The sequence below is a fragment of the Lynx canadensis genome, chromosome C1 (genome assembly GCF_007474595.2).
Source record: "Lynx canadensis isolate LIC74 chromosome C1, mLynCan4.pri.v2, whole genome shotgun sequence".
Classification (NCBI taxonomy): Eukaryota; Metazoa; Chordata; class Mammalia; order Carnivora; family Felidae; genus Lynx; species Lynx canadensis.
The window spans coordinates 146,771,547-146,843,635 of record NC_044310.1 but is presented as its reverse complement, the minus strand read 5'-3'; the positions used below and the strand labels follow the sequence as shown (position 1 = coordinate 146,843,635).

General features: G+C 36.7%; 1 protein-coding gene across 1 annotated transcript; it reads left to right on the top strand.

Annotated features, from left to right (window-relative positions):
• Window positions 1-24,715: 24,715 nt before the first annotated feature.
• ACVR1C (activin A receptor type 1C) lies at window positions 24,716-66,617 on the top strand. The gene is made up of 8 exons (XM_032594154.1): window positions 24,716-24,944; window positions 45,960-46,199; window positions 51,069-51,299; window positions 54,131-54,298; window positions 55,671-55,827; window positions 57,503-57,627; window positions 60,731-60,861; window positions 66,249-66,617. The coding sequence occupies exons 1-8, from the start codon at window positions 24,791-24,793 to the stop codon at window positions 66,372-66,374; spliced, it is 1,332 nt and encodes a 443-aa protein (XP_032450045.1). The 5' UTR covers window positions 24,716-24,790; the 3' UTR covers window positions 66,375-66,617.
• The last annotated feature ends 5,472 nt before the right edge of the window (window positions 66,618-72,089 follow it).

Genomic DNA, 72,089 nt, shown 5'->3' with positions numbered 1-72,089 from the left:
TTATTTTTGTGAATAGTGTGAGAAAGTGGTCTAGTTTCAACCTTCTGCATGTTGCTGTCCAGTTCTCCCATGTCATGTACTCTTAATGCATGTTGATCATTAGGAAATCTCCCACTTTATCCCTGGTGTTATTTATTATTATGACATATCTTTATCAGTGGTAATATTCTTTGCTTTAAAGTCTATTATATCTATCCCAGCTTTCTTATGCTTACTCTTTGTATATCTCTTTTAATATAGCTACTTCAACTGTCTTTGGCTGAGTGCCTGCATATCATAGATTTCCCATCCTTTTTTTCTAAACTTTCATTGTATATATGTATACTCGTGTATATATATTTATGTGTGTGTATACATCATATATCTAAATTGGGCTTCTTTAAGAGTGCATATGGTTGGGTCCTGCTTTTTTATTCATCTTACATACTTGTTTTTTAACTGGAGAATTTAGACCTTATACATTTAATGTATTTATCAATATGGTTGTGTTTAAAACTATATCATCTTGTTTTTATATCTCTCCCTTTATTCCTTTGTTCCTTTGTTTGGTTTAATTGACAGAATGTTAGTATTCTGTATTATTTCTACTATTAGTTTATAAGCTAAATTTTTTGTTTTATTTTTAGTGGTTGCTCGAAGTTTTGTAATATCCATCTTTAAATGATCATAGTTTAATCTAAGAACCTTATTATCATACTCTTCCATTGTCTTCTTCTTGTCCTTATCATGATAAAATGGCAAAGACACCAAACAGGTGGAATAAATAGAAAGCAACTAGAAAAATGGTAGATTTTAATTCAGCCATATCAATAGTTACATTAAACGTAAGTGGTTCAGTACAACAATTAAAAAGATGAGATTATCAGATTGGGAAAAAAAAACCCAAGACCTAAATATATGCTGGCTCTAAGAAACTCACTTTTAATATAAGAAATCCACTTTAACTATAAAGACACAAATAAATTAAAAGTAGAATTATGAGAAAAAGTTATACCATGCAAGCACAAATCATAAAAAGGCCAAAGTGACTATATTAATAACAGACAAAGTGGACTTCAGAAAATAGAATATTGCAGTGGATATTCCATAATGAGAAAGGGCTCACTTCACCAAGAAGATATGATAATCTTAAATGCGTATGCACCTAATCATAGAGCTTCAAATGCATAAAACAACAATTGATAGAACTCAAAGGAGAAACAGAGAAGTATATAATTATATTTTGAGTCTTTAAATTCCTCTCTCATAACTGATGGAATAAGGGAGCCAAAAACTAGTAAGGATTTATATAAGATTTGAGAAACACTTTACACCAACTTGACTTAATTGACATTTATTTAACATTCCAACTAACTGCAAGATAATATATATTATTTTATAAAGTATTAGAAGAATGTTAATCAAGACAAACCATAATGTGGGTCATAGAACAAACCTAATAAATTTAAAAGAACTAAAAGTATATAGAATATTTTGTCTGAACATAATTGGAATAAACTAGAAATCAACAGGAACTTATCTGGAAAACTACCAAATATTTCAAAATTAAGCAACAAATGTCTAAATACTCATGGATTAAAGTAGAAGGGTTTTTTTTTAAGTTTTAGTTTATTTTTATTATTTATATTTTAGTTGACATACTGTGTAATATTGGTTTCAGGAATAGAATTCAGTGATTTATCACTTACATACAATATCCAGTGCTCATCACAACAAGTGTCCTCTTTAATACCCATCACCCATCTAACCTATCCCCCACCCTACTCCCTCCATCAACCCACTTTAGTTTTATTTATGTATTTATTTATGTATTTATGTATTTATTTGTTATTTATTTTTACTTTTTAATTTACATCCAAGTCAGTTAGCACTGGGTGTTATATGTAGGGGATTAAAGTAGAAGTTTAAAAAAATTAGATAATATGTTCAATTAAAGGAAAATGAAACTACAACATATCAAAAATTATAAAACACATCAAAAGCAGTGATTAGAATGAAATTTATAGGGATAGCAAATGAACTCAAAGCAAACAGATGGAATAAAATAATAAAGGTCAGGAGAAATCAATGAAGTTGAAAATTAAAAAAAAAAAACAACAAACATTAAAGAAAACCAAGAATACCAAAACCTTTTTTTTTAAGATCAATAACATTGATTCACCTCTAGCTAGATTTGCCACCGAAAAGAGGAACTACCCAAATTACCAATATAAAAAGTGAAAGAGGGGGCATCATTACACATCCTACATACATAAAAATAAAAATTAGGAAATATTTCAAAATATATTTGTGCCCATTCTTAGAAAATTTAGGAAATGAACAAATTCTTTGAAAAGTGCAAACTACCAATGGCCCCTCAAGAAATAATAGATAACCTGGATAACTTTTATTAAAGAAAACTAATCCCAGATGTATTTACTGGTAAATTCTGTCAAAAAATTTTAGGAAGAGGGCACCTGACTGGCTCAGTCGGTAAAGCATGTGACTCTTAATCTCAGAGTACCCCACACTGAGTGTAGAGATTGCTTTAAAAATTAGGAAGAAATAATGTCTATTCTGTAGACTCTTTCAGAATATGGAAGTGAGAGAACACTTATCTCATTTTATAAGACCAACGTTACACTGAGACCAAAACTATGAAAAGACATCTTAGTGATGAAAACTGCAGACCAATATCTCTCATAAAGATGCAAAAATCTTCAATATAATATTATCAAATCTAACAGTATAAACAGAAAATAACATAATAATACATCATGTTCAAGTAGAGTTTATTTTGGGAATGAAAGGCTGGTTCGACATTCAAAAATTTAATATTACAACTTACCATGTCAGAAAACTAAAGAAAAAAAAATATGATCATATCAATAGATACATAAAAACCGGATGACAGTACTTAACATCTTAGATAAAAACTCTCACCAAACTAGAAATGGCAGTGAACTTCCTTAACATAATAAAGAGCTTCTTCAGAAAATTTATAGCTAACATCAGCGTTACCTATAAAAGACGGGATGCTTCTCACTACAAGTGAAAACAAGGAAAGCATATCTGCTCTTACCAATTCTAATCAATGCTGCATTGGAAGTCCTAGCCAATGCATTAAGAAAAAATGTGTAAAAGGCATATGGATTGGGTGGGAATAAGTAAAATTTTCTTTATTCACAGATGATTTTATTTTATATGTAGAAAATACCAAAGAATCTCCCCAAAAAGGGATTAGAACTGATAAATACTAGCTCAAGTTCAAGGTTGCAAGATACACAGTTAATATAAAAAGTCAATTGTATTTTATATATACTAACAAATGAAAATTAGAAATTGGAAAAAAAGGAAGGTATTTACAATAGCACCTAAAAACCATGAAATGCTTAGGTAAAAATCTAACGAAAATATACAGAAGGTGTATATGTTGAAAACTATAAAACATATTTGAAATCTAAATGGATGATATAGTATATTCACAGAATCAGTCTTCATGTTGTTAATATGGCAGTTATCCCCCAATTTGGTTTATAGGCTCAATGTAATCCCATTCAATGTTCCAATTAAAATTCCAGCAGAGATTTTTGCTGACTTCAACAAGTTTTTAAAATTTGTATGGAAAGGCAAAAGAACTAACCAAATCAGTTTTGAAAAAGAAGATCAAAGTTGGCATGCTTACAGTAACTTGTTTGATGACTTATAAATCTACGATAATTAAGAAAGTGCGTTTTTGGCAAAAGCAGAGGCACATTGATTAGTAGAATAGAGAAACCAGAAATAGACCCATTCCTATGTAGCCAATTGATTTTTTTAAATTAAGGTACAAAGACAATATTATGGTAAAAGGATAGTCTTTTCAGCAAATGATGATAGGATAATTAGACATCCAAGAAAGAAAATACCTCAAAATACACCTTACACATCCATAAGTATTAGAATGAATCAGGGACCTAAAATAAAATCTAAAACTATAAAAACTTCTAAAAAAAAAACATAGAAGAAAAATTTGATCTTGGGCTAAGCAACATTTCCTAATATGAAAACACAAAAAGCACAATCCATAAAAGAAGATCTTGATAAATTGGACTTCATTAAAATAAAAAACTTATATTTTTGAAAGATGCTGTTAAGAGAATGAAAAGACAAGCCCCACAGCCTTGTCTTAGAGATAATATTTGCACAACATGTATTTGATGAAACACTTGAATCAGAATATATAAAGAATTCTCAAATCTCAATAATAAGAAGACAACCCAATAAGAAGTGGGCTAAAGAGTTGAACAGATCTGAAGAAGATGTATGAATGGAAATAAATGCACCCAAACTTCTCAGTACCATTCGTCATTGAGGAAATCCTTATTAAAACCATAGCAACGTGCTACTGCATATCTATTTGAATGGCTAAAAAAAGCCAAACAACAACCAAAAGAAAAAACAAAACAAAACAAAACAAGAAAACAAAGATGACAATATCAAGTGTCTGTAGGAATCCTAAGCAACTAGAACACTCACACACTACTGGTGAATATAAAGTAGGATAGCTAATTTAGAAAACACTTTTTATATTTTACATAACATGTATAGTAATTTCACTTCTAGATATTTAGCAAAGAGAAATGAAACTTATTTCCAACACAGACCTATAGAGTATGGTTTATTACAAGCTTATCCCTGATCAGCAGAAACTGGAGGTGGGGGAACCCAGGGCTTTTAATTTATGAATGGATGAACAAGCTGTTTTATATCCACTCAGTGAACTACTGATGTATACAACAACATGAATGAATGCCTTAAGAAGCAAATGAAAGAAGCCAGAATCAAAGGGCTGCATTCATTTGATGTTCTGGAGAAGGAAAACATACAGGAACAAAAAGTATCATTGCTTGCTGGGGGCTGGAGTGGCAGGAGGAGTTGTCTAAAAGAGAACATGAGGGAATCTGGAAGGAGGGATGATTGAAATGCAGTTGTCAAAACCCATAAAACTGTACACTAAAAAGGATGAATGTTACTATATGTAAATTAAATCTTAATAAGCCTGATCCTCCTCCCCAAATTGGAGAGCATGTATGAGAAGTAAGAAGTCTTACATAAATCAAGAAGTCAGCTGATACTGTTTCACATTGGTTAATTAAGAGCAGCAGTATATTTTTTAGAGTTAATGTCCTATGATAATGTCCTAAAGAACAGCAACAACAATACGTAAAACTGCCTTTGTGAAGTGAGACTGTGGAGAGGTGGGTCACTCTTTAATTCTTCCTATGCTATTTTTTTTTTTTTTTACCATATGCACTTATAGGGTCGGTTATATGAACAAAACATTTTAGAATTACAAATAATAGATTTGCTTTTGTTATATAACTTCTATGTAAATAAGGGATTTCTGTTTAAACGGTTTTTGTGTGTATCATCCGCACTCTGTAAAATGGCTTAAAGCAGATAGAAATGAAATCAAATTAGGATAAATTAGGCTATGTTTAATTCATTAGCCTGGAGTAGTGATTTCTTCTCTGAGCAAAGGAAATTGCAACTAAGGGACATCATCCATACATAGATAAAGCCCATTGTAAATGCAGCATTACTCACCTGCTCTTTTAGGTGAAAGCATTTGGTTCAACTTGAAAGGTCATTTATCACCTACGAGGGAGCACTTATGGGCTGCTTGGGCTCTTTTTGTTGGTTTACTATAGCATTAAACTTGCTTATGGAGAAGTTTGCATGCATCAGCAGTCTATACATGGGCTCATTAATGCATTAACAAACTTCATTTTGCTGAGTTAGATTGGAGGGTCTCTTGTTCAGTACCGTGTCATGCACACAGTGGGCAGTCAGCATTTTCTTGATTGTCTTCTACACAGTCAGGGAGAGTCATTATACCTGTTATGACCCTCTTCTAAGACAGACTTAAAGAAAGATCATCAGGCTAGCAAATCTGTTGGTTTACATTTCAGGATCAGGTAAGTTTTCAGTCTTGAGTGGGAGTCATTCTGTTATAATCACGTACCTGAATTTTCAGGGACAACCCTGCTTTCACATATGTTAGCCTATTTTTAGACCACAGAATTCCAATTTTGGGTCTGGAAAATAGAGTTACTGTACACTGTGGGGTAACATGGCAGAGGGCACGTGGGTATTGACCAGATTCCGCCAGCAGCATTTTAAAGTCCTATGCAGAATTGCTAACTGAAGATATCCCTATGATTTCCAAAACAAATCCCTGTGAATGAAATACTTTCACAGAGCAAGACATGATTTTAACAAAATAAGATGTTAGTATCTGATTACAGTATTGATATGTGTTCATTATAGCAGATTAGAGAAAGGAGTTGAAAAATAGAAAAATCATCTTTAGTTTTTACTTCGGAGGAAATCACTATTAATATTTAGATGTTATTTCCCTCTAGTCTTTATTTATGTGCATATGTATGTAAATTTAGATCATATCCTGAATGATTCTACTTTTAATTTAATATTTACAGTGAGCAATTTTCATTCTATTTGAATATTATTAAAAACAGCATATTATGCCATCATATGTTTTGTCGAAATTAAACATTTTGATTTAGGGAGATTTCGGTTATTTCCAATTTTTACTTTTGTGATTAATAGCTGCAATGGAGATTTAAAGTAAAATTTTGTTTTCCTGATTATTTCATGAAGAGGAAGTGGAAATACAATCACAAAGAATGTAAGCATTTGTAGGGCTCCTGAGACAAACATTTCGGATTGTCCTCTCAAAAGTTTCTATGACCTGGTACTCCACCAACTATGAACAAAGGTGAAATTTCACCAATAACCCCTTGGCATTTTTGGGTGTTATAATTTACAAAATCATTTATGACTTGGCAAATAGAAATGTCTTTGTATTAATTTTACATTTTGAATCTCTAATGAGTCTTAAGTATCACTTTTCACATTTATTGACAGTTTTTCTTTCTCTAATCATCTGCTTTGTTCATTTTTCTACTGAAGCATTTGTCCTTCCCAAATAGTTTGTCAGACCCAAGAAATAATTGGTTGAGAAGGGAAGAAAAATAATGTAGTAACTAATGTAGGAGAGTGAACATTTCTAGATACATCCACTCTTTTTTTTTAAGTTCATTTATTTTTGATGGGGGTGGGTTGGTAGAACATGGGTGGGTGAGGGACAGAGGGAGGGAGAGAATCCCAAGCAGGCTCTAGTTTGTCAGCGCAGAGCCCAATGTGGGGCTTGATCCCACGAACCATGAGATCATGACCCGAGCTGAAACTAAGAGCTGGACACTTAACCAACTAAGCCACCCAGCCACCCCTAGATAACTTCCACTCGTTGATCGTGCTCAGATGCCAAAACGTTTTTTTTTTTTTTTTCTTTTTTAACAAAAATGTCTATTTGGTGTCAGAGCTGCGAATTTTATCACCTTGAAGTGGCAGTCTACTACCAAAGAAGAAGTTAATCAAAGCCAGAAGGGTTGTCGGCCACACCAAGGGTTATATTTAGGGAGTGTGGTCTGGGCCTTGGATGTTGAGCTCTGAATAATAGCAGGAGCTCAGTTTTTAGTGGTTTGTTGGTTTTTTTTTTTTTTTTTTTAAACATCTGCTGTGCATCAGATGTTTTATCTAAAATATCTCTTAACCACAAAAAACCCTGTGAGATAAGAATTACCCACCCTGCTTCACAAGTGTATAGTCATATTGAGAAAGGTGTGATAACTTCCCTGGCCATGGAACTGGTCTAGCAGTGGCTCAGGAGTTCAACTACGGGTGGAGAGTCTTCAGATGCACAGGATCCCTGCACTACACCTTGCTGAGTTCTGGTAATATTAAACTCAAGTGAACAGAGCTACACAGATAAGGTTTTTCTTTGTTTCTTTGCTGTAGTTTTTTTGGTTTTTTTTTTTTTTTTTTTGGTATTGTTTTATACTTCTTTATCATAAGAGAACCAGCAAAACTGAGACAGGCCAACCAATCTGCCTTTAGACTCTCCTTTTGGTCTGGCTACTATGAACTCTTTGAGACTTCTCTGAGGTCCTCTAATTTATATTGCTTCACTTTTATGTCTTGATATATATTTGTGCAGCTGCAATAAAAACAGTTGCTTTGTTTAATAATACTTTGCTCAACAAAAAATGTGATTCCAGGGAAAGCTGTATGATCCACCTTTTTTAAAAAAGAGTTTATTTTTATTTGGGGGAGGGGAGGGGCAGAGAGAGAGAGAGAGGGAAAGAGAGAATCCCAGGCAGGCTCCTTACTGTCAGCACAGAGCCTGACGCTGGGCTCAATCTCAAAAGTCATGAGGTCATGACCTGAGCCAAAATCAAGAGTCAGGATGCTTAACTCACCGAGCCACCCAGATGCCCCTGACCTACCTTCTAAAGCATCTATGAAAATCCCTAAAAGTATGAAAATTATCAATATTTTTTTTAAATTGTGGATTTAAAAATTTCACTTCCCATTCCTCAGCAATTACTCCCAGCTACCTTCTATGAATAGAGGGGCAGTTGATGCTGTCCTTTTCATGCGTGCATCCTATGCATGCTGTATAGTCTACGAGCCAAACCTTTGAGTCCTGGGGTCAGTGTCAGAAAGAGGCCCAGTTGGGATCAGCCTCTAAGAAAAACTTTCCTTTTATATCACTTGCCCTTCTCTTCCCCTTTCAACTCTTCACTTGCCAATCTATTTTTAGTTAGCTCATCTTACTTTGGATAGTTTCCTTTTATTTCTAGATTGAGAATTATCTATTCCTTACCATATCTGATCATATAAATGAATAACTGTGGATCATGATGAAAATTTCTGACAAGTGAACCCCTGAGAACTCAAGGACTTTAATTCTTTGCTACTTTATTTTGAAACTTGAGATAATTTTGTCTTTTTTTTTCTATCTGCATCTTCTTCTAGCCCTGTAGTTTGACTCTTAATTATTGATTACTTGTTTCTTTACTGGTTATTTTTAATTGTATCCCTTAAGCAGGTGAGAGCTTCCTTAGCTTTAAAAACTTATGTTTTCCGGATGGAACTGGAGAGTGTGATGCTAAGTGAAATAAGCCATACAGAGAAAGACAGATACCATATGTTTTCACTCTTAGGTGGATCCTGAGAAATTTAACAGAAACCCATCGGGGAGGGGAAGGAAAAAAAAAGGAGGTTAGAGTGGGAGAGAGCAAAAGCATAAGAGACTCTTAAAAACTAAGAACAAACTGAGGGTTAATGGGGGTGGGAGGGAGGGGAGGGTGGATGATGGGCATTGAGGAGGGCACCTTTTGGGATGAGCACTGGGTGTTGTATGGAAACCAATTTGACAATAAACTTCATATGTTGAAAAAAAAAAACCTTATGTTTTCATCCCGAATAGATTGACCATGTCGTAGGCTCCTGTTTTCCTTTCATCGCTGAATTCTTTGTGGTCCTTTCCCGTTTGGTTTCTATCTTTTGTCTTTTCTACCTCCTGGAGATTGAAAACACAAAACTAGATTTCTGTGACTTCATGGATCTCCAAAGTATGCGCTCAGATTATTCACTTCAATCCTTATTAGACTGACAGGGTATTCTCCTGAGCAGTTTTCTCTGTGAACTATGATTCTAGGACAACTTCTTTTTTCTCTGGGTATCAAACATTCGTATTGCTCTTTCTGATACTTCATGGCGGCCATTGATGCATTCACTTCTTTGGGTCATATAACTTCAGAACATTTGGAAATCATCAGGACACAGAAGCCTCAAAGGCCACATTAACAGAACTAGGATTAGAACCTCAGGTCTCCTAACATGGACCTTAAATACGCCAGACTTGATTAGAACTTCTGCACTGTTCTCTTTATGCAGGCTCATTTCTGTATCCAACAGAGTAGCAGTCTTTGCTTATCACTACAAGATGTTGCTGGAAATTACATCTTTCAGGAGTTGGTAATAATTGGTCATAATTTCCCATGAGAACAGTATTAAAATTATATGATGTATTCCTGACCAAGAGTTTATCATCAAGTAAATCACAGATTTGACAAACAATATATGGAACACAGGTCTTTAATGATCCAAAAATTCTATATCATCCTCCAGGTCGTGTAAAATAGACCTAAATGTGCAGGTTGATCACACACAGTGTTAAGATCTGTGCCCCAGTACTGATGGAGGCATTGCATAGAGGGAGCTCATTGAGTTGAGCCTGAAAGGCCTGGTAGCCTGTTCACTACACAAGGAAGTCCCTTGTTAGCCAGACAACTGATCTGGAACTATTAGTTTTTTTTTGTAGCTTGGGGTAGGTGGCTACTATTATTCAGCTTTTTTCAGTTTTGCAGAATATCCATACTGAGCACAAATAGCCCCGTGGAATATTGCCTTTTCCATTTTAGAGAGCATTCCCGTGTAGATTGTGCCCATGGATTGTGAACACAACAAAGTACACAAACAGGTTGGCCACTCAAGCTCCACTTTCTGATATGTGGTCAACCCGCAGATTAACAGTTTGTATCTGTTAAAGACAAAAGGAATATAACATTATAAAAAATAATTATGTTTTTCAACACTTGAAAATTTAAAAAGATATCCTTGATCTTGGCAAAGTCAGTCCTTAATGTCTTTATGTTCTTCCACACTTGGTTGGTATTCTAATAACCTTTCTGTTTTGAAATGATGGTAATAGAGATTGCTTCCCTCTGGTCCCATGTTCTTCCTTAGGGAAAGCAAAAATTTAGTGCAACCCTGGTTGAGTCCCAAATTATTTTTGAAATTTAACTAGTTGGTGAAATCTCCAAATCTGGTAACCACTATCAAGTATGATTTTATGTGACTATCAGCAGTATATGGCCAATAGAGCCTAAATTGTAATAAGTATTTAGGGTTTACTTACCAGTTTTTAGTTTTTCCTCTTATAATTTAGAAAGATATCACTTTCTAAATAATATCAATAAATCCTGATCTAGCAAGCAGTGCCTTTCAAAGCCATTCTTCTCTACTGAGAGTGGTGATATTCAAAGGGGTTAAAGAGCAGAGGGCATATTTTCTGGTGAAAACACAGTGAAGTCACCACTACGTGGATTTGTTTTTAGATAAGCTATACATTTCATTTTGAAATCTTGACAGAAGACTAGAGGTGTGAGATTTCTTTGTTTAAGTAGATATGGGCTTTAAAAATGCTTGAGAAATGCTACTGCAGTGTTGAGGTCATTCTGTAAAAAGCAAACTGTGTCCTCTCCCTGCTACACCTAGGTGGTACCCCGGTGCATCAGAAAAGCACCAATGGGCATAACCAGCCAGGAGCTGACAAGTCTGGAATGCACTCATGCCACTGCCTGGCTCAAAGCCTGAGGGTCCCCGTGACCCCAGCAGGGGCTGGCAAACCAGTCAGGTGAAGAGCAGGCCCCAGGGCCTTACCCTGGGTAAGGGCTCTAAGCTGCATCCTGCAACTCCAGTGAAGGCTGAACTTTTCCAACCAGAAGCTGAGGCCAGGGGACCTCTGAAGCAGTGCCAAAATGCTTGTTGGGACTGGGAATGGAGTTCCGCGTGGAGGGTGGGTGTGACAAGAACACATTAGCAAAGTGGGGGCAGGTTAAAGTCGGTACATATCAGCCCCACAACAGGAGACATTATTACTTCACTGTCTGCTGGGTGAGGACTGCCATGGTATCCCCAGGCTGGTGGGGGCTGACTAGAGGGTCTTTGATGAGCTGAGAAGGTAGGGTGGGACTATGAAGGAGGAGAGAGGGCTGGGGATGGTGAAGAACAATTGTGCTCCTTAAGTCTCAACTTAAGGAAATCTTATCTCCCTGCTCCTACCCACCCCCACCCCAGGTTAGATTAAGCATTGCTCAACCTCTGTCCCCCAACACATTGTGCACACATAAGTGACTCTTTTACCACACTATCATGATGTCCTTTAACTCTACAATTCCTTTAGGGAATGGTCTTTTCTCTTTTCTTCCTTCCTACCTTCTTAGCTCTTACCATGGAATTTGACATATAATAAATACTTGGGAAAGTAAATTTTATATGTCAACTTGGCTGCGCCATAGTATCTGCATGTATAGGCAAACACCAGTGTGGATGCTGTTATCAGGCATTTTTTAAATAAGATTAACATTTAAAGCAGTAGATTTTCCTTGTTTTGTTGAACTGTTCTACTGTTTTTTGTTTTTTTGTTTTATTTCTATATCACTTATATCTGCTCTATTCTTTATTATTTTCCTTATTCTGCTGGTTTTAGGCTCTATTTGTTCTTCCTTTTCCAGCTCCGTTAGGTGTAAAGTTAGGTTGTGTATTTAAGTTTTTTATTGCCTTCTGAGGAAGGCCTGTACTGCTATTACTTCCCTCTTATCACCTTTGCTGCATACCAAAGGTTTTTGGTTGTCATCTTTTCATTTTCATTTGCTTCCATGTATTTAACCTATTCATTCTTTTAAAAAAATTTTTTTAAAATGTTTATTTATTTTTGAGAGGGGAGGAGCGGTACAGAAAGAGAGGGAGACACAGAATCCGAAGCAGGCTCGATGCGGGGCTCGAACTCACAAACTGCGAGATCATGACCTGAGTCGAAGTCAGACGCTTTGCCAACTGAGCCACCCAGGGGCCCCACCCCACCCATTCACTCTTTAGTAGGATGTTCTTTAACCTCCATGTATTTGTGGTCTTTCCAAATTTTTTCTTGTGGTTGACTTCATTTCATAGCGTTGTGGTCTGAAAATATGCATGGTATGATCTCAATCTTTTTGTAGTGGTTGAAGCCTGATTTGTGACCCAATATGTGATCTGTTCTGGAGAATGTCTCATGTGAACTTGAAAAGAATGTATTCTGTTGCTTTAGGATAAAATGCTCTGAATGTATCTGTTAAGTCCATCTGGTCCATTGTGTCATTAAAAGCTATTGTTTCCCTGTTGATCTTCTGCATAGATGATCTGTCTATTGTTGTAAGTGGGGTGTTAAAGTCTCTTGCTGTTATTGTACTATTATTGTATTATTGTAAATTAGATTCTTTAAGTTTGTTATCAGTAAGTTTATATATTTGCTCTCCAGTTGGGGACATAAATATAATTGTTAGATCTTCTGGTTGGATGGACCCTTTTATTATGATATGGTGTCCTTCTTCATCTCTTATTACAGTCTTTGGTTTACAGTCTAGTTTGTCTGATACTAACATGGCTACTCCAGATTTCTTTTGAGGTCCATTAGCATGATAAATGGGTCTCCACCCCCTCACCCCTCACTTTCAATCTGGAGGTATCTTTGGGTCTAAAATGAGTCTCTTGTAAACATTTTTAAAATGTTTATTATTTATTTTTGAGAGAGAGATACAGAATGCAAGTGGGGAAGGGGCAGGGAGAGAGGGAGACACAGAATCTTAAGCAGGCTCTAGGCTGTGGGCTGTCAGCACACAGCCCGATGCGGGGCTCAAACTCATGAACTACGAGATCATTACCTGAGCCAAAGTTAGACACTTAACCTACTGAGCCACCCAGGCTCCCCTAAAATGAGTCTCTTGTAAGCAACATATCAATGGGTCCTGTTTTTTAAAATCCATTCTGATGCCCTATGTCTTTTGGTTGATACATTTACATTCTGAGTAATTATTGATAGATACAAATTTAGTGCCATTGTATTACCTATAAAGTTGCTATTCCTGGAGATTGCCTTTGTTCTTTTCTAGTCTTTGTTGCTTTTGGTCTCTCCCGCTCAAAGGGTCCCCTTTAATATTTCTTGCAGAGATGGTTGTGCTCGTGAAGTCCTTTAGTTTTTGCTGGTCTTAGAAACTCTTTGTCTCTTTTTATATTCTGAAGGGAACGATCAACAAACTAAAAGGCTACTTACGGAATGGGAGAAGATATTTGCAAATGACATATTGGATAAAGGGGTAGTGTTCGAAATCTATAAGGAACTTATCAAACTCAACATCCAAAAAATAAATAATCCAGTGAAGAAATGGGCAGAAGACATGGAAAGACATTTCTCCAAAAAAGACATATAAATGGTTAACAGACAACATGAAAAATGTGTTCAACATCACTCATCATCAGGGAAATACAAATCAAAACCACAATGAGATACCACCTCACACATGTCAGGATGGCTACAATTAATAACTCAGGAAACAACAGATTTTGGTGAGGATGTGGAGAAAGGGGAGCCCTCTTGTACTGTTGGTGGGAATGCAAACTGGTACAGCCACTCTGGAGAATAGTGTGGAGATTCCTCAAAAAAATTAAAAATAGAACTACCCTCCAACCCAGTAATTGCACTAATGGGTATTTATCCAAAGGATACAAAAATGCAGATTTGAAGGGGTACATGCACCCCAGTGTTTAAAACAGCACTATCAACAGTAGCCAAATTATGGAAAGACCCCAAATGTCATTTGACTGATGAATGTGTAAAGAAGTTATATATTCCATTATGTATGTAATATTTTCATTACTCAGCCATCATAACCAATTAAATCTTGCCATTTGCAATGATGTGGATGGAACTAGAGTGTATTACCCTAAACGAAATAAGTCAGAGAAAGACAAATACCATATCATTTCACTCATATGTGGAGTTTAAGAAACAAAACAGGGGGCACCTGGGTGGCTCAGTTTGTTAGCATCCGACTTCAGCGCAGGTCATGATCTCACAGTCTACGAGGTCGAGCCCCGTGTCAGACTTAGAGCCTAGAGCCTACTTCAAATTCTGTCTCCCTCTCTCTCTCTGCCTCTCTCAAAAATGAACATTAAAAAATTAAAAAAAAAAGAAAACAGATAAGCATAAGGGAAGAGAAGGAAAAATGAAAGAAGTTAAGAACAGAGAGGGAGGCAAGCCACAAGAGCCTCTTAACTGTAGAGAACAAAGGGAGGGTTGCTGGAGAGGTTGGTGGGGGATGGGCTAAATGGGTGATGGGCATTAAGGAGGGCACTTGGTGTGATGAGCATTGGGTATTATATGTAAGTGAGGAATCATTAAAATTCTACTCCTGAAACCAGTACTACACTATATGTTAACTAACTTGAATTTAAACAAAATCTTGGAAGAATAAATAAAATAAAATAAAATAAAATAAAATAAAATAAAGCACTAGACTTTCCATAAAGCAGATTGCCCTCCATAATCGGGTGGGACTCATCAAATTCGTTGGAGGCCTTAAGAGAAAACAAACTGAAGTCCCCAGAAGAAGAGGCAATTCTGCCTCCAGAAGGTCTTCAGACTTGATCTCCAATATCAGCTCTTCCCTGCAGTCTACCCGGCAAATTTTGGAATAAGTGTGTCTCTCTCTGTGTCTGTCTCTCCCCCCATGTATATATTTTACAATGCTATGTATACATACATGTAAATATGCATATACATCCTACTTGTTCTGTTTCTCCGAAGAACCATGGTTAATACGATATTCTTTAAATAATAATTTAAAAATTAACATCTAGAAATTTACCATAAAGTAATCCCCTTATCACCTGTCAAAGGATTTATTTATTAGATCTATTTATTATCTAATACCATAAGCAAATTACATAAATCACAAACTGCATACATATAGAGGTTAAGTGAATAAAACACACACACACACACACACACACACGCACATAATGATGGAGTATTTCCTGAGCTTGAGGGCAAAGGAAGAAAGTGCTGAGTAAAAAGATTGGTTGATATGATTTCCATCTGTTGCATTAGTTTTTTTGATCTCTATAAGTAAAGCTCCATAGAAAGATATTTGGAGAGGATGATAACATTAGTCATTTTGTAGATATGGGATTAGGGGTGATTTATTTTATTTTACTTCTTTATATTATGTATATTGCTTGACTACTTTTTGACAAGGTGCAAGTATCATTTTTTTTTTCAAAAACAATGAAGATGTTACATTAGGAAGAAGCAAATAAATATGAAAGTGGGAAAAGTTACATGTAATACCTATGGCAAAGGGTTTCTATCTTTATAAAGAGCTCTTTCAAATTGGGAAGAAATTTCAGATTTAACAGAGAGTTAAATGACACGGACAAAAAATTCACCCGAGAGGAACTTCAGAGGAAATATTTGAAAAAAAAAAAAGTTCAACCCCCATTAGTGGGGAAATGCAAACTAAATAAGTTGCAACCTCCATCTATCATTTTATTAAGGTTTTAGTGAGAATATCTAATGCTGACAAGTGTATGTGAAATGGGTACTTTCATATAAGGCCAATGGAAATCTTAATTGATAAAATTTTTCTGGAAAGCTATTTGTCAGTGTCTATTGAGAAGGTCTGATGTTGAAATTCCACTTCTGGGACTCTAGCCTAAGAAAATAAATTTGGTTAAAGATTAATCCACAAACATATTCAGTAAGGTGTTATTTAATTGCAAAAATGGGAAACAACTGAAATGTCTAAAAGCAAGAAAATGCTGGATGTCATCCAGTTACACTAATGGTAGGTCTATGAATGCTGTTAAGTGACTATAAACAAGATATTATAAAAAGCTCATGATATAATGCTAATAGACTAAAAGAGCAGCACTTAAAATTGTGTTTATAGGTAGAATTCAACTATGGAAACCTATATGGAACAGGGGCACCTGGGTGGAGCAGTTGGTTAAGTGTCCGATTCGGCTCAGGTCATGATCTCACGGTTTGTGGGTTCGAGCCCCGTGTCAGACTCTGTGCTGACAGCTCAGAACCTGGAGCCTGCTTCAGATTCTGTGTCTCCCTCTCTCTCTGCCCCTCCCCCACTGGCAGTCTGTCTCTCTATCTCTCTCAAAAGTAAATAAAACATTAAAAAAAGAAAAAGACTGGAAGATAACATACCACAATGAGAATAGTTACATGGTTGTGAGTCTTTTTATATGTTTGGCCATTTAGCATTAATCTGTGTAGTTTTTCATACTTACCAATTTAATACATGTTTCTTGTTTTTTATCATTTGCATACCCTATTGTAGGTGTTGGGGATGTGATGGTAGATGAGGCAGGAAAGATCCTTGCCTTCACAGAGTGTTCTTTCTAGTAAGGCTGATACAATGAATAGGCTAACTACAGATTTCAGTATATACCAGAAAGGATGGGGAGCAGATCACTTGTCAAAGAGGAGACTGTGAAGATTTCCCTGAGGTGGTGACATTTGAGCTGACACTGAAGAATTAGAGGAAGAATACTACAGCAAAGGGAACCATGAGAGCAAAAACCATGAAGTGGGGAAGAACTTATTTTCTAGAACTATGAAAAGGAGACCCGTATGTCTGAAGGGCTGAGTTAAAAGAAAGGAGGTTCAAGAAGTGGGAACAACCCAGACCTACTAACCTATATGGTCACAATCATGACTGTGGATTTTGTTTTATTCTAAATATAATTGCAATCCATTGAGCATACCTATTTTCTTAACTACAAGACAACAACAACAAAAACCCAGATTAAGAGGACAGTTTGATGAGGCACCATCAAATGAGCTGCCAGCCTAAGCATCTAACTTCTCAAATTAGTGAGAATTCCATGGGAGGGTGGCAGAGGATACGTGTCTTGCAATCAAGAACACTCTTCTTCTTTGACATGATTGCTCTGATACGGGAGACCCCAAATGAGGTCCTTTTCTTACGTACATGGCTACGAAATCTAAAGCTGGCCAGAGGACTGCAGGAAATGTGCCCTCCCTAAGGAAACAAGGATTTACTCTAAGAGACGTCACACTATTGCCAAAAGCAGTCCTCATGCAACTCTGCCCCTGCCAACCTGCTGCAAACTACTGCCTTGTCTTCCCAAGGCAGGAAGGAAAAGGCTGTCCTCTCCCCAGCTCAGAATTCTGCATTTTCATGCTTTCATGGGGGACATTTTAAGAAAATCCACACAAATAATTTTGTCATCCCCCTTTTAGATTAGGTTGTGCCCCTTTATGGTTGCCATATATATATATATATATATATATATATATATATATATATATCTATACGTATATGCTGTAGGAGCTTCGGGGCTAATGTTCTTAATGGTAGTTTTGGAAAAGCCCTCCTTTGAAAAGTGAGCTTCACATTTAATACTATGCTGAGAAGCAAAAAGGTTAACCTGATCATTTTTCTCTGTTAAAAAATTTTTAAGTTGCCCTAAAAGCATTTGACATTATGCCATAGTGCATATCTTTTCTGTATATGGTCACAATTTTGAGGCGGTAGGTAAATAAGTAATATAATCCTGACCAACTTTAAACTTTGCTCTTTTTATCAGCCATTTAAACATTATTGGAAAATGTTTTCATTTCCATTTAGTAGAGTCAGATTGCCATAGTTTGGTGTTATTGAATAGCCTTCGGTCTCGCATGCCATTTCTGTGATCCTGTGTCTATCTAATTGAGGGATTAGATAAGACTCTGGGTGTCTAGCCCAATTCAGACCGGCTGTGAACTTTCTCTTCACTTCTGAAAAATCTTATGCCTATGTTGGTTAAGGCATTGGATCATTGTATGAGATAGGACAGGATAAATCATCTTTAATACCGACTGGAGACATTTTGTCAGTTTATGAACTAGTAGGATCCTCCTATCCACTGAACAACCCGTGTGTGAATTTGGGGGTTTAAGCCGATCCTTTGGGTGCTCTCTCTTTTTAGCTAAGATAACGCTGTAGTTACTTATATTGAGAATGGCGATCCGGGCCTAGAGCAGAAAAGCACTGTAAAGTGGGTGGGATCTTTAGAAATCTCCTAATCTGCTTCCTGACCTTATCATCTCTCAGGTGAGGAATCTAAGATGGGGAGAAGTTGTGTTTGGTGGTTTGTGGTCGAACCTGAGGTTTGTGAGCTGAAACCTGAGGTTTATTTAGTGTTGCTTGTGGACTGCGGACATTCAAAATGGCTACTTCTGTAATTCAAAATGTGTTGGGCTCTTCCTGATTACAGCCCCGCAGCTGAGAGTGAAAACCATTCTCCTGGATAGAATCCCTCCTGTTAGAGTTGTTCCATTCCTTCTCAGCTATAAGGATGAGGCCTTCCTGAACAGGGGACATAATTGCCACTTTGCGCAAAGGAACAGTTTCCTTTGTGCCGGGTGTATTCTCATATGTTAGGGGTTCTGACTGTCCTTTGATACAGCCTGGCAAGTAGAATTTCTACAAGTTGAATCTCTATTGAAAACTCAATCTGGTCAAAAAGTTTGTATTCAGATTTCCCATATTTTATGAAGGCAGCTTTCTTTCTCTATTATATTTTTCCTTACCGTGAAGAAAGATAAATTATTTGAAATGACCAAATGAGAAGAAAATCCATGTTGAGAAGGAGTAGAAGGGAAGATAGGTCTTTGCCTGATTTCCTTTGACCCTGTCTGGCTTCCCTTCACATTCACTAGTACTAGTTGTCCTGGTGTTCTTTTCAGATTCAGCATATGGACGAGCTTGACTTGTTCCTTTGTTAACTCAGAAGCCTGCAAATGATGAAAAGATTACATATTCGACCAGTCAAATTTGAGACAGTTTTCTGAATTAAAAAAAAAAAAAAATTGTGTTCAATAGCTTGCTCAAAATTAGGGAAATTGAATCAACTAATGTGTGGAGAAGAGGAAAGGGTATGTGTCAGAAATTTGTGTAAGGCATCAGTCAATAGATATTTTAGCATATAGACCCAAAATATAGGCAACCGACTTTTTGAAAACAGTATCCCCTTTAAAATAGCTAATATTTCCCAAACAAATACTTGGCCTTTTAACAAGAATAGCACATAGATACAAATTGATAAATTTGGGTTTTTTTCTATAGTCTGATGGTTTTTACACTTCTGGACATCAGGGTGTGTTTGCCATCACATGTAAAGATGGATGAAAATTTATTTTCTGGTTGATTAGGAATGTGCACATCCTAGGGTTTCATGTGGGTAACAGATGTCTTGTGAGTAACAGATGTCTTGGCTTTTACAGACTAATTGGCAAAAAGGGGGAAAGGGGGCTTATTAAAGGGGTGGGAGGAGACACAAGAAAAGTGCAATCTTTCTTGTGGGGAAAACTCTAATGGACCTCCTTATTACGGGTAATTACCTCCTTCTTCAACTTCATTTGCTATCCCTTTCCATATGACTCAAGTACATTATAATGGGAAAGTATAAAATAAAGAAACATAAGGCTGGACTGCTGTCTGCTAACAGCCAGATTTATCCTGTCATGGAATATTCTAGTATAATTGACTCAATTAACATCAGTCTTTTAAAAAACAAAATATGAAAGCATAAGTCTAATCACTAAGGGCAGCTTATGTTTCAATTGGCAGCACAAGGGTTCTATGTTGAGGGTGGTTGATATAAATATAATTTAATTATATACCAAATGTGACCATAGAGTGGTTTGGTGGGAAATGAAAAATGCAAGACTGAATATGTTGCATGTTAGATATACGTCCTAGGTTTCTTTTAGTTTGCTGTTTGTGTTCCATCAGTGCTATAGTACTGCCAGTTGACCTGGAATAAATGAGAATATTTAACAGATGTTTGAAGCCATTATCAGCAAATTCTGTTTTGTCGATGTTTTCCATCATGCGCCACTTAAAGTAAGGTGGCATTTACTATGTCGTAACTCTATCACCTAGGTCGGAATTAATCTTCTAATTGGTACCTTTTAATTAAAACTGAAGGAAATTTTTATAGCTTATTAAACATCCAGGGATTATCCACATTCTTCCTCGATAAGAGCTAGTATCTAATCATTTTTATAAGGAGCTAGTAGTATTTCTAAGAAAAAGTAGCAGGTTAGGTACTTAAATGTTTGTGCTTAATACAAAACTTAGACAACCTGAAAGGTAAGGTTATTTCTGTAGATGCAAAGCACATGATGACTGACTTTTATTTAACTGCTTGTCTCCTCAGAAAATAAGTGGGTAGAATTTGTTTTAAAAATATCAACTGTATTTTAAAAGGTAATTAGGACAGTGCAGATCAACACCTCAATGGTCAAGTGTTAATTATTAATTTCTTTCTGCTGTATTAGAATTGTGTTTTATTCAATTGCTAGAAACCAGCGAGGTAGCAAAATGGTTTGTGTACCTGTCTTTTTAAAAAATGTGTCAGCTTTGGTAGGGCAGAAACAACATCGCTTGAGTAGTCTGATAACTGCTACATTAATTCAGTCACTTGATCTTTTTGAGCCTCATTTCATTCTCTATAAAATGGAGATGGTGACAACTAACTCCCATACTGTCACTGGGAATTATACGTAATGATAAACACACGTGAAACTAATGTATGTTTAGTTGTTGAGTGCTTTATGGTTGTCTTCACCCGGTGGACCCATATTCCATAGTTAGTTGCCTGGATTTCCAGGCTAGGCTTCTCTTGGAAAGAGAAAGTTCATGGAGACTTTGATGAGGACTCTAGTAACAACTGGTTTGAGACTGGGTGTCAGGAGAGTTCTTCTTCCCAACTTCAGCCCCTTAAAATATGAGGGTGAAGAATGACCACAGTGGATTAAGTTTCTTCAACGTCAGTGTTTTCTATACTTTATAATTCTAAATTTCCATCAAGTACAAAATCTTAGAGTCATAAAATGGTGGCACTCTATGATATTTCAAGGTTTTGGGATCCATGGCCCTGACCCGGGTTCATTTTCCGTTTTCAGAAGAAGACACTGAGGCCCTGAAGGTTAAATGTCTTCTCTAAAGTCAATGAGCAAGTTAGTGACCGAGGTAAAACTGAGACCTTCTTTTCCTGAGTTCTGTATCTGGACCATGGCCAGACACCATCCTGCTGTGTGGCTGTCTAGGTTCTAGCCTGGGACGTTAAGAGAAGGAGAGCATTCAACTCACTCCACAGAGTAGAAAGGGATGCGTTTCTTTGTGATGCCTTTTAAACGGTCTGTACACCCTAGTTCATTCAGCCATTCTTTTATGGATTATGAATGTATTTCAATTGTTACATAATACAACTAGCTTTACCTCCTCTAGTAGGAGAAAACATGGTCACTAAATGTTTCCATAATGCTTCCTGTGTGCCAGGCATTGTTCTAAGAGCTTTACCTAGATCAATTTATTCTTCACAACAACAGTATGAGGAGGTATATTCTTCTTCTCCTCCTCTTTCATATAAGGAAATGGAGGCACAGAGGGGTCAAGTGATGACCAAAATTCAAAGCTAGTATAACTGGGATTTGAAGGCCTTTGGCAGATCAGTCGTAGAGGTACTAGAGAGATTCCACCGTCAGAAGACACCTAGGTGGATGGATAGTCATTATATGAACTGTCTTTTATGTAAGGAAAGTGACTTAAAATATTTTTCAAATCACCTGGATTTTATATATCTAGCTCTACTGAATCCTAATCAGTGTGGATTATAAGGTTCGACTGTAGCACATAAATATCAACAAATGAGTATAGTTGACCACTGAACAACGTGGATGTTAGGGGCACCAACCCCTTACACAGTTCAAAATCTGCTTAACTTTTGAGTCTCCAAAAACTTAACTACTAATAGCCTACTGTTGACTGGAAGCCTTACCAATAGCATTAACAATTAACACATATTTTCTTTATGATATATATTATATACCATATTCTTACAGTAAAGAAACTACAGAAAATAAAATGTTAAGAAAGTCATTAGGTGAGGATGCCCAGGTGGCTCAGTCGGTTAAGTATCTTACCCTTGATTTCGGCTCAGGTCATGATCTCGTGGTTCGTGAGTTCAAGCCCTGCATCGGGCTCCAGGCTGATGGAGTGGAGCCTGCTCAGGATTCACTCTGTTCTCTCTGCCCTTCCCCCATTCTCATCCACATGTCTCTCTCTTAAAATAAATGAATAAACATTTAAAAATTAAAAAAAAATCATTAGGAAGAGAAACTACACTTATAGTACTGTACTGCATTTTAAAAATAATTTTTTTTTAATTTAGTTTATATATTTTGAGAGAGAGAGCAAGCATGAATGGGGGAGGGACAGAGAGAGAAGGAGAGAGAGAATCCCAACCAGGCTCCTCACTGTCAGTGCAGAGCTTAATGAGGGGCTCAAACTCATGAACCATGAGATTACAACCTGAGCCAACATCAAGAATTGGATACTCAACTGACTGAGCCACCCAGGCGCCCCAGTACTGTACTGCATTTATTGAAAAGAAATCCATGTATAAATGCACCTGTGCAGTTCAAACCCATGTTGTTCAGGGGTCAATTGTGTATTTATTTATACTAGTCACCCCTGGAATAAATGGAGGAGTGAACTATGTGCTTGGTGCAACGTTGGTAACAAAATTGTTTTATGACTGTATTTCTTTTAGCCCATAGTAATAAAAATGTTTATAGAGAGGGTATCTTGCCAATCAAGAAAGATTACCAAAGAAGAGATCATTTTTGCTTTTCAGTATGTAATTTGTTCTTTCTTACACACCCAGTTATGAAGGAATATTATCCATATTTGTTTTTATATTGGTGTTTGAAGTTGAGGATAAAAATTGTCATTTATGTATCAAATACTGTGCAGTTAGGAAATTAGCTCCAACTTCAGCAATTAGCAATTTAAGGTCTTTAATTTCAGTAAAAATGATTTTATTATAAAATTTGGTACATTCAGATAATTGTGGGGAACAGTTATAATTTAACAAAAAGCTCATTAGAGTAATAATACAAAAGCCTTATTTAGTATTGTACTATTTAAAAACAGTGTAATTAAATAAAATTTGAATAAATTGTCACAACCACTGAACTTCATGGTGAGAGATACTTTACATCAGGACAGAAAAATATGGCACCACTTTGAACATGGGAGTAAATGTGTATGTGAGAGGTGGATGTGTGTGTATGTATGTGTGTGTAGTAAGTGGGGAAGAGTGAGGAAACTTGTGCAGTGAACAGATTAATTTAGCAGAGTCTCAGTTTTGAAATTTTATTTATGTAGATATGTTAAATTCTACTGTTGATGTGTTATGTTTTCTGGAATAGGTGTGTTCATTAAAGAGAAGTGCCTGAAGTCATGGTCTGTGTTCAAATGACTCTTCTTTTGACATGTATTTCTTAGCCAAGAGGGGAAGTGTAATGGCTCATCAGTGCCTTAAAGGTACTGTGGCAATAGCAATAATATTAAAATATCATCAAATATAAATGTAAAGGATCACACTATTATTTTTAGAGTGGTAGGTTTCTTTTTTTTTAATTTTTTTTAACATTTATTTATTATTGAGAGACAGAGAGAGAGAGAGCATGAGCATGGGAGGGACAGAGAGAGAGGGAGACACAGAATCCAAAGCAGGCTCCAGGCTGTGAGCTGTCAGCACAGAGCCTGACGTGGGGCTTGAACTTGGGACTGGTGAGATCATGACCTGAGCTGAAGTCGGATGCTCAACTGACTGAGCCACCCAGGTGCCCCAAGAGTGGTAGATTTCTATGATTAGGTTTGTGTTTTGCACATGTACTTAAATGTTTGAAGGAGAAAGGGTAAATGAACAGAGCACAGTGGATGTTTGGTTACACAGCTCTCTGACCACACTTTACAAGAGATGCTGGACAGTCCCCCTGGGTTTCTGTGTTACTGTATCCTAGCATTTCACAGGAGCTATTGACTTAGGAATAAGCCAGTTGGGTTTAAGAAGGTGGGATTTAGACCATGGACAGGAAAATGATTTTAAAATATAGTCGCAACTGAATAAATTCACAAAAATACAAGTAATAATAAAGGATGATTTGGGCCTCCTATTTAATAAAACACATGACTGAGAGGTACTAACAGTGGGAGCATGTGTTTGCCCAATGCTGTTCATTTAAACGCTACCTCAATTTTCATTAAGATTGAACTCTTGTACTCAAGTATTATGAAATAAATTTGCATGATGTTTTCTGTATCTTCAAGCTTTCTGCCTTACACTTCCAGGATTGAAGTGTGTATGTCTTTTGTGTGACTCTTCAAACTTTACCTGCCAAACTGAAGGAGCATGCTGGGCCTCGGTTATGCTAACCAATGGGAAAGAACAGGTGATCAAGTCCTGTGTCTCTCTCCCAGAGTTGAATGCTCAAGTCTTCTGTCATAGTTCCAACAATGTTACCAAAACTGAATGCTGCTTCACAGATTTTTGCAACAACATAACACTGCACCTTCCAAAAGGTAAGGCATTTATCTTTGTTCATCCCAAATGTAATTTTACTATTGGGAAATTAGAAGCCTGCTAGAAATCAAACTGTTGGATGTTTCTTTAAATAAGAAAATCTGTTTTACAGTTCCCTCCTTATTTGACTGGTAATATTCTCTAGAGCACAGCTGAAGTGGATTTTTTTTTAATTGCACAAGACTATCAAAACACTGACAACAGCATAACAATTGTGACGTTTGTCCATGTGAGTTGTATTTTCAGAAGTGATTAATGGACCTAAAGTAAAATGTCCATTTGTATGGATTCTTGTAAAGGAAAGAAATTAAAATGTATACCAAGAAAAAAAAAGAGAAAAGAGAGCAAAACTAAAAATAGTAGATTGCTGACTTCTATGGAGACAAAATCTTTTCATGGGCACCTTCTGCGTACCTTCTTTGCCTGCCTGCCTGCACTCGAGAGCAAGCACTCATGAGCAAGAAGATGGAGGTAGAATGGAATGTGACTCTTCATTATTGTGCACATATATTCCTGCCTTTTCCCCAATTTCGTGGTGTCCTCTCCTAATTTACAAGACACAGAAAATCTGAATCTCGTCTTTTATCAGCAACGTGGAATCTGCCACTTTGGGGGATATTTTTTTTTTTTTTTAATTTTTTTTTTCAACGTTTATTTATTTTTGGGACAGAGAGAGACAGAGCATGAACGGGGGAGGGGCAGAGAGAGAGGGAGACACAGAATCAGAAACAGGCTCCAGGCTCTGAGCCATCAGCCCAGAGCCTGACGCGGGGCTCGAACTCACGGACCACGAGATCGTGACCTGGCTGAAGTCGGACGCTTAACCGACTGCGCCACCCAGGCGCCCCTCACTTTGGGGGATATTAAGGGGCAAGTCACTAAAACCACAAGCCAGTTTATGACATGAAAATGTTCTGTCGTGGGTTTTCTTTCATATTTATCAATTTGGTAATAATTCAGTGCTTACTGATGTGTTTATATCTACACGCAGGTATATAGTCTTCCTTACAAAGCAACATGTTAAGGTACTGTTATGCAGCCTCAGGTGTTCCTGTATCACTATATCAATATTCTACTGTAGTATTTTTAACCCGTTTTTTTTGTATAAATTCACTGTCCCCCTTTTTTACTGAAGGACATTTATTTGATGCGGAAACTTGGCATCACTACCACAAATGAGAAACCAGTTTACTTAGTGTAAGCAAAAGATAACTATGCACATAAACAAAAAATAGCTACTGTATTTCAGTTAGGTATTTTGTATGTCTTTTTGTTTAAAAGAGAGAAGAATGTGATGTTATAGACATACTGGCCCCAAATGAGGCTTTTTGATAATACAGAAACACTGAGAGAACTAGAGAGAAAATATCATGTGATTCAATGTTATTTAAATTGCGTTTGCTGACCACTCCAAGTCGGTTCAAGAACCCTTAGAATCATTTCTGAGGGACATGTGCCACCACTGGTATTTGTCCCACTCTTTGGGAAACACTGTTCTAGAGCTTTATCCTATATACTGCAGAAGAAGCCATGCTTGGCATATTTCATCCCCAAGGCTACTTGCAGTCTTGATTTTTTAGACCACATTTATTCTCTCTGTCTCAGGTTCCATAGACATCCTTGATTTGGTGGTGATCTGGCATCTATGCTGGGTACTTTTCTTCCCTTAGACTTTCTCCCATGGTTATCTGTGGGCCCAAGACACGCTGAAGTGAAGTGAAGGCTCGAGCCTCTACCTTATGCTGTCTTCCCATGACCAAGATCCAAAAGATTAAGGAGGGGGAGGTAGGTCTCCGCATTAGCCTGTGGCCATGGCATCTTTGATGTGTCTTCCCAATATTGAATTACCCACAAGACCAGGTTCTGCCAGTCAAATGGGCACAAGACAGTATTTTGACAGCAACAAACGGTCTTCGAGGATAACCTGGCTCATGTGCAGTTGGGCAAATTAAAGATACTTAGTGCAGCTAGAATGTAGGTCCTCTCCAGCCCAACTATAAACTCTGCTAACTACCGAGAAGCTTATGTTCCACCCTGAAGTCCAGGTAGGAACCAATCTGTTTCAAAAATCAATGTTATTGAGGTACAGTTGGGATATAATGAAATGCACACAATTTGATTGTATGGTTTGATGAGCTTTGACACACACATACCCCATGTAACCACTATCACATTTCCATCACCTCAAAATGTTCTCAGTCAATCCTCATTTTGACTAGGGCTAGACGACTGATCTCTTTTCTGTCAGTGTAGACTAGATTTGTTTTTTCCCAGAGTTTCGCAAAAAAAGGAGTCCTTATGGAAGATATTGTTTTGCATTTGGCTTCTTTCACTCAGAATGTTTTTGAGATGTATTCATGTTGTTGGATGTATTAGTAGCTTGTTCCTTTTTTACTGTGGGGTGATATCCCATTCTATGGATCTCCTATGGCTGTTTTACCTGTTCGCCTACTGATGAGTGTTCAGGTGGTTTCCATGTGGGGATTGTTGATAAAGGTGCTGTGAACGTTAATGTACAAGTTTTTGGATATGTTTTTTTTTCTTGTGAGAAAATATCTAAGAGCAGAATTATAGGATCATATGATGAGTATCTGTTCATTTTACAAATATTATCTCCCAAGTAGTTTTGAAATTGTACAGTTTTACATCCCTAGCAGAAATGTATGATGATAGTTCCATTTGGTCCATTCTTTTACAATCACGTGTTACAATCAGTTTTGTTTTTTTTTTAATTTTAGCTATTCAAGTGATTGTGTAGTAGTATTTCATTGAGGTTTTAATTTGCATTTCCCTGATGGGTAATGGTGTTCAATTATTTTTATGTGCATATTGGACAGTTGCATATCTGCCTTTATAAATGTCGAATCTTTCTCACATTAAAAACATTGGGTTACCTTCCTATGGTTGAAAGTATAGCTTCATTATATATATGGAAACCAGTCCTTTATCAGATATGTGTATTCTGACTATTTTCTCCCATTCTGTGGATTGCCATTTTGTTTTCTTGAATGTGTCTTTTGCAGAGTAGATTACAAACTGATGGATTACATATTTTTATTTTTATGTTTCATATGTTTCACGTCCTAATTGAAGAAGTCTTTATGCAAAGTTCATAAATATTTTCTTTTACGTTTCTTCCAGAAACATAATTTCTTCCAGAAATTTTAACACCTCAGAATCATTTAGGCCTGCATCAGTTTAAACTTAATTTTTCTTACTCTGTGAGATTTAGGTGAAATTTATTTTTTTATATAGAGATGAAGTTTTTCCAGCATCATTTGTTGAAAAATCTATCCTTTCAATTACTTTGGCACTTTGAACATAAAATGACCATATATATGTGGGTATATTTCGGGCCTCTTTATTCTGTTCGAGGGTTATGGATGTCTCTATTTATATCGCTATTAAACTTCCTTTATTAGTGTAGCTTTGTAGTAAGTATTAAAATCAAGTCGTGTGACCACTCCAAATTTGTTCTTTTTTAAAATTGATTTGGATCTTCTGAATCCTTTGCATTTGCATTTCCATTTTAGAATTGATTTGACAGTTCTTACAAAAGCACATGCTGAGATTTTTATTAGATTGAGTTGAATATATAGATTATTTGAAGAAAACAGTCATGTTAACAATATTAAATCCTTTGATCCATGAACATAGCATGTTTCCTCATTTATTGAGTTTTTCTTCAGTTACTCTTAGCAGTGTCTTGTGCTTGTCAAGAAACAGGTCTCATGTGTATTTTCTTGAATTTATCCCTAAGTAGCACATGTTTTTGGATGCTATTTTTAATATCTCTGTTAATTGTCAGTATATGAAAATGAAATTAATTTTGTATATTGACCTTATTTCCGACAAGCTTGCCAAAGCACATTATTTTAGTGCTAGTAGCTCTTTAAAAAATTATTTGACATTTTCTACATACGCAATCATCTTATCTGTGAATACAGACAATTTTGCATCTTCCATTCTGATCTGTTTGCATTTTATTTATTTTTCTTGCTTTTTTGCACTGGCTAGGACCGCTAATACGTTGACGAATAGGAGTGCTAAGAGTGAAGATCCTTGCCTTTTTCTTGGTCCTAGGAGTGAATGTTCTTTTACCATTAGGTATGAGTAATGAGTATTGAGTATTACTCATTACCACTCTCTCTTTTACCATTAAGTATGATTTTAACTGTAGGTTTTTGAGATTCCTGTTATGAACTGATGAAATTTGCTTTAATTCGTAGTTTGGGGGAGGTCTTTTTAATCCTAAATGAATATTAATTTTTTTCAAGTATTTTCTTGAATTTCTTGAGATTATAGCAAGACTTTTCTTCTTTAGTCTATTGATGTGATGGACTACATTCATTGATTTCCAAATTTAACTTATAACAGGGAATATACGTGTTGTCTTGCCAGTAATTAATATGTCTACAAAAAATGCTCTGTGACATTTACTCAATTCAAATTTCTTAAACTAAGAACTTTTTTCTTTTAGCGACATTGTATGGTAAATTGACATTAAATTGAATAGGATTGTATACGCAGGCATCTTGGGTCGGGTCGTTCTGTCTGTGAGGCAGCACCAAACGGTTATTAGCTGTATTTGGAGCAGCAGCTGTTTGGAAAGGGACTTCCAGGCTGAGCACTGAACACAGGCCGTGCCAACAACGCCACTGTTCTCATGTCATCAGTGAGCGTGATTGATATCCCCTGCTCTGGCTAGTAGGGATTTGTCCATTTCAAATATGGTTACGTATACATGAAATGTATAAAAGCACTCTGAAAAATAAGCAGTGTGACATTTCTACGGTGTTAGTGCTCTACATCACATTAACGGGCAAAATGGGGAAGGAAACGTATGGAGGTGACCAGAAGAGATACAGAAAAATCTGGACTTCCCTTTTTGGTTCCTCTGAAAGTCAAGCGGATCCTTGGCTCTTTGGTTCTTTCACCCAGCACTCCAGACTATGGGGCCGTTTCTGGGTAGTGACTTGATGTAGGTGTAGTAACCAAGGTTTGTGATATTTCAGTTGATGCTCTTCTGTGCTTAAGTCCTGTAACAATTGGCCTCTTGCTTTGTTTCTTTGTGATAAAATTCCTGCCTTGAACACAGACCTGGACTTTTTCTCTCTCCCTTCCTCCCTCTGCTTGTGCGATTGTAACTCAGCAATTGGAGAACTATAGGCGCTCGCTCTTTCCCTCCTAAAAATCCTTTTGAAGTGTTTGGCTCTAATTCCTAAAACCTTAGACTAGTGGCCTTTTTTTTAAAGTTTATTTATTTTATTTTTATTTATTTTTTTAATGTTTATTTATTTTTGAGACAGAGAGAGACAAGGCATGTGTGGTGGAGGGACAGGGAGAGAGGGAGACACAGAATCCGAAGCAGGCTCCAGGCTCTGAGCAAGCAGTCAGCACAGAGCCAGACACGGGGCTGGAACCCACATACTGTGAGATCATGACCTGAGCTGAAGTTGGACGCTTAACTGACTGAGCCATCCAGGTGCCCCAAGTTTATTTATTTTATTTTTGAGAGAGAGAGAGAGAGAGAGAGAGAGAGAATTCAGGCGAGAGGGGGAGGGGCAGGGAGAGAGGGAGAGAGAATCCCAATCAGGCTCTGCACTGACAGGGCAGAGCCCAATGTAGGGCTAGAACTCGGGAACCTTGAGGTCATGACTTGAGCCGAGATCAAGAGTCAGATGCTTAACGGATTGAGCCACCCAGGCACCCAGACTAGTGGCTTTTATATATGTTTCCACTGAGACACACAGAAAGAAATACATTTTATACAATTTCCCCCAACCTGCATGCAAACTCTACTGAAACAAGACTTTTACAAAACATTCTTACCCTTTCTGTGAGGTACCCTATGCATTTTCCTCAAGTAAAAACGCTGGTCAGACCCTACTAATAGGTTGTTCACAGTTCAAAAAACACCACTTTAGTTGGTATTTGAAAATGTGGTAATTTAAAATGGAGCAGGGACACTTATTATTTTAATTTACTAGTACAAAAATCTATTAAGAATCTAGTTACTGTTTTAATCTCAAATGTTTTCCTTCTGGGGCGCCTTGGTGGCTCAGTTGGTTAAGTGTCTGACTTTGGCTCAGGTCATGATCTCGCGGTCCGTGAGTTTGAGCCCTGCGTCGGGCTCTGTGCTGACAGCTCAGAGCCTGGAGCCTGTTTCGGATTCTGTGTCTCCCTCTCTCTCTGCCCCTCCCCTGCTCACACTCTTGTCTCTCAAGAATAAATAAACACTTGGGGCGCCTGGGTGGCTCAGTCAGTTAAGCGGCCGACTTCGGCTCAGGTCATGATCTCACAGTCTGTGAGTTCGAGCCCCGCGTCGGGCTCTGTGCTGACAGCTCAGAGCCTGGAGCCTGTTTTCAGATTCTGTGTCTCCCTCTCTTTCTGACCCTCCCCCGTTCATGCTCTATCTCTCTCTGTCTCAAAAATAAATAAACGTTAAAAATTTAAAAATTTTTTTTTTCTAAATGGCCTTTAAAAATCTTTTACCCATTCATTTTTTATACTAAGTTGTATTAGATTTAAGTAGAATTAATTTAGATCATTGCAAGCAAGATTGACTTAGATCACATTAAATTCAATCATTTGCCCTTAAAAAACATACTTTCTCCTGTGACACTGCACATGGGTTTAATTTTTAGGAGTTAATCATACTTTTTTTTTATAGAAACAGTTTTATAGTTTGATGGAGATATAATATTAGAAAACTTTCTTCCCTTCCCTGAAGCTTATTGAAGCTGGTATCTTTGATGTCACTGGAGTGACCTTCCAAGTTCTAGTATTATCACAAATATTTAGAGGCTTTTTTTTCCCTATGTAAAACTTGAAAGGCAACATCCATTTCCAAAAACAGCCATTTATTTGACTAGTACTTTGAGTACGTTTCTACTAACAGCAAATATGTCATTATTTTTACAAAACAAGTGTAGTACTGAATATTTAAAAATTAAATATAGATTGTGCAAATCAGTTAAACAAGAGAAACATATACTTTATGTAATGTACCCTGTCTAATGTATTCTTCTTGTTTATTTTTAGACCAGATAAGAATAGCTACCTTCAGTTCCAAAAATATCCTCTTTCCTTTCTGGATGCTACTTTTCTTGTTCTGACTCCAGACTCCAGCTCTGACTTTAACTTAGTACTCCCAGGCTTCAGGAAACTTCTTGCGTCATAACTCCTGCAGATTGCCCACTCTCAGCTTCCTCTGAATTTAGGAGCGAAGCCACTGAGTGGGAAAAATTTACCTTTGAAAGTAAATGATACGGGGTAACTGGCTCAGTTGGTTAAGCATCCCACTCTTGATTTTGGCTCAGGTCATGATCTCACCATTCAACACCAGCCCTATGTTGGGCTCTGTGATGACAGCTCTGAGCCTGCTTGGAATTCTCTTTCTCTACCTCTCCTGCCCCTCCCCCATGCATGTACATGTGTTCTCTCTCTCAAAAAATAAACATCTTTAAAAAAGTAAAGAGTAAATTCTTAACTCTTCAAGAATATTTCTATTTCAAAAATAAAAGACTTGTTGACACAAATTGGTGTGCCCTTGGTGGTGGGGGCGGCGCTGGGGGATCCAGGTAAGGCACACAAACAATAATAGATGAAAAAGTTCCATTCACATTGGATATGTATGTACAATGGGTGTATGTACGATGGCTTTGATCTGGGAGCCTTCTAATAAGTTCTCCTCACTTTTCACAATTCCTTCCCCGAGTCTGTGTGAGCTGGGCCTTCTGTATCTCTTCTCTATGCCTCTTGAAATCTTTCCCCTGTTATTTCCTAATGTTTGCATCTGATAATTTTAATATCTACAGTTTCTGCGAGTTTGAATGTGCTAGGATTTTATTTTGCTGACTCATATTTTGATGGCTACTTTCCTCATGTGTTTTGTGATTTTTGAATGTGAGCTCAGGTTTTGGGGAACCTTATGTGGAGGAAATTTTTGGAGCCTGTATTTAAAATATGTTCCTCCAGGATGAGCACTTGGTGTTGTATGGAAACCAATTTGACAATAAATTATATATATATATATATATATATATATAAAATATATTCCTCCAGAGAAGATTTACATTGGCTTCCACTAGGTATCTGGGGGTGTTACCAACCAAAACCCATTCAGTGTTTTGATTAGGTTTATTTTGGGCAACATGTAATATGAATTAAGGCTCCAAGCCTGCCTATGGTACACACTTGGGGTAAGAAACACTTGAAGATATATTTTTTCTTTTTTGCTATACCAAAGTCAAGGTTGAGACACACACATAGAGGACACCCTGTCTTTGTCTGCAGAACACTGTTTTATTTTCAATTTAATGCCATTCATAGTTGCCTGATTTATATGAGGGTCTCTGATCTGGCCCTTCCCTGTCTCAGGAACCAAGTTTTATCTCCTGATCTTGTGCTACAATCTGGTAAACTAAGCATGTAACCACCAGGAGCTGGCAGATGCTTCCAGGGTAAATAGCAGCCCAAGTGCTCAAGCGCCTCTTTGGATTTTCACTTTATTTGTGGCTCTGAGCAATTCATTTCTTTTCTCACCAGCTTAATCACGTAATAGAAAAAAAGTTTTTCATTTATATTTTATTCAGCATTTTTGTGTGCTGTACCAAGAAGGGCTTCTGTGGACATCTAAAGTGTAACTTGGCAGAAATGGAAATTCCAGGATAGTTTATTTTTGAAATGATGCTGGCATAATTATCTATCCATCTGGAAGAAAACAGGGCTGTACCACAGTGTCATACCATATACAAAAATAAATTACAGCTTGATTAAATATCTAATTGTGAAATATAAAACAATTTAAATGTCAGAGGAAAATTTAGAAAAAAAGATTTTTATGACTTTATAGTATGGAAGCTGTTTTTAAATAAGACAGGAAATCCAACTGTTATAAAAGGAAAAGAGATATAACTGCATGCAAACTAAAATAAAAATGAGTAATGAAAGATAACATAAATAAAACTGAAGATAAGTTAAATATGGGATAGAAATATTTGCCACATGTGTGACTGGGAAAAGGTAGGAACTATGGGAAGTTAAAGAGCTCATGTGCGTGTGCATGCGTGTGTGCGTGTGCATGGCAAGAGTGGAAAGAGAGAAGGAGAGAGAGCACTAAAGGGAAAAATGGGTAAGAGACACAAACAGATTTTACAGAAGAGAATATTCTAAATGGTCAAGTATCAAAAAGATGTTCAACATCACTAATAGCTGGAGAGATGCCAATTAAAACAACCATTTTTTCCCGCCCACTAGATTTGCATAAGTTGTAAGAGTGATGTATCAGTCAAGCTGTTTTCAACTAAAAGTATCAGAAACTTAGATAATAATGTCTTAATAAGGGAGTTCACTAACTCAACATGGTAGGAAATCTGGAAGTAGATTGATTCTATGATTCATTAACAAAGAGACTCAACAATGTCACCAGCCTATTTCCAGATTTATTCTTATGGGAATTGGTAAACAACCTTATTGTTTAAAACATTATTATATAACTTTCTGATACTTTTTTCCTCATGTGTGTATGCTTTTTCTAATAAGGAAAATTTTATCAGGTTTCGTTAAGCCTTTGTTAAAATTTTTGTTAAAAGGTTTTGTTATCAGGGATGTCAAGCTTGAAGGATAGCAAAGGTCAAGAAACGTGATTTGCTCAAACTGAATCATCTAATAGAAGCCACCATGTTGAGCAGAGATATCGAAGGTCTCTTTCCTTACTGCAAGTTTAAACCAGATATAAACCCATCTCCTTCTAACCCCAGGGAGGAGGTTTGGGCTTTTAACTAAGCAGAGCAGGAAAAATAAAAGACAAATAAAAAACCTGTTCTGGTGAAGCTGTGATCATAGCCTGGACATCACATGGATTTTAGGCCCAAGTTCCCATTGCATGAGTGGTACAGGGACTCTTCAGAGGAAGAACTTTCTTTAAGCTAGTCCCAGACCATTGGTGCACCAAAGTGTCTAGAAAAAAGTACCAACTCTCTAGAGGAAGGGACTTTAATGTTAGGTCTCAACCAGACAAAACAGACCCTTTTGCAAGGACATGAGCAGTACCTTGTGAAGAATAAGCATCCCAAGCATACAGGTATGCAAGGCAGCATGCATGAGCCAGCATAAGAGAACACACAGCAGAAAGATCACAAAGGTTTCATATATTGGAATTCTCAGAAAATAAATATAGATCAAATATTCTTCTAAGTTTAAAAAAAAAACATAAGGCAAATTTGGAAATATTTTTAGAGGATAGAGGATTATAAAAAAGTGACCTACTAGATTTGAACAAGAACAAAATAAAACTTTTTAAAATTAAAAATATAATAAAAATTGAAAACTTAATGGATAGGTTTAACAACAATTAGATAGAATATAAAGAGCTATGGAGAGAATTAGGGATCTGAAATACTGGTCAGAAGAAGTTATTTTGTATGCAGTTATACAGAGAATACATGATGGAAAATATGGACAAGAGGATGACAAAGAGAGGAACACATAAGAAGATTTAACATGTGGCTTTCTATCGTGGTCCATAGGAGAGGAGATAAAGGTTTGGGCAAAAGCAGTCTGCAGAAGTAACAGCTCAGAATTTCCAGAATTGATGAACACCAATCTACAAATCTAAGAAATCCAGTGACTATCAAGAGGAGGAATAAAAAGATACCTAAACCTGGACATAGCTTAGTAAAACTACAGAACACCAAAGACAAAGTGAAATCCTACAAGTTGACAGACAAAAAGGTAAATGAAATTCAAAGGAGTTCAGAAGAACTGGCATTGTCTTTTCAGGCAAAAAGTAAAAAGAGAAAAGTGGAATTTTATCTTCAATATTCTAAAAGAAAAGAATTGGTAACCCAGAATACTACCTAGAAAAACTATCTTTAAAGAATGAGGTTTAGCAAAAGACATTTTCAAAGTAACACAAATAGGTGAGTTTAACATTATCAAACTCTTTGATAAAGGAAACTCTAAGGGTGTACTTCAGGCATAAAGAAACTATACCAAAGTTCTGATATGCAGGGAGGAATGAAAGGCAAAGAAAGTGATAAATATGTCACTGATTCTAAACAACATTAATCTACAACAGCAATGGTGTCTTTTGAGGTTTAAAAAAAATAAGATAAAATGGTCATTCAACATAGAATACTATTTTTTATATACTATGTATGTCAAGAAGGTTAAATGGAATAAAATTTTCCAAGGGCCTTGTTTTTGTCTAGGAGAAAGGTAAATATATTGTTAATCTTTATGCTTTGAAATGTCCCTGTTGTAATTGCTAAATTATTTCTGAAAGAGTAGAATGTGACTATGTACCTTCTAATCTACAATGGGAAACAGAACAATAAAAATTATCCAAAAGTAGTAAAAAAAAAAAAAAAAGCGAGAGAAAGAAGCACACAACAGATGTGACAATAAGAAAGTATCCAAATGTTAGTAATAATTAAATATAATTAATTTAATGTAAATAGACTAAACAAAGGATACTAAGTTGGAGAAAACAGATCCAATTAAATGTCGTTTTAAAAATGTCTTGATAAATGAAAATTTACAGAAATGTGAAATTGTTTTGATAGAAAACATATACCATACATATATTAAACAAACAAAAATATTGGTTTATTTATATTAATGCCAGACAAAATTAACTTTAATGCAAAAAAAATTACTAGAGTTAAGAAGTAACTTTATAGTGACTAAAGTTTCAACTTACCAGGGATTCTTAATGAATTTAAATTTCTATGTACTTAACAATGGGACTCAAAAATAAAGAAAATACTTAGAGATCTATAAGGAGAAATAGAGATGTCCACAATCTCAGAGGGAGGTTTTAATATGCCACAGTCTTGGTAAGTGATAAAACAATTAGGTAAAATAATTAGTGAGACTATATAGAGTTGAAACAAGATGGTTTACGAACAACCTAATTTTTAGAAAATTATAATATGCCAAACCTGAATAGTCTTATGACAGTAAAGAATTTGAATCAGAAGTTTTTAAAAAGTAGTAAAAAATATTCCCAGAAAGAAAATTTCAAAGTTCTACTAGAAAAGAGGCTCTACTAGGAAATTTTGATACACTTCCAGGAACAGAGAACTCTCACACAAACTCTTCTAAAATGTAGACAAAGAGGAGACATTCCTTCACTCATTTTATTCATAACCTTGATATCAAACCCAACAAAGCCAGTATAAGAAAGGAAAATTTCAAGCCATTCTGATTCATGAACATGTATACAGATATGCCAATATTAGCCTGGAGCCATGTAAGAAAAGGGATCTGGGAACCATAGTACAAGGGCAAGGAAATCATTATTTTGCAAATCAGGGTAAGGGTTACCCTTGGGGAAGGAAAAAGGTTGTGATCATGTGGGGGTATCTCAGAGTGGAAGAAAAGGCGGGGAGATGAGGAGGGACGTGATGTGTGGGAGTTTATAATTCTTTTTATACTCAACCTAGATAATGTATGGACTTTTCTGTTTATTCATTATATTTCACAACAAACATCAAGTTTCCAAGTAATGTTTGCATATAGGCAAGTTAATGGGAGGTTGCACATTCTACTAACGTCTGAGTTGATTTTGGAGTATTGAGCAGCTGAAGACATGATGTAGCTCTTTCTTTAGTAACTCTTGTACAGTACTGTCTGACTTGGTTTTTGTTTTGCACATATGTTCTCTTTCTAACCAAAAAATCCAATAGATCAATGGTTACTGTGTCTATAGATAAGTGTTTCAAAGACATCTAGATTCCCCCAATACCCATTTAGAAGCAGGACCTAGACTTCCAGCAGATTATATAGCTGTCCTCCTAACAGACAATATTTTCCACTGCTCTTACAGAGAAGTGTGGCCATATGATTAGGTTCTGGCAAATGAGATGAGTGGCAGTGTTTAGAAGAACTTCTGAGAAGACCTGTTGAAACAGAACTGGCACGTTATTATGCCACCATCCATCACACTGCCTGGATGTAAAGGTTAGAGTTTTAGTGGCTGCCTTGGACCATGAGGGTGATGGCTGCACCACAGGGGTGGCAACAAGGGAACTGACAGGGGCCTGACTGAAAACTTCATGGTGTCACCCTACTAACATTGGACATCTTCAACATCTTCAAGTTTCTTTTACATGAAAAAGAAAAGGAAACTTGTCTGGTTTCCTCTGTTATTTGTAATGAAACCCAATTCTAATGAATATAGAAACAACAAAACAAGTCATCCAGAGTTCTACCTGCATATGGGTTGTATCCAGTCAACAGACAGGTTTTGATTGACCTACAGTTTCTGGAAAAGGAAAGAAACATATTTCTTAACATTGTTAAAAATTAAGAATCTTAATATAAAAGTTCTAGATATCTGGCTTGTCTTTGAAAAATCAGTTATGGCTTTCTTGAGGTTTTCCTCATTTATCAGTTGGTTAAAACTGAGAAGCAAGTCATTCTTCCTTAGTGGACATGGGCTTTCCCTGTTTTTTCATTCATTCATTCATTCATTCACGCATTCAATATGTAGTGAGCTTATACCCACTGGCCTAAAGTTTACATTATCAATAGTTTAATATATTTCTACTTTAGCATAGTTGAGTTATTCGACAATTTTGTATCTTACTTTTCTCCCTTATTAAAATGTATGCATTTCAGTTTGTAACAAATGATTTCTTCTGACCCTAGGTGACATCAGAGTCATGCTCAGAGAAATATCTCTGATGTCACACAGCATCAAGAACACTCTAAAATTTTCCATGAAAATTCATCTAGGATAAGTTTAGGAAACCTGGGCAAGAGAAACTGGTTATTTACTGGGTTAATTTTGATAGGAATTGCTATTTAGTTCTTGCTTACACTAATTACCACCTTTCATATGGAAATAGACTATTCATCAAAAACATTCAAGTTCCAGGTATCTTTGTTCCCATTCTGCTACTAAAACTCACAGTGCTTGAAAGGCTAAATGTAGTAATAATTTCCTTTCAGATTTCACATACTATTTTAATAATACTATTATATTTTTTGCTTTACAAATAATTGGCTTCAATAAAGAAAAGACACACACAACATTAAAATATTGGGTGCTTTATTAACCCCCATACAATTTTCATCTTCCTGTTCTGTTCTCAGTTGTGTAAAGAGAAAAGGAAAATTGATTATTTATATCAGTCAGAGCAGGTAAACAATGCTTATTGATTAGGTACATGTCTAAATTGGACTTTCATGTAAACCAAACTAAAGGGTTACATCTGAAGGAAGATAAACTGCCAAAACATAGAATTAGATTTATCAAAAATTAATAATTTCAAAGGATGCTATAATTATAAAAATTGCAGGCTCAGATATTATTATTCTTTGGGGATTTTAAAGTCTTGTTATTTACAGTCCTTTTAAAAATTCATTGTTGTTTTCCAATTTTATCATGGCTTTCTATTTTAAACGAATCCATTGCCGTAGTAGTCAGTGTAAGGTGACATCTCCATGCTGAGAAATACTCATGGGACCCCTTGTGGAATTGTTCTGCCATCACATGAACAAATCCATTTATAGCTCATTCTCTGAGGATTCGGTGCGCACCTGACAGGTGTGCCAGACAGGGTATTTTTCCCCTCCATAAACTGAAAGGTGCTCTGATTTTTATATTTCGGAAAGTGCTATGAAATATAAGCATACAAAGAAGTGCTCTTAAAGTTTAACATAGGAAGCATTTCCTATCTCGGGAAACAAGTACACTGATTTCGATTATGAAATTTTGTTCATAGGGATGTAATGGGAAATTGGAAGTAAAATTTATAACCAGTTCTAAATTGAGGATTTCACACTATGTAAGCCCCTACTCTCTTAGTAATGCTAAGTAAATACTATTACCTGTTTACTGAAATACTTTTTGTGTGATTATCATGTACAGGACATTGGGTTCGGTTAAAATAGGATTATCTCACATCAGTCTTTTCCACGTGAACAAACTGCTTTCTGTGAATGTGTTTGCTTTGGGAGAATTTATACTAGCATGAACTCTAGGACAGAGAAGTGTAACTTCTCCCTCATGGTCAGTATTTTCAAATACCTTCTCTGAACAAGGCTTTGCTATGAGCTGGGGAAACTGGTAGGAGATACGGGTGCTACTTTCAAGGATCTTTCATTTTTCCCGTGTAAAGGGTTGGCTTAAGAAAAAAAACAACCTGAAATATTCCTTGAGTAGTTACCAACTAATTTCTTTACAAATATGTATCATTTGAGAATATGTGTTTTGATGACATATGAATAAACTAATTTTTAGGTGCATGTGGGGAAATTAAGAAAAACTGTGGAGCTGATTTAAATTCTCCTTTCTACATTTTATTAATCTCATCTCTGCCTAAGTTAAAGTTCTAAGTTCCCTGTGCCAAAGATTATATTCTTCAATCTCACATTCCTCAATCCTTAAAATATAAAAACATTATTTTTCTTAAATTGAGACAAAAGTGGACAAAAGAAGATTTGAAGATACCCAGTGTCCCTCACATACTCCCAGAAGCCCAGGAACATAAGAACTGTCAGGAAATATTTTTATGTGTGGTGCAACCTGCATGCTATAAAATCATGAAATCATTCCAGAAGACCGACAAGACGGTGTATGCAGGTAGCCATTTTTAGACTGAGCACTAAACAGTGGAGGGCCCATCAATAGCCCATCTGATTGTTAAAAGGCAGAAATGATTTCCAGGCTATTTCTCATTGTTCAGTTGGATTTCTAGATTACAAAATCTGCCCTCGTTCAGTACTTGAGGTTCATGTTGATCAGAAACAACCTGTTTGACATGATTATTCTTGCTCTGTGGAGAAGGATGACCATTTGCTGTTCCCTATAGTGGAGTATGTTGGAGAGATCCAACTGAATAAACTTCTGCCTGAATTATTCCTGGTGACATTTGTAAGGGTCACTGTAAAGAATAGTAGGCTAGGACAAGCTCTAGGTAGTGGAGGGCTTCCTGCAATTAGTGAGTACAGAATTAACACAGGAGTGTTAGACAAATACACCCAGTATTTTTGACTTAGCAACTGAGACCCATTCTATTTCACATGTGTAGACTTTCCACATGTAAGTGCAGTTCCATGCTGTTTTATATTAGACTGATTTATCATGAATAGAATTCTTCATGATGATCTTTTCTTACCTCCCATTTCCCTTGCTCCTATATAGTTTTCTTCATATTTTTTTATTTTCAAAATTGCTTTAGAATTGTTCCCCAGATGGATCATGTATTCCTTAGTAGCGTTTAAATTCCATCAGGATGTGGACTGTGCCCCACTTTCTGGGATCTTTTCTCAAGAGTCATTCTCAGTGCAAAGTTATACAAAGCAATCCCTTTGGATCCAGTCTTTTAGGAGAGCAGCAAGAAACTAATTCAAAATGCATTTTCATTACCGTCAAGCAAATGTTTGAAATGATGGTATCCACATTTAATGATGTTTTGAAATGGCAGGTTAAAGGAGGTTCATCATGAAGATTTGGGAGATTTTTCGATGCTTAGCATGTCACTCTGTTTTTTGAAAAAGAAATGATTCCTGTTGGGCTAGTTAAAAAGGTAGCTTTGAAAATCTTAGAGGCAGTGTGTTCTCTCTTGGTTTAGCTGCAGACATTACTTCCACATTTTGCCCCAGAAGCCTGTGAACTACACTAAACTAAACAAAGCCTTTTCACTGATGCCACAGGCCTGTGTCATAGAGGGTTTATGGGGTAGGTGGATGGACCACATCATTCAGTTGACCGTGGTGGCATTTCTTCCATGTGCCAGGACAGAAATGGACCCATCAGAAAGCATCTCAAGGAACATTGTCTTTTTGGGTTGGCTTACTACCTGAGAACAGGCTACAAGCAGGAGGAAGAAATGCTTCCCCTTTTGTGGGGAGGCAGTTGAAGACTTGATATTTATACATTCATGGATACAACCTTGCAGGGTGGTATCTTTTCAGTTGGGGAAAAACCCTTAATAAAAGGAATAGGAGTGGTTTTAATATTAGTCTGGGGTTTCTTCAGGGGTTTTTTGGATCTTCTTTAAATTCTGTATGCTACTTGCCACAGCAGCTTCTGGGAAGGGAGCACTAACCTTGTAAATTTCACAAAAAATTCACTTTGGTTCGATGGAGACCTCTGTTTTCTTTGTCTGATTTTGTTTTTCAATAGATGTCCAGCCAGTGCATATCTCTTCAGTCACTCTACTCTCAAAGAGTTTCTATTCTTCACTCCACTATAATGTTTTAGTTTCTAGTCACTTGAAGGTCATTCAAATACAGTAAAAAAAAAAAAGTCTTTACATAGAACGTAGACATTCTACAAGATTTCCGTGCCAGTGGTCAGTATGGGCCATTTGAAGCAATTGATCACGTCCATAACTCAGTTCTAAGCCATCTCCTGCTAATAGCATATACTAAGGAGATATAAATTAATTAATTCAAAGGTCATAGAAGTCTCATAAACATCAGTAAGTTTTAAACTTATAATAAGGACAGAGAAGAGGTCAGCAAGGAAGGAAACATGGGGATCATGAGGATCGTGCCCATATTATCTTTTTCTTTTCATTTTGAGTATTGCATCTATCCGTCCATCTTTCTTTTCGGTTGTTGTTCTTTTGTCTTATCTTATTGTTGTACATTCATCTGCCTTTCACATGACTCTCTCCAGATGTCCAGAATCTTCCACCTCATCTGGATCAATGTTCTCTTCTCCCTGCCTTGCTAATACTTCCTTTCCCTCTGTTGTCTTGGTTCAATGTATTGTAGAGCTTATATAGGGGAGATATTTGTGAGCTAGGCTCTCACCCATCTGGGTTAGTGCTTTTCCCCATTCCCATTCTATTCTACTTAATTTTCTAAGGAGTGAAATAACATGAATGAACAATGAAGCTCTGCCCAAACCATGGAGGTGCTTATAACATGGAGAATGCATTTCAGTTGGCACAATCTCAAATGGGAAATTATTGAATAATAAGCGTTCTCCTATGATCAAGAATATAAAACCTGCTAGAAAAAACTAATATGCTCATCAAAGGTAACTTATTAAAATGTATTCTTAACTGTGCTACTATTTCCTTTTGCCATGACTCATTGGGTATAGACTACAGTTCTTCTTCATTTATCTCCTGTAGAGATTATAATCAACATTTGGTTTAGAAGATAGTTTTACAAATGTTTGCTTTAAAAATTGCTCAGTGTTTAAGGAGCTCTTTCTGGATGTTGTTGCTAGCCTTTTCTAGCTGAGTAATCTTTTTTTATTACTAACTCGTATCAGTAAATTTGTTCACAAAAGTAGAAACATTGCCCATCTGTAATAAACATCTCTGAGAGCTGTTAACCTTCACGAGAGCAGTACACTTTTATAGAGAGTATTCTATTTTCAGGGTTGCTGACCTTTCGCCTCTTTATTGGTTGCCATAGTGATGATCTGAGCTCTGCTTAATAGAGCTTTACTAAAAGGAAGACAATCAATAAGCTTTTTAACTCTAATGTTTATATTGATAGTTTCTGATAACATATATCGGAATAAGATATAGCCTGATAAATGTAGCTAATAGTGGCGTTTTATTTTTTGAATTTTATTTTTTAAATTTTATTTTTATTTTTAAAAGCACACTCAAGTAGATGTTTATGTAGGTTGCAAGAGATTAAATGCTTTCTGTGGCTTTCTTAGAATTCCTAGAATAGCATTGCGAGGACCTAAAAATATAGATACAACTTGAAATGTAGATTGAAAGACCATAGTTAAATGGATAATAAAACTGTTTTATATTAGCAAGCTTTAGAAGTTGCAAGTACAACAGTTAATGATTTCTAAAACAAAGTCAAGTCAGAGAACTCTTTTAGCACCTTGTCATAAGAACATTCAAGGCCAACCTCTTCTCATATGCACCTGTACAACTTCTAATGACTTCAGAGGAATCCTGAAACCTTTAGGAGAGGGAAAGTTGGCGATCTGCCAGAATTCCTGGGGCAAAGTAGAAGAGCATGGATTATGTTTGTTTCCAGAGTTCACTAAACAGTTTTAAATATATTACTTATCAATGATAAAAATATATATGTATATATTTTTATGATTATAATGAAACTTTCATGAGCACATTTTTGAGGAATTTGATTCCTTTTCCTTGAGAATGAAATAATATTTATTTTAAATTTGTCTTTACCTATTCTGGTTGACATATTGTAAGTAAAATGTAAGTGTATTTAATATAATAAGCTCTCTAGGATTGCAAAGAAAGAATTCTGAGGAATGGCTTAATTCACAAGGTCCATTATCACCGTCATTGGTTTAGACTCTAAGGTGCAGGTGCTGTGCGTTGCTTTCTATGCATTCTCTCCAACCCTCTCACTGGGTATGCCTAGTCAGCTGGGGCAGTTTGCCCAAGGCACTATAGCCACAAATGGAGAAAGTGTCATCTCACTTTGGCTTCTCTTTCTCCAAAGTCTGCATTCTTCTACTTCTCCTTGATGTCTGAGAACCTAAGACTCCAGAATTCTATTCCTGTATCCCATCAGATACTTCCCAAGGCTTATTAAAAACAAAAACCAACATCCCTAATGATAGGACCCAGTGATGAAATTAAATTGATGCTGAGGCTGTCTTTAGTGAATGAAAAGAAAATGAACTATGTGCTCATTTCAGGTGTCAAAATAATTTCTTTGAAAAATACAGGAAATATCTGTCATCATAGATTTTTTAATGTATCACTATTTTCCCTAAATTAAAAAGATTTCTTAAATGCAAGATGAACTTTAGAAAAATTGGCTGTCTGTGTTTTAACAGGAGAGTCACAAATTTGATTACACCCTTTATGTTACTTGGTTTCAATGATCATGTTTATTTTTCTAAAACTAAAAACCTTATCCTTTGCTTACTAAGAACAAACTAGTAGAACTTTTAGCGGTTCCACCATTTCAAGATCTATTCGTCGTCTCCAGTTGTCAACACTGGGGATAGAGTTGAGAACAAAGCAGGCAAAATTCTTTCCCTCACGAAGCATGCGTTTTTTGGAGGGAATTGAATAATGCCTGGGTGGCTCAGTCGTTAAGCATATATAATGTGCCAGGTGGTGATACAACCCAGGGATTAAAACACAACAGCAAAAGGGTGGAGGATGAACCAGAACCCAGGATGAAGTCCTACTATTTCAGCGAAGATTCAGCCAAGACCATCGAGCCTGGATGACTGCATCGGACCCCTCCCTCTGTCTCTTCGCTTTTTACTCCTGCGCCCCTCTGCGGCCACGCAGCATGAACCTTAGATCCCGTAGTTCGCCTCCTCCAAGTCCTGCGACAGCTCCTACTTGGAATAGAATTCACAGCCCTTCGCTTAGCCTACCAGACCCCACAGGCTCTTTTTGTCTTGGTTGCCTCGCTCTCTTCTGCCTTCCTCCCCGCTCACTGCCCTCCAGGCACGGGTTGTGCCTGAGCAGCCCGAATGGGCCTCACCTCGGGGTCTTGCACACTTGCTTTCACAATGCCTGGCGCGCGGCTCGCGGAGACCCTCCGGGCGTTGTTCCCTGTCGCCTCCCAGAGCGGCCTCCAGGAGCACTCTGCCGCAAGGGGCATCCCCGCGGCACGCGCGTGCCCCTCTGCTTCCTCACAGCGCGTAAGGCCTCTTGTCGCACATCCATCTGTTCAGTGGGCGTGTGGGAACATAAGCAGCTCCAGAGGAAGGATTTGGCTGCCGCGCACCGCTGTATCTCCAGCACCTGGAATGGTGGCAAGAGCTATTGCAAGAGCTCGGTAATTATTTGGGGCATGAGTGAATGAACGTGCTCCAAGGATGGACTGCTGAGAAATGGGGAGAAGATAGTAGAAAAATGGCAAATGCCTTGGAGGATTGAAAAGGGCTCCCGTGTGCTGGTGCTTTCCACGATCCTAACTCTGGCGCCCATCTGGATCCCATCTTGATCCTAACTCTGGCGTGCTGGGTAGCTCCACATCAATGATGCGAAATTTTGGTGATCCTGGTTACAATTTCTAGAGTATCTTAAATGGGTTGATTTATGGTCGTGTTCTTTCTCTTTTAACTGAAGCATCTCCAAATGCCCCAAAACTCGGACCCATGGAGCTGACCGTTGTTATTACTGTGCCAGTTTGCCTCCTGTCCATGGCAGCGGCGCTGATGATATGGGCGTGCCAAGGTCGCCAGTGCACAGACAGGAAGAAAAAGAGACAGAATGTGGAGGAACCTCTCTCTGAGTGCAATCTGGTAAATGCTGGAAAAACTCTAAAAGATCTGATATACGATGTGACGGCCTCTGGCTCTGGCTCTGGTATGTGCCCCCTGTCCATTTTGCAGTAAGAAAACTCGCATTTAAAAATAAATCAAAACAATTTCTAACCTGTAGAAAAGGGCCCCAGTATTATGAATTGCATCATTGAGAGTGCTCAGCGTGGTACCTGGTAAGTTCTGGTATAGAAACCTATTTTAGGATTTGATGAAGAGAAAAAAACGTCATGGCTGAAAGAGTTAAGTCTTCTCAGTTGCCTTGTCTGCCTTTAGGTGTTCCGAGTCTCACTTTTATATTCCTTCACAACTTATTTTTTGAAGCAAGAAAGAATTTCTCTTCTCCCCCCTGCCTCCGTTATGGTTGGTGATAATCATTGTGGCTCTCTTAGTAATGTTTCATGGGCACAAACGTTACTGTACTTAAGGAATTGGGTTCTGGGGGAAAGATGTTAGTTGTGCAAAGTGGTATTCTTAGAGTGCCCTTGCTCGTGGTTATGAAAGTCTTCGGAATCCGCAGCATCCCCTGGGATGTGTGTGTGAAGTGAACAGAGAGCTGACCTGAAATCAAAATCAAGAATGTGTTCTAAAAGCATAGAAACAGAGATAATAGGGAACAGCACAGCACTCCTCTGCTGGCTGTTGCCGAGGTGAGATGATAACTCTATTCCTCTTGAATGGAACTCCAGAACCCCTGGTGAAGCCATTCAAAATACGAGGCTATTTTATGGCCTTGCTGAGCCTTTTTCATAGCACAAACCATATGAGGGCATTTTGGGTTTCTGGTGACAGAGCAGATTCCTCCGTAATAACAGACTCTCTAATCTGGCCTTTCCTCATGTGTACATCCAGGAATCCTGAGGGCATGTGGTACTGCAGACATGTGAACTAGGGTGAGCCGAGGTGGGTCACCTCAGAAGGCCCTGGATCCCCTCTTGCTTTGGAAGAATCATTAAGGATGATTCCCCCAAGCGGACTTTGAGAAACTCCCCAGCCCATGGCCTTTAGGAGCGTGGCACGATTAACAAGGGCAGACGACACAGTGGCGGTAGCATCTGTATGAGCATCCGTATTTAACATGAAGCAGCTTTAGGCTCACCAGAGCCCAGAAAAGAGAGGCCTAATTATGTCATCCAGAGAGCGCACACAGTTTGTTGCTTCTGAGGGCAAGACTGCCTGCTCGCTCATTGAACAGGGTCTCAGTGTTTATGCCATCCCTGCATAAATTAGATAGCATGTTTTCAAAGGAGGAATATTGGAAAGAACTGTCTCCAAACTGCAAAGTTTGTAGAACTAAAATCCAAATTAAATTCTTGCATAGAAAGCTGGCATTCTTCGTTTAAAAGTAAAACTGTCCTGGGGCGCCTGGGTGGCACAGTCGGTTAAGCATCCGACTTCAGCCAGGTCACGATCTCGCGGTGCGTGAGTTCGAGCCCCGCGTCAGGCTCTGGGCTGATGGCTCAGAGCCTGGAGCCTGTTTCCGATTCTGTGTCTCCCTCTCTCTCTGCCCCTCCCCCGTTCATGCTCTGTCTCTCTCTGTCCCAAAAATAAATAAATGTTGAAAAAAAAATTTAAAAAATAAAAGTAAAACTGTTCAGAATTGGTACTCAGTCCTCCCTATTACATCCTGGGGACTACTGTTCCCTAATTTCCTGAGCACTGGTGACATTCTAGGCACAAAATATGAGCACAGAGAGCTCTGATTTGTACCCAGTTCCTTGAAACCTTATATAGTATCTTTATAAGGTTCAAGTGATTAAATAACCTCCTATTTAATATCCCCCCCCAAAACTTCAGTTCAATTGAAGATGTTAAATAGAAATGTGTATTTTAGAACTACTCCTGGAATATATTTAAGATGACTAAGAACGTCCCTTTCAAATAAAATTAATAGCGATATTATAGCTGGAGACTGGATATTTAGTTTAAGAAAGTAATCATGAGTCAGGACATGAAGTAAAAAATTAATATTAAGATTTGTGGTGTTTTTGTGCATCGTTAAACCTAAATCTGGATTTATTAACTGTTGGGCTCTTGTCTCTATATTATTCTAAGATCTTTTTTTTTAAGTTTATTCATTTTAGAGAGAGCAAGAGCGAGCAGGGGAGGGGCAGAGAGAGAGGCAGAGAGGGAGAATCCCAAGTAGCTTCCCCACTGCTAGCACAGAGCCCGACGTGGAGCTCGAACTCACAAACCACGAGATCATGACCCGAGCTGAAATCAAGAGTCAGACACTTAACCAACTGAGCCACCCAGGTGTCCCAGGATGTTCTAAGATCTTTCTTAAAAAGAAAGCTGTAAATATACCAAAGCACAGATGATTTTTTAAAATGACCAGTTTGAAAGAGTTTTAGGCACTTTTTCTCCAAGTCAGATACATACATTTGGCAGTGAGCACTGGCCAAAAATGCCTTTGGTAATCAGAGAGAATGGGTTCAGCTGCAGCAATGCCTCCATCATGAAAACTCATTCACTGAGAGGAAATCAGGTGGTTCTGCTTCCCCTTTGCTTTTCTTAATTGACCAGCAAACTTTAGGCAAAGGCAGTTTTGTTAGATGTTGAGAAACCAAAATCATGAAACTTATCCCTGACCGGGTCAGGGACACATTTCAAAGAGATAGAATACCTAAGAGGCAAGTGGACCGATGTCCTGCGGGACTGTTTCTGAGAACGGATTGTGTCTCAGGTGGCTTCTAAGAGTCTGGGCACATTGCTGCTTTCCTCTCCCCATATAACACTCCTGATGAGTAGTGGCATTACTGAAAGATACCTTTCCATCAGATAGGCAGCAGCTTCTACAAACCCTGGTTTAAAAAAACAAAAGAAGAGTAAAATGAACCTACATGGAGAAGCGGAGTCCATGTTTCTTCTAATGAAATTTCTAAGCGTATAAGCAGAACTAGATTGTTTGGAATGGTTGCCTTGAAAGATACCAAAGCAACTTTCACCAAATTTTAGTGTCTCAGCTTAATTGCCATGCTGAGTACCTTAGATGATGTTCTCTTACTTTGCCCATGGTCTGGGGCATTGGTCATGCACTTGATCAATTTGCGGTTTGAAAACACAGGCTTATCTAGCTCTGATGTGATGTTTTTGCGAGTGTGTGTGTGCAAGATGGGAGAGGGAGGAGAGAGTTTGAGATTGAAATTTGGCCTGCTAATTGTTAGTACAACTTTTATTGTGTGGCCAAGTAGTAAAATTGACTGTAGTCTACAAAAACAGCCTTTATAGTTTGCTGCTGGAAGTCTTCCCAGCAGGAGAGGGCTGGGGGTGGGGGTGGTATCCACTGAATGGTGAGAGCAAGAGTTTGGACTGAAGACCTGTGTTTTAGTTGTAGCTCTGCCTCCCACTACAGCCTAGTTCTGGGCAAGTCTTCGATTATTGTGGGGCCCCGATTTTCTCATCTCTAAAATGATAAAGTTGGACTAGACGATCTCAGAACTTGCTGACCGTGGGGCTCCGTGACTAATTGTTAAGACCCATAATAGCCACCTTATAGTCTGTGCTTGTTTAGCCACAGTGGGTGGTTCTCACGAGGATGAGAACATCTGAATAAACTGTGGCACATTTCAGGAGCAGAGGCCGAAGCCTGCAGAGCTCAGAGGGCTGTTGCAGTGAGAGGTTCCGAGCCATCCCACTACAATGATAATAACTAAACATGACTTTCCAGAGTACGCTTGTACTGTAACCTCTTTAACTATTTTCCTCTAATTATAATTGTAGTAAGTACCCATTGTGGAAATTAAGAAAATGTATGTTAGACCAAAGAATGTCACAATTCACCCCGATTCCACTAAATAGAAATAACCGTCAGAGCATTTAATAGATTTCCTTTTTAGCCTTTTTCCGGTGCCTATTTTGAATAGCTAGGTATGCTCATTTAGATGGATAGAATTTACTGTGCTATTTTCATTTAACGTTATCGCAAAAGTGTTTTCGCATGTCATTAAGAAATACCTCATAAGCAGCATCATTATCACTTGCTCTCAGTAATCCGTTCTCGGAATATTAAGGCCTAGCCATTATTGATCACTTAACATACCAGGTACTATGCTGGGTGCTTAACATGATTATTGATTCTTGGATTACCCCTATGGAGTAATCCCTCCATAGCCCCTGTTTTTTAGATAAGGAAGTTGAAGCTCAAAGAAGTTCAATTACTTGCTGGTGGTTATGTTGCACAGCTGAAATTTGAATGCAGGTCTTTGTTATCTGTTCTCTTAATCTCTGTACAGCAATGTTTAACAATTTTTCTATTATCTGATATTTTTCCTTCTATTTCCTATAAACAATAACATATTAAATATTTTGACATAAATATTTCTGCATTTTGCAGTTAAATCTTTAAGAAAGAATTCTAGGCATGGGGTTATTAGTTCAAAGAACCTGAACTTTTTACATACACTCAGAATATATTTTCTTTGAATTTTTTTTTGTTCACAGAATATCCATTTGATATTTTCTATGACTATACCTCACTTTTAGTGTAACGTGATTACCTCCCTTGATTATTGAATTTTATTCTTCACTTTGCAGTTTTACACAGAGAGTTCTTCTGCTTCCCCAGTTGTACTAGAAGCAACACATTTTAACCATTAAAACCTGACTGGTTTTGATGGGCAAATCGGGAGATTTGCAGCAATTCTGAAAAATCAAATATATGTAGCAGTAGTCTATGTTCAGGAAATTTTCATTTGTGAATATGAGAAGAGAAAATCATAGTAAGAATTTGGAGTATTCCTTTGAGCAATGGTTTGACATTAAGGTTTGGTATAATGGTGCTTGTTTCTTTAAAATCAGTAAAATTATTAAAGCGTTTAAATGTTTCCCTATTTGTGTGAAAATAATGGCCATTATGATGGTTCTTTTCTGGCACTCCCTTGTTTTTAATCAATTTCATCTGTTCTTTTGTTAGGTCTACCTCTGTTGGTTCAAAGAACAATCGCAAGGACGATCGTACTTCAGGAGATAGTAGGAAAAGGTAGATTTGGTGAGGTCTGGCACGGAAGATGGTGTGGGGAAGATGTGGCTGTAAAAATATTCTCCTCCAGAGATGAAAGATCTTGGTTTCGTGAGGCAGAAATTTACCAAACAGTTATGCTGAGACATGAGAACATACTTGGTTTCATAGCTGCTGACAACAAAGGTATTTTCTTTTTTTTTTTTTAATTTTTTTTTCAACGTTTATTTATTTTTGGGACAGAAAGAGACAGAGCATGAACAGGGGAGGGGCAGAGAGAGAGGGAGACACAGAATCTGAAGCAGGCTCCAGTCTCTGAGCTGTCAGCACAGAGCTGGACGTGGGGCTCAAACTCACAAGCTGTGAGATCATGACCCGAGCCAAAGTCGGACGTTCAACCGACTGAGCCACCCAGGTGCCCCCAACAAAGGTATTTTCAATCTAATTGAGTTCAGCAAGTAAAAATGTTATGTCTGTCATCAGATCAAACTAAATAATGTCCTTGTTTTAATAAAATCTAGTCTAATTTCTTTATTGAGGATAGAAAATGCTTTTCCTCTTCTCCACAGATAAACATACAGATCCATACAATAAAGGCAGGGCAGACGAGTGATACGAAATCATGATGATGCCATAGCCAGGTTGATTTTTAAAGTATTTGGTGACTGGTATGGCACAAGAATCGACCAGTCAGAATAGAAGATTCAACTGGAACAGAGTCCTGAGAGAACCCTGCAGTGCTAGCTTTTATGCCTTATTTTCTGGTTCGTGGAGAAATCTGGAGGCACCTTGTCAGGGGTTGGGGTGGGAGGTGGGGGAGGTTGCTTTGGGTGTCTAGGGCAAAGGAATGGATTGGAATTTTGAATAGCAGCTGTTAGCTGATGAGGACAGAAATATTTCAATATTTTAATAACTGGCACAGACATACCAATGAATGCTAGCTGAATATCCACCTTTGCTAGGACGGTACCTCTCATCTGTATGAACAGGCTTCAACTCCAGAATTCCAATTTTCCATGAACATTATCAGAATGGCAGCCAGCAAATCAATTCTAGTGAAATGTTCTATTAATGTACTTTGAGCATGATTTATATGTTGAGGCTTAACATCAACAACCCCAAGCAGTATCACTTTTTGAGTTTTGAGGAGCAAGGCAGAACATCAGTGTCCTGGTATTTAAATCCGTATTTGGAAAATACGGTGTAAATCCCTGAGTTATCAGGGACTGGGTATGAAGTTTGTGAGTTACCTGTACTTTCTTCTTTTTGCATAGATTTTAGTCATCTAACTGTGCATTAGTTCCCTGAATAAAGGGAGACAAGGCACAAAGGGAAGCAAAAGTTGACCCACTCAATGTTTTTGATTTGAATCAGTAATATTCATGAAGAACTTTGGTGAGGTAGAGATTGTAACATCTATCTAAAAAACAGATGATCTATGGGTATCAGGGACTCACCATCACCTATGGAAATTAAAATCTATGGTTATTTTGATCTATTATAAGCTTTATTGTTATTAATTAGATGACATAAGAGAGGCCTGGAGTTATTGTACGTTTTGGTAGCAATTGTGTTTGCTGATGGTTTGTGTTTTTTCATGTGGGTAGGTATAGACTGAGTAAAGCCAAGATGAGCTTTAAAAAGAAAGATGTTCTTTCCAAATTCTCAACTACATATACTTTGAAAATATATCCAGACTATCAAAAATGAGACATTTCTTAGTGAGCTAAGAACTTTTCCTTCCTAAGATTGAGTTGAAGCATACCTACTGATTAGATTAATTAGCAATGTTGTCAAAGCAGTAATGACTTTAGTTATATGGATCATCTTGATGGGTGGGTCTAATTTAATCATAATGTTTATTTGATTATAAAAAACAATAGGCCCAAAAGACATCATCCCTGATGGTCTCCTTCTTCAGTTTAACTGGTCTACCTGTCACTGGCTTACTAATCAGTGGCTTTGTGCATGCTTTCAAATGACCTCTAACATCGCTTTCATCCTCATTTTTAAATCTTTTGTGGTACTTATAGTTCCATTGGTTAGTCAACTCTCTGACAAAGACGTTGATGTGAGAGGACAAAGGTAGCCATTGGCGTTGAGCAGAGAGAGGGTTAGGAGTAGGGATTGGTTTTATTCATGGTCAGTTTATTACTGAGCTTTATCACGTTATGTTGATTTTTGTATTCCTAGGAAATTTTATTGCTACCCGGATTTGGAAATTAAATATTTGGATTAAGAGTTAGCTTTTGTAAATAAAGCATTTAATAGGAAAAGTCCGGAGCAAATGTTTATTATGGCTTCCTTCTCTGAGCATCAGAACTGGTCAGGGCTTCCCAGGGCTGTTGTAGACCCCATTCCAAAAGCTAAAACTAACTCTAGGGACTCTAATACCTAGAGAAGTTTTAAGCTAATTTCTGTTCTGCTAAAAATATTTCATAAGCTGGATTACCTTTTGGTTAGATGAAGTAAATTATTTGAAAATGTTTCATAACTGGCTCTTAATGTAAGCATTTGGGGAAAATCAACTTCATATTTTGAAAAGTGAACAACATGAACATTCTTAGAATTTTCGGGCTTTTATTATAGTGATAATACTTTGTGTACATTTGTTGCATTTCTGGTTTTTATTGGAAAAATCTTTCTTAAAAGCTCAGAGTGATTTATAGCACAACACTGAGCCTAAGAGCATCTGTCAGTAGTTTTTCCTATAATGTGGTGTTATCAATGTATAGAGAGAATAAGAAAGAACTTGTTCACTTATCATAATTACTCTCACAGCTTCCTATAGCTACAGTATGTATAACAGGTTTTATTATATCAGCATCTTCAGGGATTCAGTGAGAAATTTTACTGTACTAACTTGGACTGTCAGTATCATCACTAAAGTAATTAACTTTCCTTTGTTAACAATACAGATTTATTTTCAATACTGACATTTGCTAAAAGCCTTTGGTTTCTTCCTTAACGTAATACAGTGATTTTTAATGCAACAAAATTATTTTTTTTCCATTTAGATAATGGAACTTGGACTCAACTTTGGCTTGTCTCTGAATACCACGAACTGGGCTCCTTATATGATTATTTGAATAGAAACGTAGTAACAGTGGCTGGCATGATCAAACTGGCACTTTCCATAGCGAGTGGTCTGGCCCACTTACATATGGAGATTGTTGGTACACAAGGTACGTGTTTTCTTTCTAAGTTCTCTCTGCTTCAATATGAGGATGGAAACACCAAATTGTGTTTTAGTGCTTCCTTGTATTTTAATTTATTCCAATTATCAAATGTAAAGAAGCACTAAGGTACTTTATAAAACTGAGGGTATTATCATGATGCAGGCAATTGTCATCTATATACTCACCATTGTGTATATTAGCCATAATAATGTTTTTATACTGGTGGCTCTGGCTTTGCCATTTAGCACATACACCTGGGAGATCTTACTTGGGGCGGGGGGGGGGGGGGCAAATGCTCTATATTCAGAGAATATTGATAGCTTAAATATTTACCTTTGATAACTAAAATAATGGGAGATGGTAATGTGATCTTGAAAAGATATTTACATATCATGTATTCAAAGGCCAAATAATATGCACTGTCCTTACTATTTATTGAGTTAATAGAGAATTGGCTCTAGAAAGTCATTAGTCCGGTCGGGGCAATAATTCTCTAATTTGGATTCATGGGCCCTTTAAACTCTTAAAAACTACTGAGGATCCCAAAAGTGTTTGTGTATTTGGGTTCTACCTGTTAACATTTACTATATTATGAACTAAAATTGAGAAATGTAAAAAATATTTATTAATTTACTGAATGCTAATTAACCGATTAAATGTGAAATACGTTTCAAAAATTTACGTCTTTTAAAAAAATTGCATCCTTTTTTGTAATACAAAAACCATATCTAGTGAAAATAATGGTTTTGTTTTACATTTTTTGCAAATCTCCTTAATGTCTGACTTAATGTCTGGATTCTCATGCATGTTCTTCATCCACTTGGTTCCGATATGTTGTTTTGGTTGAAGTATGTGAAGAAAAGGTAATATCACACAGATATGTATTCAGAAAAGAGACTCAAAGACTCCCAGGGATTTTAGGGTCACATTCGAGAACTGCTGGTGTAGGGTAGTAAAAGTTTGAAACATGTTTGTAAGAGAATATTTGCTATATTCTCACGTGGTTGTAGCGATGCCAATTCTTTCCCTGTTCATTCAACAAAAATTTATTAGTGGCCACCAAGTGCCAACAAGTGTTCTGAGCATCAGAGCCTTGCGGGTGAGCAAGACACAGGCCTTTAGGCAGCTTTCAGTCTAGTTGGGAAAGACAGATAGACACACTTGGGAATGAACAATATAGCCAGTAATAAGGGTTCTGAAGAAGGCAAAACGAGGTACTCTGTGGAGAATGACTGGGGATGTGGGATGTGTGGTCAGGCAAGACTTGTCTTAGGAGGTGACATTTGAGCCAGGTCTTCAACGTGATTGCCTTTGGAGAGAGTCAATCTTTAGTAACAACAACAAAAAAAAGGAGTATTTTTTTTCTTATGCTTCATAGGTAAACCTGCGATTGCTCATCGAGATATAAAATCAAAGAATATCTTAGTGAAAAAGTGTGAAACGTGTGCCATAGCAGACTTAGGGTTGGCCGTGAAGCATGATTCAGTACTGAACACTATTGACATACCTCAGAATCCTAAAGTAGGAACCAAAAGGTAAGATGACTAGCTTTGGTAGCACCCTGAGACATGTGACTGCCTCCCAAACGTGACGTCATGGGATGCGTGTGTGCGTTTTGGTGTTTTTGGTGGCGAGTGGTCTGAATGGAAAATCATTAGGCCCCAGAAAGCAAGAAGTCTTCTGTGGGTCATTGAGAAGTCAGTGGCATAATGCTTATAAAGCAGGGACAGGTGGCATTTTAGTTGTATAGACAGTAGTCATTTGGGTAAGGAATCCAGTAGATAGGTATGGTGGAAGAGATGGTGATACATTATTTTTCGTGCGCCACTTTCTGAGAATACATTTTCCTAGGGATAGGAGGAAAAACATGTCATCAGTATGTAGCTCCTCCAAAGCCTTTATACTTATAAATGCACTGAAACTCAGGGCTAGATCTATTTTTTCAGGTTCTAAACAAGAGATGTAGAATCAGTATATTGAGCAAGGTAAGTGAGGGACTCTAAATAAATACATACATGTGCTATTGTACTCCCTTAGTATTTAAGGACGTGTAACAGTTTTTGTATTTACCTGTAATTGTACTTATCCTTAAGTCTCCCAAACTGATGTATATTAAAATAATAGGAGTTTGGACATATTTCCCACGTTCAGGGAACAGAATCTCTGAAGGTTCAGAACAAGAACGAGATAAACAGAACATACTGCATATGTATTACGACAGGCCCGTTGGGAGTGAGATTTCTGGTGTTTTCTTGTTCTGGCCAGCCTGTAGCCAGCATACTTCCATTTCCTTTTATTTGAACATCAGGCTCATGCTCCTTTGATATAATTCCTCCAAGCCAGATTAGAGATTCCAAGCCCATCACTCTGAGCTCTTCTCTTGGTTCCCTAGAATTTAATGAGGCCCCAGGAACGCTTCAGGGCAGTTTGTTCAAACCAGGCGGCCCTATGGGACCTTTCTTCTTTTCCCTCTGAAAAGCAAACTTCAGCTTGCCCATATGACAGTCTCCACATTAGGGACCCCCAGGGAAGCCTTGGATGCTGGATTCCTTAAGAGGATCTAAAACTTTTAAGAGTTTGGGAGAGTACTGCATCCTGATCTTAATATTTTGGGAAATCATCAAAATCTCCCTAGGATAGCTAGACTCAGTCAGGTCCCGTGGCCTGTAGATATCTTTTGTTTAGTTTTATTCAAACAAGGTTGTAATTTTCTTGTAGTCAATGTATATTGTGTATATATTTTTTGAAACCAGTATAAAATAAAATTGTTCATTCTGAGAAGGTATTTAGGGTATGCTGCTGAGCACTAGCGTTATTGTCCTGGGCCCACCATGAATAAGAGATGCTTCTTGCCCTCAAGGAGCTTTACATGGCAACATTTGTTGGTGGGAGTTGAGTTCCCTCTTTCCTCTTGAGTGCTTTGTTTACTGAATTTCCCTCAAGCTTGTTTTTTGCAAGTCATTTGGCTCCTGGCACTTGTGCTTTGACACTGAGTAGGGTGACCTCTGGTTTTATTTAAATTTTTTTTTAATTATGGTTCATTCAATAACTGTATTATTTAAATTTAATTTATTACAGTGACTTAGATCTACTTTTAAAAATGATGTAAGCTATCCTAATTTATATTTTGTGACAGGATTTATTAAGATTGTATTTTACTGGATTGCTGTAAAGTCATACACAGAATCTGAAATGTGCATGTTTTTCAAGGTATATGGCTCCTGAAATGCTTGATGATACTATGAATGTGAATATCTTCGAGTCCTTCAAACGAGCTGACATCTATTCTGTTGGTCTGGTTTATTGGGAAATAGCCCGAAGGTGTTCAGTTGGAGGTAAGATGTTGGGGATAATTTTGTATCTGTCTTTCCTTGATGCTTTGAATATAAGATATGATTTTGTATGTATTATTTTCTAAGCACCATATTGAATCATTTTTTAAAATTTAAGAGACTACCTTTTAGGGGTAGCTTTCCATTGGCAAAAGTGGAGCATCCTACGTATGATGCTGATTTTATATTGTGATTACTGCTTAGGTGGGAGTGACATTTCTCCTGATAATTCTGATTTTCTTAATGATATTTTGCACAGCACTTGAAAATTTTCTTCAGTTTGTATGCAGTTAGCTGTATCCCTACTTAACATTTTTTTTTCTTAGTGTTTATTTTTTTTTTTTTTAATTTTTTTTTTTTCAACGTTTATTTATTTTTTGGGACAGAGAGAGACAGAGCATGAATGGGGGAGGGGCAGAGAGAGAGAGAGACACAGAATCGGAAACAGGCTCCAGGCTCTGAGCCATCAGCCCAGAGCCTGACGCGGGGCTCGAACTCACGGACCGCAAGATCGTGACCTGGCTGAAGTCGGACGCTTAACCGACTGCGCCACCCAGGCGCCCCTCTTAGTGTTTATTTTTGAAACAGAGACAGAGCGTGAGCAGGGGAAGGGCAGAGAGAGAGGGAGACACAGAATCTGAAACAGGATCCAGGCTCTGAGCTGTCAGCACAGAGCCTGACCCGGGGCTCGAACCCACGAACTGTGAGATCATGACCTGAGCTGAAGTCAGACACTTAACCGACTGAGCCACCCAGGCACCTGCTATATCCCTACTTTATACCAGAAATTAAACCCAAAGATGTTAAATGACTTAACAAGAGCCATAGGAGTTGAAGTCTTCTAGCTTTCAGGCTTTTCCTGTTTTGTTTTGTTTTGTTTTTCCCTCTGTGATAATGCATGTGGAAGAGAGAAAGCGATGGTGGGCAGAGGTGAGCATAGACTAACTTCCTGACTCAATGCTCCTAGCAGTTCAGAGATTAATAATGAGAGGAAGAGTTTGAAAGGATGAAACCCTACAAATGCAGTCTGAGGGAGTTGTGGCCTCAGCAGAGAAAAGTTAACTACCGTTAGAAAATGGATTAGAGTTTTCACTTCCAAGGAAGAAAGACTTAAAACTAAGCTGTGGTTTAGCAAATTCCTGAATATCTGACTTTAGGCAAGTTACTTGGTCTCACTTTCCTCATCTGTAAAATGAATCATAGAAGTGACCCCTTGGGCTTTGAGGATCTAACAAATTGATTTAATTAATTAATTAGTATAGAGCATGCTTATAGTAAACATTCAATAAAACAACTGTCATTATCAAACCAACTTCAGTTTTTATATTTCGCATTGATGTCATTTTGCATTACGCTAATCTCATTTTTTTTAAATGAGTAAAAAATTTTTTTAAGCTTCCAAGGTTAAAATTATACTTGAATGAGAAAACATAATTTTCCCCCTTTTATTCACAGATGAAATAGTACACCATTCAGGAAGATGAAGCTATTTATAGAAGCAATAAAATTACAGTAGGATTTTGGAGCCAGGGATTGAGTTCCAGATCTGCCACTTACTAGCTCTATGACCTTTACCAAATTTATGACTCTTTGTGCCTCAATTTCCTCCTTCTATAGAGTAGGGATAATACGGTTCCTCTTTTAGTCTGTGGATTTGAGAAATAATTAGTTAAAATATGTAAAGAATGGAGCGCCTGGGTGGCTCAGTTGGTTAAGCGTCCGACTTCGGCTCAGGTCATGATCTCACGGCCTGTGAGTTCAAGCCCCGCATCAGGCTCTGTGCTGACAGCTCAGAGCCTGGAGCCTATTTCAGATTCTGTGTCTCCCTCTCTCTCTGACCCTCCCCCGTTCATGCTCTGTCTCTCTCTGTCTCAAAAATAAATAAACGTTAAAAAATAAATAAAAAAATTAAAAAAAAACATGTAAAGGGCTTAGGACAGTGCATGGTAAAAAGCATGACTCAAACATGTTTGTAACAATTTTTTTTAATTCATATTAATAATTGTCTAGATGTGCTTTTATCATTGTCTTTAAATTTTCTTCAACTATTGAAATAGTAATTTGTGAGGGCACAACTTAAATATTTTACATTAAAAGTACTATAGTTAAAACAATTTTATAAGGAAATTCTCAATTTCAAGTAATATTCTGATAATTTAGATCAGGTCTTTGTATTTGAGACTCTTTTAATATGAACCTTCATGTTGAACTGTCCATATCTGGTACCTTTGCTGCTTCTTTGGCACATTCTCAGGTATGGTACTTCTATAATCCAAATGTAAGAAACACAGCATTTAAAAGATTGCCCATCAGTTTTCAAAAAGAGTAAGCTATTCTGTTTTGAAAAGGTTATTTCATGGAGAAACATACTTCATTCCCAAAGCAATGAGGCCATGCTATAAGTTTTTTAATTAGGCATTACTTTTGAATTGCACAATGGTATTTTATATAAATCAGAATTTACATAATCTTTATAATTATGTAAAATATTTTATATATTTACATTTATATCATTGTTAAAATCCTGTAAATGTGATGTATTTCTATAAAATCATACGTAATTGGGGCGCCTGGGTGGCACAGTCGGTTAAGCGTCCGACTTCAGCCAGGTCACGATCTCGCGGTCCGTGAGTTCGAGCCCCGCGTCAGGCTCTGGGCTGATGGCTCAGAGCCTGGAGCCTGTTTCCGATTCTGTGTCTCCCTCTCTCTCTGCCCCTCCCCCGTTCATGCTCTGTCTCTCTCTGTCCCAAAAATAAATAAACGTTGAAAAAAAAATTTTTTTAAATCATACGTAATATATAATATGTAATTGTCAAAATTATATACTTCATAAAATATATATGTTTGTTTTATATAAGATATATGTAATTATCAAAATTATATACATTTTCATAATATAAATTTTATAAACTTACATAATAATTATTCAGCTGAGCGCTTAATACCTATATCTTTGGTTTCATAGTGACACAAAATTTTATTAAACCTGACTTTCCAGTTTCCCAGGGTGCCCCTTGTACCTAGAAGACATAATTGGTTGTCTTTGGAAATAAGCATCTTTGTTTATTATTCACACTAGGAAATTTATCATGCAAATTTCTTATAGGAATTGTTGAGGAGTACCAGTTGCCTTATTATGACATGGTGCCTTCAGATCCATCAATAGAGGAAATGAGAAAGGTTGTTTGTGACCAGAAGTTTCGACCAAATATCCCCAACCAGTGGCAAAGCTGTGAAGTAAGGCTGTGTTCTTATATATGTTTTACCTATTGTAATTCTGAGGTAAGTTACCAGGGAAGGTTTTTGGAGACCACATAGTTCTTCTCTCTTAATCTAGGCATCCAATTCTTTCCATGTATGTAAGTGTATGTCCTTGCATCAGTCCTCAGAAAGATTTTAGTTCTTTTAGCTATATGTATACAGAATGCTAAGTTAAGTGGCAGTAACAGGCCCTGGTATCCCAATGACTTGACACAACAAGACTTGATTTCTTGCTGTGTAAAGTCCCCAACAGGTCAGGCAGCTGTGCTCCCTGTGCTGATTCAGTAATGCAGGTAACTTTGATCTCGGGATGCTGCTGTCTCAACGCATAGTTTCCAAGTGTCTAGGTCAGGCAAAGAGAGGAGCTGGACGGTCACACGTGGCTCTCTGATGCTCTGGCTTCAGGTGAGTCACATCATTTCCACTCATGGTTCATAGACCAGAGTCAGTCACACAGTCCCATCTGACTGCAAAGAGGCTGGTAACTGTAGGGACACAGACATGTTTGGTAGTCTATGTCCATGCCAGACAGAGTATTACAATTTCAATCATCCCTAGAGTCACTAAATTATTTCTAACCCCTAACTTGCTGAAGTTTGAGCTTATTTCCTTTCATCAGAAAAGCCTCCTCACGGCCAAGACCTTTGTTATCTCCTCATGCCCAACAGCACAGACAGTGACCACCATGGAATATACACACAATAAATGGTCATTGCAGTGCTAGTTTGGCCCTATGTGAGGGAAGAGACTTTTCTAGTTTGCACACGGAGAAAGAAGGGAAGATGAGGCAAAGACTACAGACCATCTAACTAATTCCAGAACTGTTTTAATGCTTTAATCTCTCCCAACCCCCTTATATATTCTACCATATTTAATTGTAATATGTGAGGTCTTTTGAAAGTGACATTTTTAGTTTGGCTTTATCCTAAGGGTTATTTTATACAGTAGGTTTTTTCCTCATTTCCCCCCTCTTTCATGTTTTATTCAATTCTTTTTCCACTTAAGGAAAGATTTATGTCTTGATATTTCTATTTCGTATAGGTATCTTATCCACTAATTATTTTAGAAGAAGAAATTGAGACATGTACAACTAAACTGAAATTAAGTGCGTTTTTTTCTAAAATTAATCATTTCATGTATATGGAAGAGTATATAACATATATGTAAAGTATAAGTATAATAATAAAATGAGAAGCAGTGAATTCACTACCGAGTTTAAAACGTAGAACATTCAAAGATTCCTTGCCCCTCTGAGAGATTACTGTTATGATGATTTATTATTGCCTTGCTTTTTTGTAGGAGAAAAAATATATATGCTATATATATGTATTTTATATATATATGTATATGTATATATATATACACACACACATACATACACACATACACTAAAAATGTATTGTTTACTTTTGTGTAATTATGAAACATATTATTAAAACTTACTATAGATACTCTTCTTAATTTCTTTTCACTTTCCCTTATAGATGTATATAGCATAATCTGTTCATTTTCATATCTGTGCAGTAGTTCATTATATTGCTAGAGTAAAATTTCTTTTTCTGCTCTTTGTCTTATGTGTGATTTTAATATTTTTAAACAACATGTGTTGTGGAAAAATTTCGTAGAGTATAAAAATGTAGATTCTTTTGGGGTGTCCATATAGATGATCATGTCTCCAAATAATGAGAGTTCTAGCACCAATCCTCAACCCTTTTCTTTCTTATTGCAGTTTCTAGGACTTCAATATAATGTTGCCTGAAAGTATTGATACTGGATATCTTTGATTTACTCCTTAAAGTTTATGTATTTCCCCTTTGAGTATGATACTTGCTGTAGGTTTTGTTTCTCATAACTTTAATCAGGTTAAATAAAAGCTGACTTTGTTTTGATAAAAACTTTCTTCCTCTGTATGAGGTGATGATATGGCCTTTCTCCTTTGTCTCTAAATGTGATAAATTGCATTTGTAGATTTTCCACTGTTAAACCAACCATGCATTCCTAGAAAAGATCTAACATAGTTTTTATGCAAACAATTTTGTACATTGCTGATATAAGCGATTTTTGTCCATTTGTGTCCAGTATTTAGTTTTCTTATTTTGTATTAATCTCATGAGATACTCATGTGATTTTATACCATTATTGTGTGTTGAGACTTAACATGTTTATCATTTTCTTTATTCAACATTACTTTTTGCCTCTCAGAGCTTCCTTCTAAGATCATTTTCTGATTTCCTGATGTGCATTCTTTAAATGTATTTTATGTAAATTGGTTTTTTAGGAAGACCTAGTGGTCGTAAGTTCTTTCAGTGTTTGGGTATCTGAAAATTTATTTTGTTCTTTATCATAAACAAAGTTAGGTTCATAGTTATTTTCTCTAAATAAAGTTGTTATTTCACTGTCTTCTGGCTTTCATTATCACTTTTGAGAAGTCAACTGAGTTTTGTTTTGTTTTCTTTTGTTTCTTTTTTTTAGTTCATTTATCTTTTCTTTCAGACTACCTTAAGAACTTCTCTGTCTCTAGTATTCTGCAGTTTCTCTATGATGTATTTGGTATAGATGTCCCTTGATTAATCTTTCTTGTAATTTTGGGACTTTCTAATTCCAAGGATTTGTGATGTTCTTCAGTTCTGGAAAATTCTGCACCATTATCTCTTCAAATAGCTCCTCCTCTCATTGTCTCTCTTACCCGTTTTTAGAGAACTCATTGGATGCCTGTTAGACCTTTCAGTTTTTTGCGTGTCTTCTATTCTCTCCTGTTTTCCATATTTGTATCTTTATGTAGCATCTCATATTTATCTTCCAGTTCACTAATTTGGCCCTCAAATGTGTCTAACCTGCCACTTATCTCATCTATTTAGTTTTTTTTAAATAAAAAAATATTAATAAAAAATATTAATGATAATATTAAGTAGTATTAAAATTATTCATCTTTCAGGTCAAGAAGTTTTTTTTTTTCAGTCAGAAAAAGGTAGTGACTTTATTAGGTTTTTTGTTTGTTTGTTTACTGAAGTATAGTTGAGACACATTATATTAGTTTTAGGTATACAACATCAACAACCCAATACATCATGCTGTGCTCACCACAAGTGTAGTAGTTACCATCTGTCAGTATACGATGCTATTACACCACTATTAATTATATTCTCTATGCTATATCTTTCATCCCTGTGACTTATACATTTCATAACTGAAAGTCTGTACCTCCCACTCCCCTTCATCTATTTTGTCCATTCCTCCCACTGCCTCCCTACTGATAGCCATCAATTTATTCTCTGTTTATATGGGTCTGATTCTGCTTTTTGTTCATTGATTTCTTCACTTGTCTTTTAGGTTCCACATACAAGTGAAATCATGTGATATTTGTCTTTCTCTGTCTGATTTATTTTACTTAGCATTATACCTTCTAGGTCCATCCATGTTGTTGCAGATGGCAAGATCTCGTCCTTTTTCATGGCCAAGTAATATTCCACCACAGATTTTTATATATATATATATATATATATATATATTTATATATATAGATAGAGAAGATACATTTCTATTTATATATAGATATAGATGTAAATATAGATACATTTAATTTATCCATTCATCTATCAATGGACACTTGGCTACTTCTGTATGTTGGCTATTCTAAATAATGCAGCAATAAACATAGAAGTGCATGTATCTTCTTAAATTAGCATTGCTGTTTTTTTAAAGGGGGGTGGTGGGTAAATACCCAATAGTGGAATTACTGTATTGTACACTATTTACATTTTCATGTTTTTAAGGAACCTCCATACTGCTTTCCACAGTGGCTGCACCAGTTTGTATTCCACCAGTAGTGCACAAGGGTTTCTTTTCCTCCACATCCTCATGAACACTTGTTATTCTTACCTCTTTGATTCTAGCCATTCTGACAGGTATGAGGTGATATCTCATTGTGGTTTTGATTTGCATTTCCCTGATGCGTAGTGATGTTGAACATCTTTTCATGTGTCTGTAGGCCATCTGTGTATCTTCTGTGGACAAATGTCTATTCAGGTCCCTTGCCCACTTTTTAATCAGATTATTTGTATTTTGTGTGTGTTGAGTAGTATATATAAGTTATATATGTTGGATATTAAGTCCTTACCAGATATATAATTTGTGAATATCTTCTCTCATTCTGTAGGTTGCCCTTTCATTTTGTTGATGATTTCCTTCTCTGTGAAGAAGCTTTTAACTTTGTTGTAGTCCCAATATTTTATTTTTGCTTTGGTTTTCTTTGAAGAGTTATGTCACAATGTTTTATTGGTACTTTTTCTTTTTTAAAAAATGATCTTTTTAACTTATATTTTGAATTTTCTCTTTGCTTTTTAAAAATTTATTTTTTATATATTTATTTCATATTTTATATCATTTAATTCTAGCATCTAATGTTTTGATGGGTCTGATTTTACTGTTTGTTGTTTCACTTGATCCTTGTTTATGGTACTTTCTTCACTCTTGTGCTTGAATTTTTGTCATGATCTTAGGCTTGTTGCTTAAAATGCTTAACATTTTAAGGCCTGAGCTTGATTTTTTTTCCTTACCAAGAGTCAAGATTTAGGTAACTTACAAAATTTAGATAATTTATAAAATTATTAGATAATCTAAATAAATTTAGATAATTTACAAAATTCCTTGTCAGACTGATTCATCCTTATATTCAGGACTTGGCAAACATCTTGACTTGACACCTTCTGTGTACTTTGGGCTGTGTTTCCTAACTTTCACATGTTGTTCGTCGATTCTGAAAGTCTAGACTATGAGATCAGCAGATGTCGCCAGAGCAGCCACTTGATTCAGTGATTTCTTGCATCTCTCTGGATTCATCTTTTCTCATTATTTTCCTTTCTGAGTATTTATTTATTTACCAGTTCACTGTACAGGTTTTATTTTTTAACTCAGAATTTTTGATATTTATACTTAGATCATTATTTTAAGATGGCATAATTTACATACGCTAAAATGCACAAATCTTAATATACAGCTTGATGAATTTAGAAAAAAGTATACACATATGTACCTACCATTCAGACCAATGTATGGGGAATTTGCTACTCATCCCATATCCCTTTTTTGGCTTTCATGGCCTTTCTCAGATTTTAAAAATTGGCCACTTTTCCATATTCCCAGAAATCAATGGATTGCACTTTCAATGAAAAGTTAGTTTCTCTAATGTTAATGTGTGTGTTTTGACTGGATTTTTAAGGAGGTTGGGTCCTTATCTTTTCATATTGTTTTAAGTTTACGATTTTCTTCATAGCTTAGCATCAGTTCCTGGGTTTGTGGTTATACTTCTCTTGTACTGTGTTTATGTGATGGGCTAACATGTTTGATATTTTTCTCTTTTAAAGGCACTCCGAGTCATGGGGAGAATAATGCGTGAGTGTTGGTATGCCAATGGGGCAGCCCGCCTGACCGCCCTTCGTATTAAGAAGACTATTTCTCAACTTTGTGTGAAAGAAGACTGCAAAGCCTAATGATGATAATTGTGTTAAAAAGAAGTCTCTCACAGCTTTTCTTTTCTCATTTTCCCTCTTTATGTGAATGTTGTTGCCTTTTTTTGTTGTTGTTCTACCTCAAAGATAATGCAGGACAGTATTTAAGAGCCCAAAGGCAGCATGAAAAATAACTCTAAAGTCAAGCATGGGCAGGAGTTGACTTCATCCCATCTCTGTGTTGTCTTTAATTTTATTTTGAAAAGCAACACATCGATTCATCTTTTTTATTTAATAAGATGACAAAAATGTAAAATAAGCTATATAAAAATAATACAAGCCATTAAGGTTTTATTTTACTTGAATCAAGAGCACATGAATGAAGAAAAAGAAATGTAAAAGCATTTTTTTTTCCTGAGACGAAAACAGTTTCATTAAAAATGTGAACTAGAGCACATTATATCTCAGCAGAACTCTAGATGATATAATCTGTGGTTTTCTCTTTTTTTTAATTAAGAAGGATCTTTTAAAAAAGTAAATATTGCTCTGAACTTCAGTGTCTAAAACATGTAAAAGGGGAGCCGCTCGGTTAGAAGGTGGAAGTGAGGTCAGAAGTAGCCACTTCCTTGGCCTTGTCTCTTCCCAGTGTCCTGCTCTCCATAAGCCTCTACCACAGCAGCCCCGCAACAGTGTGAAAGCCACTAAAATTTTTACTTCCTCTCATTTCCAAATGAGACATCTGACAGCTTGAGACACTGAGAAATCCCAAAAGTCACATAGCTAGTGGTGGCGCTGGACCTTGGTCCAAATCTTGTGATAATCTATAGACTTAGCCAACTTCCTCCTTTCCCTTAAAATCCGTGTAGTTCTTTTCTCCCTATGCAGAAACAACATCTTTCATGGTGGTATTCGTGGTCTAGTCAAACAGAAGACAAATCGGGTCATTTTGCACAATCATAATGGACCTGCATGAACTCTGACAATACTCATTGGCATTTTCCTCATGGAAATTTCATAGTCCACCTGTTTGTTAGATAAATATTAATGTTTTCTGCGTACTTCCAGAGATTAATCGGGCATATAGATCCATTGTTAGAAGATGTCTTTCAGATTTATTTCAGAGGTCCCTACTACTTTTGTACATACACACTTAGAACAGAGGGAAGAGGAAAGCAGGAGATGTTTTGAGAAAAATTAAGAAAATTCTTCAGTAACTGTAAATAAATATTTCCCTACTCTTTCAAAATGAGCAAGTAGATGCAGAAGAAGCCTCATGATACTTTTGGCTTTATTTTACTTCCTGTGGAGACAGAAGTGATGAATTCTGAATAATACGTGAAACATTGAGTATTTCCTTCAAATCTGTAATTCTCCTTTGGTAAAGGAGATTTAACATGCTATCTTTTATTGTCCTAAAACACTGCTTCCTAAACTCTGTTCCTTAGAACACGCTTCTGTTGAGATGTTCCAAGGCCAAAACCGTTCTTTGATAGATTCTTAGAAAGTGATACTGCACATTAGTATATCATGTGCTTTGAGGAATATAGCAGTTAAGAGATGTTACTTGAATTTCTTTGAATTAGATTTCCCAAATTATTTGGCCTTGGAACCCTTTTTATTAAGAACAGGGCAGACCTTTTTACTGTCCCACATTTTAGTGTTCTACAAAGCATAACTTGAGTAACAGTGTTCTAAAGAATATATCTATGTATTTTCATGTAGAGCACAATCTATTGGTTATAATTAATTTCACTATGGAAATATGTTACTGAACCCATCTTCGTTTGACTGGGATAAGATATCGAAGGTCCAAATCTGATGGCTGTGGCACTGTCATTCATGCAGTTATCCATTCATTAAATAAGATAGGGGACCCCATATCTTCATTGCCACAATATTGGGGCCAATAGAGAAAATATGGATACGTTCTACCGCTGGGGATTTTAAAAGCCAATTTGGAAATGGGAACAGGGATGTAGGTGTTGGGTTGGGGGAAGGAAATAAATTGACAAATAGAATACAAAGTAGAAAGTCTTGAATTCTGTAAGACAGTGGTTTCCTGAAATTGCTTTCAATCTGCAAAACATTTAGACAGTATCTTCATTTGGTTATTGCAGACATCAGTTTTTAAAGTGACTATGTGAAGGGATTTTAAAAAGAGCTTACGTGAAGGGGTAACCTTGTTTGTGCTTGTTACCTTGATTTCTCAGAGATTGTTTATGAATATATGAGAATTAAATTATTTATTTACTGTAGTTGTACTATAGCTACATGGTTGTCAAAATAAACAAGAATAATATCTCCTGTTTTATTCACTTATATTGGGTGAATATACTTATTTAATTTTTAAGGGAATGTTTTAACATCCCCAATTTTCCTTGACACTGTGTTTTATAATTTATTTGAGGGTGTCCGAATATGATTCCATATTTTTTTGGTTCAACTTTTCCTCTAGAGGAATCTTTACCTTTTGAGACGTTTTTCTTGTTTTCATGTTGGTTAACTGTAGCTTCTAACTAGTCTTACATCTCAATCACCAGATGCACTTTTTAAGAAAAGAGGTAGGTTAACAAAAATGATTAAAAGAAAAGTTAAAAGTTCTAATTTCTCTCAACTCTCAACACGATTATAAATAGAAAATATGCACTTACAAAAATAGGGTAAAGTTTAGAACATAAAACAAATTTATTGTATATACGTATACTGTTAAACTTCATATTATTTGTTTTTGATGAAGTATCATTGTGTAGTATTTATTTCATTTGAATTGTGTTATAAGCAAAAAATATTTTTCATAGGCTCAATGTGTCATTGTTCTTTACTCCTTTCAAATATTTTGACTTTGGGTATAATTTAAAGCTTGGGGAATGCTATTTATGAAATGTCAGTACAAAGTGGTGATGGAGTTTCTATGCAGCATCACTTCCTTAAAATAAGGGAAACCTTATTTGTCGTCAATATTACAGCATGAACTTGTTGCCTTTAAGCTACACGTTTAAGTGTGTAATTGGTAAAGATTCTGTTGTGTGCTTGTGTGCTTTCTTCTATGTCTAAAGTATTTGGCATGTCACATCTAGAATTGTTAATTTATGTTCTGACTTGAAAGTGAAGTGAAACATGACTGTGTCGTGCACTATTTTAGGCATAGCACTTGCTTTTCATCTTTATACTTTCAATTAACTTCGCATTTTAAATTTCCATGATTGTATGAAAATAGTAACCTGGTTGCAGTGTCTGAAGACTTCAAAATCAGCTTTTATCTTAAAAGGAGGATCTGTGATAGATTCATTAGGTTGCAAGTTCCATAATAATTTATTATTCTTAATACTTCTACTTTAGTGGGAATTATTAAACAAAACTACTACTGTGCTGGAATTTTGCCACCATGTGATTTTTTGGGGCAGAGAAAACTCAGGGCTGTCTTAGAGTTTACGTAAAAATACCAGGGAACCGGGGCGCCTGGGTGGCGCAGTCGGTTAAGCGTCCGACTTCAGCCAGGTCACGATCTCACGGTCCGTGAGTTCGAGCCCCGCGTCCGGCTCTGGGCTGATGGCTCGGAGCCTGGAGCCTGTTTCCGATTCTGTGTCTCCCTCTCTCTCTGCCCCTCCCCCGTTCATGCTCTGTCTCTCTCTGTCCCAAAAATAAATAAACGTTGAAAAAAAAATTAAAAAAAAAAAAAAATACCAGGGAACCTACTGAGCAAATCATCTGAAAGCAGGGAGCCCACGTTCGCCATTATACAAAGTTCAACTTAAAATAGTTTAGCAGGGAGTACTTTTTGATTATTTATTTAAAATAAATATGGAGATGTTTTTTTGTTTCAATGAATTTATTTAAACTATGGATGTTTTATTTCCCATCAGGAAATTAAGAAAGCAACAGTAGCAAATGAGTCAAGTTGATGGCAGTTGATGTCTTCAACAAGCATTCCTTTAAATAAATTTAGAAACGTAGAAAACTTAGAAATATTTAAGAATTAGTGTCTTAAAATGGCATCATTGTGGTTTTCAAAGATATTCTAAATATCTCTTCTTTTGTAAAACATGCTGGTCTGTTTGACAATGCTTTGTATTAGCTCCCTCCATAAGGTAATACTTTGCATGGATGTTATGCACTATTTAGTGAAGACAGTAATCCTTTCCTTCTGAGGGCTTCTTCTAAACAGAAAAAAATGTCGGTTGGAATACAAAAATTTCATTAAAGTGGTAATATTAAATAGAATTTCTATAATAGGCATTTTTTTCAAAGTGTCTTAATGCACATTTTCAGATATCTGACATTCTTTTTTCTCTCTAGCTTTACTTTTATGTTCCATTATTTTTCTCACCTCCTTTTAAAATATTCCCTTACTCTCTTCCAAAATTATCTTTAGTCCCTAATTTTAAAAAGCAACCAACTATTGTTTACCTTAACCGTTCTAATTATTTAGCCTTCTAATAAAAGAGAATCCCTTGGTGGTCTGGATTATTTCAGGTGTGTCGCAGACAAAAACCAGAATTTGGAAAATGCCAAGGATGCAGGAGACTTTATAATTCAATTCCCAACATTTTATAGATGACAAAACCAAGGATCAGAGATAAATGACTGCTAGTTATTAGAACCTATAGGAAAACCCAGTGGTGACACCCACCATACGGCCCTACCACATTCAACGTTTGCTAATTAAAAAATCGTTAGCCTGCATCTAAACCTACCTTGAAGGTGCACTGATATAACGTGCCATTTAGTGATGATGACCAAATCTCACTTCTCTTTTTGTTTCTGCTAAAATAATTTGCTCACTCATGGTGAGGTCAGTGAGAAAAACTGTAACAGGCCAGGGAAGAGTGGTAAAATAGCTGTCAAGCTAGGTAGGCAACCACTGAGTGCTGAATAAAATTTAGGAACTGTGAGAATGTAGAATTTCTTAGTGCAAGTAGCAAGGAATGGTAAGAGACACTTCCTGCTTCTTTTTTTTATATTTTTTCACCCCTTTCTGTAGGGATTGTTCTTTTTACGCCTGGGATGGGGAGTGAGAGCTGATTCGTAGTTGACTTTCAGACCACGGCTAGTAGCATATTGTCTTCTCTCTTCTCAACTTCTCATTAGTTTATCTTTGGCGTTCACTTTCTTTGGTAAATTAAAAAAAAAAAACAAAACCTCTTTGCCAGATATCAGTTCCAATCACTCTGTAATTCCTGTTCTTTTAGGTGTTCTAGCTCATGTTCAGATTGCTCTGCATGGAACTTCCTAAAATGATTTTAATGTGCCATACCCACATGTGAGAGGTTTTGTCTTGTGCCTTTTCCAGTGATCTTTCATTTGGCACAATAAAGAGAGTATTTGCTAATGGCAGAGAAGATTTTCTTTTAAGTTTTAAAAAGACTACCAGTGTAGTTATATTCTAGCTTTTAGCTAACATATAAGGAATGTCTACTTTTGCCTTAATGCCAAATTCCACTTCAGAGATGATGACTTGGACAGAGAATGTGAAATATATGTCTCATAATGTGATTGCTAAATTTATCTCTGCTGTTTCATACAAGCGCTTTATTTTGCTTTGGCCATCTTTTAAAATGAAGCCATTATGCCGTATGCTTTATAACCTAACATTGTATGGAAATTAAGTAATAATCCCCATTTTAAAATCCCTCTATTAAGAACTTCCAGGATACTTTTTAATTCAGTTGTAAATTAACACAACGTTTGGGAGAATATGCACTCTGCCTCATCCTAGATTTTAATATATTCAGATATGGCTATATTTTCTTATCACTG

What these genes read in the sequence shown, in the direction of transcription:
- ACVR1C (XM_032594154.1), top strand. Translation starts at nt 24,791, where the DNA reads ATGCTAACCAATGGGAAAGAACAGGTGATCAAGTCCTGTGTCTCTCTC. An exon ending in GGCCTCTGGCTCTGGCTCTG is followed by an intron (nt 46,200 to 51,068) that starts GTATGTGCCCCC and finishes TTCTTTTGTTAG; the next exon opens with GTCTACCTCTGTTGGTTCAA. An exon ending in CCGAAGGTGTTCAGTTGGAG is followed by an intron (nt 57,628 to 60,730) that starts GTAAGATGTTGG and finishes AATTTCTTATAG; the next exon opens with GAATTGTTGAGGAGTACCAG.